Source organism: Oncorhynchus keta, chromosome 28 (genome assembly GCF_023373465.1).
Source record: "Oncorhynchus keta strain PuntledgeMale-10-30-2019 chromosome 28, Oket_V2, whole genome shotgun sequence".
NCBI classification, from domain to species: Eukaryota; Metazoa; Chordata; class Actinopteri; order Salmoniformes; family Salmonidae; genus Oncorhynchus; species Oncorhynchus keta.
The window spans coordinates 9,041,747-9,113,232 of NC_068448.1; the positions used below are offsets into that span (position 1 = coordinate 9,041,747).

At 44.5% G+C, this 71,486-nt stretch overlaps 3 protein-coding genes and 2 long non-coding RNA genes across 10 annotated transcripts in view; 3 read left to right on the top strand and 2 right to left on the bottom strand.

Annotated features, from left to right (window-relative positions):
* Positions 1-965: 965 nt before the first annotated feature.
* Positions 966-1,566, top strand: LOC127912994 (uncharacterized). 4 transcript variants are annotated; one of them, XR_008084327.1, is made up of 4 exons: positions 966-1,038; positions 1,069-1,155; positions 1,241-1,303; positions 1,476-1,566. It is a non-coding gene; the product is annotated as an uncharacterized LOC127912994 (long non-coding RNA). The 4 variants fall into 4 exon arrangements; XR_008084328.1 differs by lacking the exon at positions 1,241-1,303 and having other exon boundaries at positions 1,473-1,566; XR_008084326.1 differs by lacking the exon at positions 1,069-1,155 and having other exon boundaries at positions 1,156-1,303.
* Positions 1,567-5,379: 3,813 nt separating this feature from the next.
* Positions 5,380-14,321, top strand: LOC118360452 (LHFPL tetraspan subfamily member 5 protein-like). The gene is made up of 4 exons (XM_052484193.1): positions 5,380-6,091; positions 9,963-10,133; positions 13,482-13,718; positions 13,888-14,321. The coding sequence occupies exons 1-4, from the start codon at positions 5,815-5,817 to the stop codon at positions 13,896-13,898; spliced, it is 696 nt and encodes a 231-aa protein (XP_052340153.1). The 5' UTR covers positions 5,380-5,814; the 3' UTR covers positions 13,899-14,321.
* A 3,110-nt stretch (positions 14,322-17,431) lies between these two features.
* On the bottom strand, positions 17,432-56,879 carry LOC118360451 (SRSF protein kinase 1-like). Of its 2 annotated transcripts, XM_052484732.1 has the most exons (15): positions 56,766-56,879; positions 56,057-56,111; positions 44,760-44,896; positions 44,044-44,152; positions 43,509-43,596; positions 43,169-43,363; positions 41,872-42,037; positions 41,705-41,730; positions 37,251-37,491; positions 36,273-36,941; positions 35,323-35,423; positions 34,454-34,561; positions 33,223-33,292; positions 25,858-25,950; positions 17,432-18,516 (listed from the first exon to the last, which is right to left on the bottom strand). In XM_052484732.1, the coding sequence occupies exons 1-15, from the start codon at positions 56,776-56,778 to the stop codon at positions 18,329-18,331; spliced, it is 2,259 nt and encodes a 752-aa protein (XP_052340692.1). In that variant the 5' UTR covers positions 56,779-56,879; the 3' UTR covers positions 17,432-18,328. The 2 variants fall into 2 exon arrangements, with proteins under 2 accessions (XP_052340692.1, XP_052340693.1); XM_052484733.1 differs by lacking the exons at positions 17,432-18,516; positions 25,858-25,950 and adding an exon at positions 28,886-30,896.
* An 11,334-nt stretch (positions 56,880-68,213) lies between these two features.
* Positions 68,214-70,358, top strand: LOC127913167 (uncharacterized). 2 transcript variants are annotated; one of them, XR_008084949.1, is made up of 3 exons: positions 68,214-68,894; positions 69,009-69,160; positions 69,275-70,358. It is a non-coding gene; the product is annotated as an uncharacterized LOC127913167 (long non-coding RNA). The 2 variants fall into 2 exon arrangements; XR_008084950.1 differs by having other exon boundaries at positions 69,389-70,358.
* A 255-nt stretch (positions 70,359-70,613) lies between these two features.
* The window catches only part of fam50a (family with sequence similarity 50 member A), a 9,014-nt gene continuing 8,141 nt past the window's right edge, over positions 70,614-71,486 (bottom strand). Inside the window, exon 13 of the mRNA XM_035739881.2 lies at positions 70,614-71,005. Coding sequence (XP_035595774.1) covers positions 70,997-71,005 — 9 coding nt within the window. The 3' untranslated portion in view covers positions 70,614-70,996. The remainder of the gene's footprint in view (positions 71,006-71,486) is intronic.

Genomic DNA, 71,486 nt, shown 5'->3' on the forward strand with positions numbered 1-71,486 from the left:
GCGGCGCGCAATTGGCCGTCATTGTAAATAAGAATTTGACTTGCCTAGTTTTTTTTAAAAAGAGAGAGAGAGCAAAATTCTTCAATCCCTGTCCTGAGTAGCAGAGGCATTGCTGGTTCTGTCCACTGGAGGGTATTGTTGACCATATTCTTATTACTAGGGTTTATACATTAGTCCCACATAACACTCACATGATGACCAAAATGGCTCCGTGCCCATGTGAGTTTGTCTATTCCCATCAGACGCGGTCAGGACATGCAGGTTCAAATATCAATTCGCGTTCTGAAACAACTGCCAGTAGTGGAAAAAGTAGTCAAAGTCATACTGTAGTAAAAGTAAAGATCCCTTGGATTGTAATGGCGGTTGACAACACACTTTAAGTTCTATTTTAGAACCAAATTCTATTTTTTTTAGAGACTATTGACACTTACATGCAACTTCTGCTATCAGCATAAGAAGATGGCATTGAAAAGACAGGTCTAGATGCACAAATGTTGCTTTGTGGTCTGATTGTGTTCAGATCTGGCTGACTTACCGGTTTTAAAAATGAATGGATGTATAGAGGTACAGTGGGATGAAAATGTATGTGAACCCTTTAGAATTACCTGGATTTCTGCATAAATTGGTCATAATATTTTATCTGATCTTCATCTAAGTCACAACAACAGACAAACACAGTCTGCTTAAACTAATAACACACAGGCAATTATAATTGTTCATGTCTTTATTGAACACACCGTGTAAACATTCACAGTGCAGGGTGGGAAAAGTATGTGAACCCTTGGATTTAATAACTGGTTGACCCTCCTTTGGCAGCAATAACTACCTTCTGTAGTTGCGGATCAGACCTGTACAGCGGTCAGGAGGAATTTTGGACCATTCCTCTTTACAAAACTGTTTCAGTTCAGCAATATTCTTGGGATGTCTGGTGTGAACTGCTCTCTTGAGATCGTGCCACAGCATCTCAATGTGGTTGAGGTCAGGACTCTGACTGGGCCACTCCAGAAGGTCAGGACTCTGACTGGGCCACTCCAGAAGGTCAGGACTCTGACAGGGCCACTCCAGAAGGTCAGGACTCTGACTGGGCCACTCCAGAAGGTCAGGACTCTGACTGGGCCACTCCAGAAGGTCAGGACTCTGACTGGGCCACTCCAGGTCAGGACTCTGACTGGGCCACTCCAGAAGGTCAGGACTCTGACTGGGCCACTCCAGAAGGTCAGGACTGACTGGGCCACTCCAGAAGGTCAGGACTCTGACTGGGCCACTCCAGAAGGTCAGGACTCTGACTGGGCCACTCCAGAAGGTGACTGGGCCACTCCAGAAGGTCAGGACTCTGACTGGGCCACTCCAGAAGGTCAGGACTGACTGGGCCACTCCAGAAGGTCAGGACTCTGACTGGGTCACTCCAGAAGGTCAGGACTCTGACTGGGCCACTCCAGAAGGTCAGGACGACTCTGACTGGGCCACTCCAGAAGGTCAGGACTCTGACTGGGCCACTCCAGAAGGTCAGGACTCTGACTGGGCCACTCCAGAAGGTCAGGACTCTGAATGGGCCACTCCAGAAGGTCAGGACTCTGACTGGGTCACTCCAGAAGGTCAGGACTCTGACTGGGTCACTCCAGAAGGTCAGGACTCTGACTGGGCCACTCCAGAAGGTCAGGACTCTGACTGGGTCACTCCAGAAGGTCAGGACTCTGACTGGGCCACTCCAGAAGGCATATTTTCTTCTGTTCAAGCCATTCTGTTGTTGATTTACTTCTGTCTTTTGGGTTGTTGTCCTGTTGCATCAACTAACTTCCGTTGAGCTTCAATTGGTGGACAGATAGCCTTACATTCTCCTGTAAAATGTCTTGATAAACTTGGGAATGTCTTTTTCGGTCGATGACAGCAAGCTGTCCAGGCCCTGAGGCAGCAAAGCAGCCCCAAACCATGATGCTCCCTCCACCAGACTTTACAGTTGGGATGAGGTTTTGATGTTGGTGTGTTGTGCCTTTTTTTCTCTACACAGAGTGTTGTGTGTTCCTTCCAAACAACACAACTTTAGTTTCATCTGTCCACAGAATATTTTGCTAGAAGCGCTGTGGAACATCCAGGTGCTCTTTTGCGAACTTCAGTCATGCAGCAATGTTTTCTTTGGACAGCAGAGGCTTCTTCCGTGGTGTCCTCCCATGAACACCATTCTTGTTTAGTGTTTTACGTACTGTAGACTCATCAACAGAGATGTTAGCATCTTCCAGAGATGTCTGTAAGTCTTTAGCTGACACTCTAGGATTCTTCTTAACCTCATTGAACATTCTGCGCTGTGCTCTTGCAGTCATCTATGCAGGATGGCCACTCCTAGGGAGAGTAGCAACAGTGCTGAAATGTCTCCATTTAAAGACAATTTGTCTTACCGTGTGGACTGATGAACATCAAGGCTTTTAGAGATACTTTTGTAACACTTTCCAGCTTCATGCAAGGCAACAAGTCTTAATCGTAGGTCTCCTGAGATCTCTTTAGTTCGAGGCCTGGTTAACTTCAGGCAATACTTCTTGTGAACAGCAACTCAAAATTTGTGAGTGTTTTTTTATGGGGCAGGGCAGCTCTAACCAACATCTTCAATCTCATCCCATTGATTTGACTCCAGGTTAGCTGACTCCTGACTTCAATGATCTTTTGGAGAAGTCATTAGCCTAGAGGTTCACATACCTTCTCCAACCTACACTGTGAATGTTTAAATAATGTATTCAATATAGACAAGAAGAATACAATAATTTGTGTGTTATTAGTTTATTAAACACACTGTGTTTGTCTATTTTCGTGACTTAGATGAAGTTCAGATCACATTGTATGTCAAATCCAGGTAGTTCCAAAGGGTTCACATACTTTTTCTTGCCACTGTAGTTTTGTGCGAACAAAATAAGGGCTTAAACATGTGTCCAAAAAAAACACATGAAAACCTTATTCTCTCTGATGTATTTCTGGACCGTTTGTGTTGCCATTTATGAATGTGTTATTCAATGTGCTTCTATGGGCCCTAGTAGTAAAGGCCTCGTTCTATATTTTATCAAATCATTTTTTAAATATTTCTTTAACACCTACAGGGGTCCTAAAATTCAAATTTGAATAACTAAATGATGGATGGAATCATAAAACAATTCCGTATGTTAGTTTAGTTGAACAATAGTAAATGTCTCGTTAATCCTTGTCATTTTGGTTACATTTCATTTATGTAACTGCATTTATTAAATCACAGTCATTTACCGTTCTCATTCTCAGAGTGGAAACGTTGTTTGCAGAGTTCACAACTTGCTACACTTGGGAGAAACACGATTTTTGGTTTATGCCATAACCATCAAATCAAATCAAATGTATTTATATAGCCCTTCGTACATCAGCTGATATCTCAAAGTGCTGGACAGAAACCCAGCCTAAAACCCCAAGCAGCAAGCAATGCAGGTGTAGAAGCATCATTTACGAGTTTTATATAAATAAATGTTTGTTGTGCTCCATGTGAACAAAGAGCATGTGTCTGTTTGTTCTGTCCTGATAATGTTGAGGGAGCCTGAGCATTGAAGTACTTTCTTCTCCGCAGAATGTAGGAAAGTCAACTGTTTTTTTTAGTATCCATTGCGAATGATAATATAGCCTATTAAAACTATAGTTCCTCACAGTAAGTTATTTAAAAAATATATTTCCTACAATCTCCCCCTCAATAAACAACTCGCCTCGGTGTGAAAGAGCAAAATATAATGATCTGATGACCCCATATAACCAGTGGACATTTCTTCAAATACCTGAACACTTTTTCCCTTGTGCAAAAAGAGCTGTCTGTCCCGAGCTCAGTGGCGTGTTGATAAGTTAGTTGATAAGGCTAGTTGATAAGATGTTGATAAGGCTAGTTGATAAGATGTTGATAAGGCTAGTTGATAAGGCTAGTTGATAAGATGTTGATAAGGCTAGTTGATAAGATGTTGATAAGGCTAGTTGATAAGGCTAGTTGATAAGATGTTGATAAGGCTAGTTGATAAGATGTTGATAAGGCTAGTTGATAAGATGTTGATAAGGCTAGTTGATAAGGCTAGTTGATAAGATGTTGATGAGGCTAGTTGATAAGATGTTGATAAGGCTAGTTGATAAGGCTAGTTGATAAGATGTTGATAAGGCTAGTTGATAAGATGTTGATAAGGCTAGTTGATAAGATGTTGATAAGGCTAGTTGATAAGATGTTGATAAGGCTAGTTGATAAGATGTTGATAAGGCTAGTTGATAAGGCTAGTTGATAAGATGTTGATAAGGCTAGTTGATAAGATGTTGATAAGGCTAGTTGATAAGATGTTGATAAGGCTAGTTGATAAGATGTTGATAAGGCTAGTTGATAAGATGTTGATAAGGCTAGTTGATAAGATGTTGATAAGGCTAGTTGATAAGGCTAGTTGATAAGGCTAGTTGATAAGATGTTGATAAGGCTAGTTGATAAGATGTTGATAAGGCTAGTTGATAAGATGTTGCAAGTTCACAGGCGAAAGCTTCCGGACAGACACGATTGATTGATTTGATACAAATGTTGCATTTCACTATAATGATTAGCTCAAGACAGATAGAAGGGGAGGCAGAGAGGCTGAGTAGAGAGTTCAATGTGATTGAAAGAAACTGAGTTTATCATCATATTTTATACTGTTTTTATTTGTCAGCATTATGTAGGCCTATTTTTTTTACATAGTTAGCTATTCAAATTATAGGCCTACTGCTAGAATGGTCTATAGGATATGAGTTCCTATAGGATATGCGCTCATTTCTTTAGCCGCCAATGATCACAGTGGATCAGAGCGTTGGGCCAGTAACCGAAAGGTTGCTGGATCGAATTCCAGAGCTGATAAGTTAAAAAATATGTCGTTCTGCCCCAGAGCAAGGAAATGAACCCACTGTTCCCCTGAGCACCGAAGACTTGGATGCTGATTAAGGCAGCCCCCCACACCTTTCTGATTCAGAGGGGTTGGGTTAAATGCGGAAGACACATTTCAGTTGACAAGGTATTCTCATTTCCATATAGCAGAGGCTGGTGCTCTCGAATTAGTAGAGTTTTTACTTTTTGATGTTTATCATTTTAATTGACTGACAGGGACCCTAAAACATTATTGGAACATTAAGTTTTAAAAAATCAATATTAAATGATGAAAGTATCATCAATAATATAATATTGTATTTACAATGTACTAATAAAACTAACGGTTTATTTTTATTTTCTTGTTTTTGGCAAAACGGAAACTTATAAATAAATCAAATGATTAACACGTAGCTAGATGTATCTGGTTCCACTAAGCAACGTTGTCCATCACTCCTAACGCCTCTCATCTCCTTACCTTGAATAATTCAACATATCACACCATTCTGGCACGGTTTGATTCCAACACCTTAGGAGACACACCACCTACCAAGTGGTATCTGTCTGCTGCTACAGAGCACTGATCTTCTCACGGACTTCAAGGCAAAGTAAAACATGATCTGAGCGCTCAGTGGGACTTGTATTAGAAAGTTTTGTGGACTTTTATACATTCAATTATAATTTTATATGACAAGTTCATCTGGATCCTTGGAAGTGTCTGGCAGACGACCAAGCGGAGCGTTCACTGAAAACAAGTTGGCATTTGAAGAGAAACTCAAACTGACAGTAACTGAGAGTAAAGCCCTGACAAGTATCTCACCTGAAAGCTTAATGCTCATACTCTCTGCTGACTCAAAGCGGGTGACTTTCTGGTGACTCGACTCGAGAAGAGTTATCTGCGCATCTTCCACGTCTTCAACCTCACCACCCTCTATTTCCTCGTCAACAAGATGTCAACAACAGAGAAAGTTGAGACCAAATCAAAAAGTGAGAAAATGCTCCCTGCACAGGAGGCGGCCAAAATCTATCACACCAACTACGTCAGGAACGCGCGAGCCGTCGGTGTCCTGTGGGCGATATTCACCATCTGCTTTTCCATCATAGAAATGGTGGTGTTCATCCAACCGTACTGGATCGGGGACAGCGTCAACACCCCGCAGGCCGGATACTTCGGCCTGTTTCACTACTGTATCGGCAACGCGCTGACCTCGGAGCTCATCTGCAAAGGCGAGGCACTTAAAGGACCAATCTGCAATTGCTACATCCATTTTTGGACATAAAAATAAGTGATATGAACCTGTTGATTCTTGAAGAATATAACTTATGAGCTTAGTTAAACTTAGTTAAACTATTGTACCTCATCAGAACCCAAACTATAAGATTGTTTTACTCCAAATGTTTGTAATCAAAGTACATGTAATCAATCACTGTACAGCCTCAAGGTATGGTTACAAATATTATTTTGGTCAGTTCTTGCATCCATAGCTCTGTCTATACATTTGAGAGTGGTAAAATGTATCCAGCCCCATCCCTCTGATTTTTACCAAAAGGAGTCACTTTGTATTTGTTTCAACAGCAGATTGCCCCTTTAAAGAGTCACTTTACACAATAACTTTCTTCTAGTATTTTGTTCATTAGTCCACAGTTGACACAATGTCAGCAGTTCATTCTTCAGTACAGAGTAAAAAACTGTGATGGGAATGAAAAAACGCATCCCCTTGAACCATTGTTATAATCACTAAACTGCTTAATGTGCCCTCTGCTCCAGCCTCTCCAACCCACAGAGATCCTATACTAATAATCTGATGTCATCTTCTGCTCCAGCCTCTCCAACCTACAGAGATCCTATACTAATAATACAATGTCATCTTCTGCTCCAGCCTCTCCAACCCACAGAGATCCTATACTAATAATCTGATGTCATCTTCTGCTCCAGCCTCTCCAACCTACAGAGATCCTATACTAATAATACAATGTCATCTTCTGCTCCAGCCTCTCCAACCCACAGAGATCCTATACTAATAATACAATGTCATCTTCTGCTCCAGCCTCTCCAACCTACAGAGATCCTATACTAATAATCTGATGTCATCTTCTGCTCCAGCCTCTCCAACCCACAGAGATCCTATACTAATAATACAATGCCATCTTCTGCTCCAGCCTCTCCAACCCACAGAGATCCTATACTAATAATCTGATGTCATCTTCTGCTCCAGCCTCTCCAACCTACAGAGATCCTATACTAATAATAAGATGTCTTCTTCTGCTCCAGCCTCTCCAACCTACAGAGATCCTATACTAATAATACGATGTCTTCTTCTGCTCCAGCCTCTCCAACCCACAGAGATCCTATACTAATAATACGATGTCATCTTCTGCTCCAGCCTCTCCAACCCACAGAGATCCTATACTAATAATCTGATGTCATCTTCTGCTCCAGCCTCTCCAACCCACAGAGATCCTATACTAATAATCTGATGTCATCTTCTGCTCCAGCCTCTCCAACCCACAGAGATCCTATACTAATAATACAATGTCATCTTCTGCTCCAGCCTCTCCAACCCACAGAGATCCTATACTAATAATACGATGTCATCTTCTGCTCCAGCCTCTCCAACCTACAGAGATCCTATACTAATAATCTGATGTCATCTTCTGCTCCAGCCTCTCCAACCCACAGAGATCCTATACTAATAATACAATGTCATCTTCTGCTCCAGCCTCTCCAACCCACAGAGATCCTATACTAATAATCTGATGTCATCTTCTGCTCCAGCCTCTCCAACCCACAGAGATCCTATACTAATAATAAGATGTCTTCTTCTGCTCCAGCCTCTCCAACCTACAGAGATCCTATACTAATAATACGATGTCTTCTTCTGCTCCAGCCTCTCCAACCCACAGAGATCCTATACTAATAATCTGATGTCATCTTCTGCTCCAGCCTCTCCAACCCACAGAGATCCTATACTAATAATCTGATGTCATCTTCTGCTCCAGCCTCTCCAACCCACAGAGATCCTATACTAATAATCTGATGTCTTCTTCTGCTCCAGCCTCTCCAACCCACAGAGATCCTATACTAATAATACGATGTCATCTTCTGCTCCAGCCTCTCCAACCCACAGAGATCCTATACTAATAATACGATGTCATCTTCTGCTCCAGCCTCTCCAACCCACAGAGATCCTATACTAATAATACGATGTCATCTTCTGCTCCAGCCTCTCCAACCCACAGAGATCCTATACTAATAATACAATGTCATCTTCTGCTCCAGCCTCTCCAACCCACAGAGATCCTATACTAATAATCTGATGTCATCTTCTGCTCCAGCCTCTCCAACCTACAGAGATCCTATACTAATAATCTGATGTCATCTTCTGCTCCAGCCTCTCCAACCTACAGAGATCCTATACTAATAATACGATGCCATCTTCTGCTCCAGCCTCTCCAACCCACAGAGATCCTATACTAATAATACAATGTCATCTTCTGCTCCAGCCTCTCCAACCCACAGAGATCCTATACTAATAATACGATGTCATCTTCTGCTCCAGCCTCTTCTCCTATACTAATAATCTGATGTCATCTTCAGCCTCTCCAACCCACAGAGATCCTATACTAATAATACAATGTCATCTTCTGCTCCAGCCTCTCCAACCCACAGAGATCCTATACTAATAATCTGATGTCATCTTCTGCTCCAGCCTCTCCAACCCACAGAGATCCTATACTAATAATCTGATGTCATCTTCTGCTCCAGCCTCTCCAACCCACAGAGATCCTATACTAATAATACAATGTCATCTTCTGCTCCAGCCTCTCCAACCCACAGAGATCCTATACTAATAATACAATGTCATCTTCTGCTCCAGCCTCTCCAACCCACAGAGATCCTATACTAATAATACGATGTCATCTTCTGCTCCAGCCTCTTCTATACTAATAATCTGATGTCATCTTCTGCTCCAGCCTCTCCAACCCACAGAGATCCTATACTAATAATCTGATGTCATCTTCTGCTCCAGCCTCTCCAACCTACAGAGATCCTATACTAATAATACGATGTCATCTTCTGCTCCAGCCTCTCCAACCCACAGAGATCCTATACTAATAATCTGATGTCATCTTCTGCTCCAGCCTCTCCAACCCACAGAGATCCTATACTAATAATCTGATGTCATCTTCTGCTCCAGCCTCTCCAACCTACAGAGATCCTATACTAATAATCTGATGTCATCTTCTGCTCCAGCCTCTCCAACCCACAGAGATCCTATACTAATAATACAATGTCATCTTCTGCTCAGCCTCTTCTATACTAATAATACGCATCTTCTGCTCCAGCCTCTCCAACCCACAGAGATCCTATACTAATAATCTGATGTCATCTTCTGCTCCAGCCTCTCCAACCCACAGAGATCCTATACTAATAATACAATGTCATCTTCTGCTCCAGCCTCTCCAACCCACAGAGATCCTATACTAATAATACGATGTCATCTTCTGCTCCAGCCTCTCCAACCCACAGAGATCCTATACTAATAATACAATGTCATCTTCTGCTCCAGCCTCTCCAACCCACAGAGATCCTATACTAATAATACGATGTCTTCTTCTGCTCCAGCCTCTCCAACCCACAGAGATCCTATACTAATAATACAATGTCATCTTCTGCTCCAGCCTCTCCAACCCACAGAGATCCTATACTAATAATACGATGTCTTCTTCTGCTCCAGCCTCTCCAACCCACAGAGATCCTATACTAATAATACGATGTCATCTTCTGCTCCAGCCTCTCCAACCCACAGAGATCCTATACTAATAATACGATGTCATCTTCTGCTCCAGCCTCTCCAACCCACAGAGATCCTATACTAATAATCTGATGTCTTCTTCTGCTCCAGCCTCTCCAACCCACAGAGATCCTATACTAATAATACGATGTCTTCTTCTGCTCCAGCCTCTCTGTATGTGTAGCCTATTCTGTGTGTCTTTCGGAGGGGTTTGAATAACGCAGAAGAAGAAGAAGATTTTTCATTGGACATCAGAGATCATTGCAGTAATCTTCTTCTTCTCTTCCTCCCCCTTCATAAAGGAAGTGCCTTGGACTTTGCTTCCATCCCGTCCCCAGCCTTTAGGACAGCCCTCTTCTTCGTGGGTACATCCATGCTGCTGATAGTGGGCTGTATGGTCTGTTTCACACTGTTCTGGTTTTGCAACACCGGGAGCGTCTACAAGATCTGTGGGTGGATGCAGTTTGCATCAGGTGAGATCAGAAGGCATTCTCTAACCTAACTAACTTGTACATTTTAATGTGTAGTGTCCTGTGTCTGGTTGGACACCATGTACATCCAGGAGTGGACCTAGGGGACATTGGGGAGGGGTCCACCTCTTTATCCAGCCTCTAGGCAACCTTGGCTCACAAACAGTCATACGGCATGTACAGTCATACTGGCCTCTGGTTGTAGTTGTCATCCCCGTTGTCCAGGAGAGTTGACAAACCTATCGTGTACAGTCAGTGACTCCCCAGTGACATCTCTCCTCTTTCAGAGGTGGCTTGGGTCCAGTGCTATTGTCAGCAGGCGACAACAACACTGTGGACGCCAGCCCAAAGGGATTCTGTTTGAGTCCAGATTCTGACACCTACGTTCAAGCCTACCTTCAGGGGGTAGATGGATTACATGGAACATGATACATGTGATGTTTTGTCTCTCAGTGCAAGTCTATATCTAGACGAAAGCCTCCGTACATACTCAGGTTTTACAACTGACGTACAAGGCTTTTGACACAACAGTTATGATACATCAGATATTATTGGCACAATCATTGTGGATAGCCTGCCTGCCTGCCTGCCTGCCTGCCTGTCTGTCTGTCTGTCTGTCTGTCTGTCTGTCTGTCTGTCTGTCTGTCTGCCTGCCTGCCTGTCTGTCTGTCTGCCTGTCTGCCTGCCTGTCTGCCTGTCTGTCTGCCTGTCTGCCTGCCTGCCTGTCTGCCTGTCTGTCTGCCTGCCTGTCTGCCTGCCTGCCTGCCTGCCTGCCTGTCTGTCTGCCTGTCTGCCTGCCTGCCTGTCTGCCTGCCTGCCTGCCTGCCTGCCTGCCTGCCTGCCTGCCTGCCTATATTACCTCAGTCATTCACTGTATGTCTATACATTCACCTCCATATGTATTCAGACAGTAAATTGTAAATGTGTCTCTATACTCCAGCATTTTGGATTTGAGATCAGAAATAAAATGGACAGAAACAAATACTTTTTTCTGAAACTCGTCAGTCTATTCTTGTTCTGAGAAATTAAGGCTATTCCATGTGAGAAATTGCCAAGAAACTGAAGATCTGGTACAACGCTGTCATACTACTCCCTTCACAGAACAGCACAAACTGGCTCGAACCAGAATAGAAAGAGGAGTGGGAGGCCTCGGTGCACAACTGAGCAAAAGGACAAGTACATTAGTCAGAACAAGTACAAGTACATTTCTCAGAACAAGAATAGACTGACGAGTTTCAGAAGGAAGGTCTTTGTTTCTGCCCATTTTGAGCCTGTAATCAAACCCACAAATGCTGATGCTCCAGATAATCAACTAGCCTAAAGAAGGTCAGTTTTATTGCTTCTTTAATCAGAACAACAGTTTTCAGCTGTGCTAACATAATTACAAAGGGGTTTTCCAATGATCAATTAGCCTTTTAAAATTAAAAACTTGGATTAGCTAACACAATGTGCCATTGGAACACAGGAGTGATGGTTGCTGATAATGGGCCTCTGTACACCTATGTAGATATTCCATAAAAAATCTGCCAATTCCAGCTACAATAGTCATTTACAACATTAACAATGTCTATAACTGTATTTCTGATCAATTTGATGTTATTTTAATGGATGGAAAATGTGCTTTTAAAAAAAAAGTACATTTCTAAGTGACCCCAAACTTTTGAACGGTAGTGTATATACAGTAGCAGTCAAACGTTTGGACACACCTACTCATTCAAGGGTTTTTCTTATTTAAAAAAAAAAGCTATTTTCTGCATTGTAGAATAATAGTGAAGACATCAAAACTATGAAATAACACCAAAAAAAGTGTTAAACAAATCAAAATATATTTTAGATTCTTCAAAGTAGCCACCCTTTTCCTTGATGACAGCTTTGCACACTCTTGGCATTCTCTCAACCAGCTTCATGAGGAATGCTATTCCAACTGTCTTGAAGGAGTTTCCACACATGCTGAGCACTTGTTGGCTGCTTTTCCTTCACTCTGCGTTCCAACTCATCCCAAACCATCTCAGTTGGTTTGAAGGCAGGTGATTATGGAGTAAAGAGCCAACTGAGGGATCACTCCATCACTCTCCTTCTTGGTCAAATAGTCCTTACACAGCCTGGAGGTGTGTTGGGTCATTGTCCTGTTGAAAAACAAATGATAGTCCCACTAAGTGCAAACCAGATGGGATGGTGTATCGCTGCAGAATGCTGTGGTAGCCATGCTGGTTAAGTGTGCATTGAATTCTAAATAAATCACAGACAGTGTCACCGTCAAAGCACCCCCACACCATCACACCTCCTCCTCCATGCTTCACGGTGGGAACCACACATGCGGAGATCATCCGTTCACCAACTCTGCGTCTCACAAAGACACGGCGGTTGGAACCAAAAAGCTCAAATTTGGACTCATCAGACCAAAGGACAGATTTCCACCAGTCTAATGTCCATTGCTCGTGTCTCTTGGCCCAGGAAGCAAGTATCTTCTTCTTATTGGTGTCTTTTAGTAGTAGTTTCTTTGCAGCAATTCAACCATAAAGGCCTGATTCACACAGTCTCCTCTGAACAGTTGATGTTGAGATGTGTCTGTCACTCAGTGTCCAATGTTTTGTAAATTATATTTTAGAATTATAGTTATTATTATAAGTAAAAACGATCTCAATCAACATTGAAAAAAATAATAATTGAATCTATAATTTATTATGGACCTACACTTACAGCCTCTTCACTCTGTCCAGCTTGATAACAGTCATGTATAGTCTCTTCACTCTGTCCATCTTGATAACAGTCATGTATAGTCTCTTCACTCTGTCCATCTTGATAACAGTCATCTATAGTCTCTTCACTCTGTCCATCTTGATAACAGTCATCTATAGTCTCTTCACTCTGTCCATCTTGATAACAGTCATCTATAGTCTCTTCACTCTGTCCATCTTGATAACAGTCATCTATAGTCTCTTCACTCTGTCCATCTTGATAACAGTCATGTATAGTCTCTTCACTCTGTCCATCTTGATAACAGTCATCTATAGTCTCTTCACTCTGTCCATCTTGATAACAGTCATCTATAGTCTCTTCACTCTGTCCATCTTGATAACAGTCATGTATAGTCTCTTCACTCTGTCCATCTTGATAACAGTCATCTATAGTCTCTTCACTCTGTCCATCTTGATAACAGTCATCAAAACAAGAGCTAAACAGTCAGGGAGCATCAAAAATTCCAAAAGTGATGTATAGAAAATTACACTATTTATAACAAATTTTCACTGTGAATATTTTTAAGTGCGGCCCTCCGGCCCACAGTGAAAATGAGTTTGGCACACCCTAACCCTAAAGGTAATGTCTGTCTGTCTGTCCGTCCCTCCCCAGCCATCCTGATGGTGATGGGCTGTATGATCTACCCTGACGGCTGGGACGCCCCAGAGGTGAAGAGAATGTGTGGCGAGAGGACAGACAAGTACACCCTGGGGAACTGTACAGTGAGGTGGGCCTACATCCTGGCCATGATCTGTGTCTTGGACTCTCTCATCCTTGCCTTCCTGGCCTTTACACTGGGTAACAGACAGGACAAACTGCTGCCGGATGACTTCGAAGTGGAGGGGCAAGGTGAGAGAATAAAATTAGGTGATATTTGTTGTGTGAAGTCAATTTTTGGAGCATGGAGGGACACAGAAGAGTAAATGGCTTGGAGTGTGGGACACTGGGATTATCTCAAGACATCTCCCTAATTTTTTATTTATTTATCTAATTTTCATTCATCCTGTTTCCATTTCAGAAAAGCAATGAGGCGCTGGAGTATGAAGAGATGGAAGAACAATGCATCATTCTGACACTCATGACTATCAGGCCAGGGATACAGCAAGGCCTCCACGACTCGTGTGCCCTTTCCTCCAAAAACATGTGTTTTGGCTCATTATGTTAGAGGGCAGTTCTTTAGACTGTCCTGTCCCCAATGGCACCCTGTTTTGGCTCATTATGTTAGAGGGCAGTTCTTTAGACTGTCCTGTCCCCAATGGCACCCTGTTTTGGCTCATTATGTTAGAGGGCAGTTCTTTAGACTGTCCTGTCCCCAATGGCACCCTGTTTTGGCTCATTATGTTAGAGGGCAGTTCTTTAGACTGTCCTGTCCCCAATGGCACCCTGTTTTGGCTCATTATGTTAGAGGGCAGTTCTTTAGACTGTCCTGTCCCCAATGGAACCCTGTTTTCATTTGGTGTTTTGCCCTCTTTTCAGCCTTGGTAATTAAAGTTTGATTTTAATATTTTGGATGAATTAAATGTTTTCTGTGAACAATAAGTGTACAGTCCGTCAATACACATTTCACTTTATGAATGAAATTCTAAAGTTTTCTGTTCCTTGGTAAGTTCATTGTACTTCTCGTGAAAAACTGTCCCATCAACAGTAGTTGGGCAAAGAATCAAGCTAGACAAGAGGCTGAACTCATCATATGAAGACATTTTGTTTTAGTGCAGTGTGGGGTGGTATACAATTTTATAGTGTCTTAAATTGACATTTTAAATATGTGTGATTAACCCTGACGGGCGAAATGGAGCTTGATGTACAGTTGAAGTCGGAAGTTTACATACATCTTAGCCAAATACATTTAAACTCAGTTTATCACAACTCCTGACATGTAATCCTGGTGAAAATTCCCTGTCAGTTCGGATTACAACTTTATTTTAAGAATATGAAATGTCAGAATAATAGTAGAGAATGATTTATTTCAGCTTGTATTTCTTTCATCACATTCCCAGTGGGTCAGACATTTACATACACTCAATTGGTATTAGGTAAATTGCCTTTAAATGGTTTAACTTGAGTAAAACGGTTTGTGTAGCCTTCCACAAGCTTCCCACAATAAGTTGGGTGAATTTTGGCCCATTCCTCCTGACGGAGCTGGTGTCAGGTTGGTAGGCCTCCTTGCTCGCACACTTTTTCAGTTCTGCCCACAAATTTTCTATGGGATTGAGGTCAGGGCTTTGTGATGGCCACTCTAATACCTTGACTTTGTTGTCCTTAAGCCATTTTGCCACAACTTTAGAAGTATGCTTGGGGTCATTTGTAAGTCGCTCTGGATAAGAGCGTCTGCTAAATGACTTAAATGTAATGTAAATGTCATTGTCCATTTGGAAGACCCATTTGCAACCAAGCCTTAGCTTCCTGACTGATCTCTTGAGATGCTGCTTCAATATGTCCACATAATATTCCACCCTCATGATGCCATCTATTTTGTGACGTGCACCTGTCCCTCCTGCACAAAGCACCCCCACAATATGATGCTGCCACCCCCGTGCTTCACGGTTGGGATGGTGTTCTTGGGATTGCAAATCTCCCCCTTTTTCCTCCAAACATAATGATGGTCATTATGGTCAAACAGTTCTATTTTTGTTTCATCAGACCAGAGGACATTTCTCCAAAAAGTACAATCTTTGTCTCCATGTGCAGTTGCAAACCGTAGTTTGGCTTTTTTTTATGGCGGTTTTGGAACAGTGGCTTCTTCCTTGCTGAGTGGCAATTCAGGTTGTTGATAAAGGACTTGTTTTGGCAGTGGATATAGATATTTTTGTACCTGTTTCCTCCAGCATCTTCACAAGGTTCTTTGCTTTTGTTCTGGGATTTATTGGCACTTTTCACACCAAAGTACGTTCATCTCTAGGAGACAAAACGCGTCTCCTTCCTGAGCGGTATGACGGCTGCGTGGTCCCATGGTGTTTATACTTGCGTACTATTGTTTATACAGATGAACAGGCGTTTGGAAATCGCTCCCAAGGCTGAACCAGACTTGTGGAGGTCTACAATAATTTTTCTGAGGTCTTGGCTGATTTCTTTAGATTTTCCCATGATGTCAAGCAAAGAGGCACTGCGTTTGAAGGTAGGCCTTGAAATATATCCACAGGTACACCTCCAATTGACTCAAATTATGTCAATTTGCCTATCAGAAGCTTCTAAAGCCATGACTTCATTTTCTGTAATTTTCCAAGCTGTTTAAAGGCACAGTCAACTTAGTGTATGTAAACTTCTGACCGACTGGACTTGTGATATAGTGAATTGTAAGTGAAATAATCTGTCTAAACAGTAATGTCCTAACCAACTTGCCAAAACGATAGTTTTAACAAGAAATTTGTGGAGTGTTTGAAAATCTAGTTTTAATGACGACAACCTAAATGCATGTAAACTTCCGACAACAACTATAAATGCCCTTCTCTTCCAGTAGAATCCCCATAACTCGAAAAGGTGTAAAACATTTACTTAGGACATCACTACAATATGGAAATTAAGAGGAACCAGAGGATATCATTTAGACGTGTAAAAATTAGCTTTGCATATTGCAGTGCCCCCCCATCTCCAAACCCTGGCCATTAGATCACATTGCAGTGCCCCCCCCATTAGATCACATTGCAGTGCCCCCCATTAGATCACATTGCAGTGCCCCCCATTAGATCACATTGCAGTGCCCCCCCCCCCATTAGATCACATTGCAGTGCCCCCCCATTAGATCACATTGCAGTGCCCCCCCCCCATTGCATTAGATCACATTGCAGTGCCCCCCACATTAGATCACATCTTACGGACAAATAAAAGACATTAACAGCTGACGGACATTCATACAAGAGCTTTCACACTTCTTCCGTATGCTTTATTGACACAGTACTACCCAGACATAGTAGTGTCCACCTTAAATGGCACCTTACATAGGGAAAAGGGTGTCATTTCAGCCACACACTACAATTGGTTAAAAACTGTACACAGCTGTAATATACACAAAGTCAAATTCCTTGGTACAGTTATTTATATATATACACACACACACACAAACAAACACACAGCCACACGTAATTTTATATATCTTTCCACAATTTCTCTCCTTTCGGGTGGTGTTCTTATGAATATATATTATTTAGTTAAACCCACAAAACCAGTCTCCCATTGGCTCAAAGTGAATATATGCAAAGTTGGTATTATAACAGATTTTGAAAATGTTTAACTGGCTGATCTAAAAAATAGCAAGACAGTCCTCCATTGTATTTATGTGTGGTGGAGACCTACAAATAGTTCAGTCAGAAAGGAGAGTAGAGTGCAACCTACGAGTCCGTTCATCTGCCCTATGTGCAACTTCCTAATAATACGCTTAATTAAATACAAACAAAATGCCTTACGGATGAAGGAGTAACACAGAAGAACTCTTCAAGTGAACACAGACAGACATCAATGACATTTTATCAGAGGAGAGAAAACAAGTGGTATCAAGTTATTTCACGGAAACAGGAATACAAGAGTGAAGGGAAGTTCATTGATCTGAGTGAAGGGAAGTTCATTGATCTGAGTGAAGGGAAGTTTATTGATCTTTTCCAGGTCTTGTGCCAGTATAAAACTAAACAAGATGGTGGTGAGACAGTCACAATAACAACAATTACAAAGACAAGTCCACATACAAGTGAGTAGTGTACGGAGCACAGAATTCTGGACCGCCAAAATGACCATAAACCAACGTTGCCTACAGGCTTTATTTAAAACACAATCAGTACAAAGGAAAGAAACAAATACAAACGTTAGACGCTCCTTGATGATAATAAGAACACAATGTAAGAAAACTAAAACGGAAATAAATAAGTCATCTCAGATATGATTGAATTGGAAAGTGCTCTGTTGCAACAAGTCTCTTGTGAGGGGTTTAATTTGCATCGCAGTGACCAGAGACGACCACTAGAGGGAATACATCCAGGGGTGTATTTAGGAAAATGAAAAGCTCATTTGACTTTTCACTCATTTAGCAGATACACTTAGTCGCTCTGGATAAGTGTATCTGCTCAATGACAAAAAAAATGTCAAAACGTGACATTGAAGAGAGAAACTGAATGAATAAAGTGGACCCAATTCCCTATTCTATTTGACAGATGATCGTATCTCTGTTCAACGCCATACATCTGAAGGTTCAGTAACTTTACTTCCTCCTGAACATGGCCACATGGTTTTACATTGCAGTGGTTGGAAGGCTCCATTGGGGAGGCCAATCCAGGCCAAGGGGGTGCATTCAGCAGAACAAAACGTTCTGGAATGTTCTGATAGAAGTCTCTTAATGTAGAACATTAATGCCTCTATGACATGTAGAAAGGGGAATCATGTCACCTCTAGTCATGACAGTTATCTGCAACATTCCACAATGTTTGCCTACTGAACAGGCATCGGGGTATTTTGATTTGCAGTACTGGAGGCTGTCACTGGGGGGCGATCCAGGGGTGGCGCAGGCAGTCCGCGGCCGTGGCCCTCTTCTCTGGTACCAGCTCCAGCATGGGGAGGAGGAAGTCGGCGAAACAATCAGTCTCCTCTTTGGGCCACTCATACTTATCCTGCAGCACCTCTAGTAACCCCCATGGCTTCAGCTTGGTGATGTGCTTCAGGTCACCTAGGAAAGAGAGCAGGATTAGACAGAGACAGCACAGTCAGTCACAGAAAGAGAGCAGGGTTAGACACAGAGACAGCACAGTCAGTCTCAGAAAGAGAGCAGGGTTAGACACAGAGACAGCACAGTCAGTCTCAGAAAGAGAGCAGGGTTAGACACAGAGACAGCACAGTCAGTCTCAGAAAGAGAGCAGGGTTAGACACAGAGACAGCACAGTCAGTCTCAGAAAGAGAGCAGGGTTAGACACAGAGACAGCACAGTCAGTCTCAGAAAGAGAGCAGGGTTAGACACAGAGACAGCACAGTCAGTCTCAGAAAGAGAGCAGGGTTAGACACAGAGACAGCACAGTCAGTCTCAGAAAGAGAGCAGGGTTAGACACAGAGACAGCACAGTCAGTCTCAGAAAGAGAGCAGGGTTCTCAGACACAGAGACAGCACAGTCAGTCTCAGAAAGAGAGCAGGGTTAGACACAGAGACAGCACAGTCAGTCTCAGAAAGAGAGACACAGGGTTCTCAGACACAGAGACAGCACAGTCAGTCTCAGAAAGAGAGCAGGGTTAGACACAGAGACAGCACAGTCAGTCTCAGAAAGAGAGCAGGGTTAGACACAGAGACAGCACAGTCAGTCTCAGAAAGAGCAGGGTTAGACACAGAGACAGGTCAGTCTCAGAAAGAGAGCAGGGTTAGACACAGAGACAGCACAGTCAGTCTCAGAAAGAGAGCAGGGTTAGACACAGAGACAGCACAGTCAGTCTCAGAAAGAGAGCAGGGTTAGACACAGAGACAGCACAGTCAGTCTCAGAAAGAGAGCAGGGTTAGACACAGAGACAGCACAGTCAGTCTCAGAAAGAGAGCACAGAGACAGCACAGGTCTCAGACACAGAGACAGCACAGTCAGTCTCAGAAAGAGGTTAGACACAGAGACAGCACAGTCAGTCTCAGAAAGAGAGCACAGAGACAGCACAGTCAGTCTCAGAAAGAGAGCAGGGTTAGACACAGAGACAGCACAGTCAGTCTCAGAAAGAGAGCAGGGTTAGACACAGAGACAGCACAGTCAGTCTCAGAAAGAGAGCAGGGTTCTCAGACACAGAGACAGCACAGTCAGTCTCAGAAAGAGAGCAGGGTTAGACACAGAGACAGCACAGTCAGTCTCAGAAAGAGAGCAGGGTTAGACACAGAGACAGCACAGTCAGTCTCAGAAAGAGAGCAGGGTTAGACACAGAGACAGCACAGTCAGTCTCAGAAAGAGAGCAGGGTTAGACACAGAGACAGCACAGTCAGTCTCAGAAACAGGGTTAGACACAGAGACAGCACAGTCAGTCTCAGAAAGAGAGCAGGGTTAGACACAGAGACAGCACAGTCAGTCTCAGAAAGAGAGCAGGGTTAGACACAGAGACAGCACAGTCAGTCTCAGAAAGAGAGCAGGGTTAGACACAGAGACAGCACAGTCAGTCTCAGAAAGAGAGCAGGGTTAGACACAGAGACAGCACAGTCAGTCTCAGAAAGAGAGGGTTAGACACAGAGACAGCACAGTCAGTCTCAGAAAGAGAGCACAGAGACAGCACAGTCAGTCTCAGAAAGAGAGCAGGGTTAGACACAGAGACAGCACAGTCAGTCTCAGAAAGAGAGCAGGGTTAGACACAGAGACAGCACAGTCAGTCTCAGAAAGAGGGTTAGACACAGAGACAGCACAGTCAGTCTCAGAAAGAGAGCAGGGTTAGACACAGAGACAGCACAGTCAGTCTCAGAAAGAGAGCAGGGTTAGACACAGAGACAGCACAGTCAGTCTCAGAAAGAGAGCAGGGTTAGACACAGAGACAGCACAGTCAGTCTCAGAAAGAGAGCAGGGTTAGACACAGAGACAGCACAGTCAGTCTCAGAAAGAGAGCAGGGTTAGACACAGAGACAGCACAGTCAGTCTCAGAAAGAGAGACACAGAGACACAGACACAGACAGCACAGTCAGTCTCAGAAAGAGAGCAGGGTTAGACACAGAGACAGCACAGTCAGTCTCAGAAAGAGAGCAGGGTTAGACACAGAGACAGCACAGTCAGTCTCAGAAAGAGAGCAGGGTTAGACACAGAGACAGCACAGTCAGTCTCAGAAAGAGAGCAGGGTTAGACACAGAGACAGCACAGTCAGTCTCAGAAAGAGAGCAGGGTTAGACACAGAGACAGCACAGTCAGTCTCAGAAAGAGAGCAGGGTTAGACACAGAGACAGCACAGTCAGTCTCAGAAAGAGAGCAGGGTTAGACACAGAGACAGCACAGTCAGTCTCAGAAAGAGAGCAGGGTTAGACACAGAGACAGCACAGTCAGTCTCAGAAAGAGAGCAGGGTTAGACACAGAGACAGCACAGTCAGTCTCAGAAAGAGAGCAGGGTTAGACACAGAGACAGCACAGTCAGTCTCAGAAAGAGAGACACAGAGGGTCAGTCTCAGACACAGAGACACAGAGACACAGTCAGTCTCAGAAAGAGAGCAGGGTTAGACACAGAGACAGCACAGTCAGTCTCAGAAAGAGAGCAGGGTTAGACACAGAGACAGCACAGTCAGTCTCAGAAAGAGAGCAGGGTTAGACACAGAGACAGCACAGTCAGTCTCAGAAAGAGAGCAGGGTTAGACACAGAGACAGCACAGTCAGTCTCAGAAAGAGAGCAGGGTTAGACACAGAGACAGCACAGTCAGTCTCAGAAAGAGAGCAGGGTTAGACACAGAGACAGCACAGTCAGTCTCAGAAAGAGAGCAGGGTTAGACACAGAGACAGCACAGTCAGTCTCAGAAAGAGAGCAGGGTTAGACACAGAGACAGCACAGTCAGTCTCAGAAAGAGAGCAGGGTTAGACACAGAGACAGCACAGTCAGTCTCAGAAAGAGAGCAGGGTTAGACACAGAGACAGCACAGTCAGTCTCAGAAAGAGAGCAGGGTTAGACACAGAGACAGCACAGTCAGTCTCAGAAAGAGAGCAGGGTTAGACACAGAGACAGCACAGTCAGTCTCAGAAAGAGAGCAGGGTTAGACACAGAGACAGCACAGTCAGTCTCAGAAAGAGAGCAGGGTTAGACACAGAGACAGCACAGTCAGTCTCAGAAAGAGAGCAGGGTTAGACACAGAGACAGCACAGTCAGTCTCAGAAAGAGAGCAGGGTTAGACACAGAGACAGCACAGTCAGTCTCAGAAAGAGAGCAGGGTTCTCAGACACAGAGACAGCACAGTCAGTCTCAGAAAGAGAGCAGGGTTAGACACAGAGACAGCACAGTCAGTCTCAGAAAGAGAGCAGGGTTAGACACAGAGACAGCACAGTCAGTCTCAGAAAGAGAGCAGGGTTAGACACAGAGACAGCACAGTCAGTCTCAGAAAGAGAGCAGGGTTAGACACAGAGACAGCACAGTCAGTCTCAGAAAGAGAGCAGGGTTAGACACAGAGACAGCACAGTCAGTCTCAGAAAGAGAGCAGGGTTAGACACAGAGACAGCACAGTCAGTCTCAGAAAGAGAGCAGGGTTAGACACAGAGACAGCACAGTCAGTCTCAGAAAGAGAGACAGGGTTAGACACAGAGACAGCACAGTCAGTCTCAGAAAGAGAGCAGGGTTAGACACAGAGACAGCACAGTCAGTCTCAGAAAGAGTGGAAGAGCAGGGTTAGACACAGAGACAGCACAGTCAGTCTCAGAAAGAGAGCAGGGTTAGACACAGAGACAGCACAGTCAGTCTCAGAAAGAGAGCAGGGTTAGACACAGAGACAGCACAGTCAGTCTCAGAAAGAGAGCAGGGTTAGACACAGAGACAGCACAGTCAGTCTCAGAAAGAGAGCAGGGTTAGACACAGAGACAGCACAGTCAGTCTCAGAAAGAGAGCAGGGTTAGACACAGAGACAGCACAGTCAGTCTCAGAAAGAGAGCAGGGTTAGACACAGAGACAGCACAGTCAGTCTCAGAAAGAGAGCAGGGTTAGACACAGAGACAGCACAGTCAGTCTCAGAAAGAGAGCAGGGTTAGACACAGAGACAGCACAGTCAGTCTCAGAAAGAGAGCAGGGTTAGACAGAGACAGCACAGTCAGTCTCAGAAAGAGAGCACAGAGACAGCACAGTCAGTCTCAGAAAGAGAGCAGGGTTAGACACAGAGACAGCACAGTCAGTCTCAGAAAGAGAGACAGGGTTCTCAGACACAGAGACAGCACAGTCAGTCTCAGAAAGAGAGCAGGGTTAGACACAGAGACAGCACAGTCAGTCTCAGAAAGAGAGCAGGGTTAGACACAGAGACAGCACAGTCAGTCTCAGAAAGAGAGCAGGGTTAGACACAGAGACAGCACAGTCAGTCTCAGAAAGAGAGCAGGGTTAGACACAGAGACAGCACAGTCAGTCTCAGAAAGAGAGCAGGAGTTCTCAGACACACAGAGACAGCACAGTCAGTCTCAGAAAGAGAGCAGGGTTAGACACAGAGACAGCACAGTCAGTCTCAGAAAGAGAGCAGGGTTAGACACAGAGACAGCACAGTCAGTCTCAGAAAGAGAGCAGGGTTAGACACAGAGACAGCACAGTCAGTCTCAGAAAGAGAGCAGGGTTAGACACAGAGACAGCACAGTCAGTCTCAGAAAGAGAGCAGGGTTAGACACAGAGACAGCACAGTCAGTCTCAGAAAGAGAGCACACAGAGACAGCACAGTCAGTCTCAGAAAGAGAGCAGGGTTAGACACAGAGACAGCACAGTCAGTCTCAGAAAGAGAGCAGGGTTAGACACAGAGACAGCACAGTCAGTCTCAGAAAGAGAGCAGGGTTAGACACAGAGACAGCACAGTCAGTCTCAGAAAGAGAGCAGGGTTAGACACAGAGACAGCACAGTCAGTCTCAGAAAGAGAGCAGGGTTAGACACAGAGACAGCACAGTCAGTCTCAGAAAGAGAGCAGGGTTAGACACAGAGACAGCACAGTCAGTCTCAGAAAGAGAGCAGGGTTAGACACAGAGACAGCACAGTCAGTCTCAGAAAGAGAGCAGAGACAGGTCAGTCTCAGACAGAGAGCAGGGTTAGACACAGAGACAGCACAGTCAGTCTCAGAAAGAGAGCAGGGTTAGACACAGAGACAGCACAGTCAGTCTCAGAAAGAGAGCAGGGTTAGACACAGAGACAGCACAGTCAGTCTCAGAAAGAGAGCAGGGTTAGACACAGAGACAGCACAGTCAGTCTCAGAAAGAGAGCAGGGTTAGACACAGAGACAGTCAGTCTCAGAAAGAGAGCAGGGTTAGACACAGAGACAGCACAGTCAGTCTCAGAAAGAGAGCAGGGTTAGACACAGAGACAGCACAGTCAGTCTCAGAAAGAGAACAGGGTTAGACACAGAGACAGCACAGTCAGTCTCAGAAAGAGAGCAGGGTTAGACACAGAGACAGCACAGTCAGTCTCAGAAAGAGAGCAGGGTTAGACACAGAGACAGCACAGTCAGTCTCAGAAAGAGAGCAGGGTTAGACACAGAGACAGCACAGTCAGTCTCAGAAAGAGAGCAGGGTTAGACACAGAGACAGCACAGTCAGTCTCAGAAAGAGAGCAGGGTTAGACACAGAGACAGCACAGTCAGTCTCAGAAAGAGAGCAGGGTTAGACACAGAGACAGCACAGTCAGTCTCAGAAAGAGAGCAGGGTTAGACACAGAGACAGCACAGTCAGTCTCAGAAAGAGAGGGGTTAGACACAGAGACAGCACAGTCAGTCTCAGAAAGAGAGCAGGGTTAGACACAGAGACAGCACAGTCAGTCTCAGAAAGAGAGCAGGGTTAGACACAGAGACAGCACAGTCAGTCTCAGAAAGAGAGCAGGGTTAGACACAGAGACAGCACAGTCAGTCTCAGAAAGAGAGCAGGGTTAGACACAGAGACAGCACAGTCAGTCTCAGAAAGAGAGCAGGGTTAGACACAGAGACAGCACAGTCAGTCTCAGAAAGAGAGCAGGGTTAGACACAGAGACAGCACAGTCAGTCTCAGAAAGAGAGCAGGGTTAGACACAGAGACAGCACAGTCAGTCTCAGAAAGAGAGCAGGGTTAGACACAGAGACAGCACAGTCAGTCTCAGAAAGAGAGCAGGGTTAGACACAGAGACAGCACAGTTAGACAGTCTCAGAAAGAGAGCAGGGTTAGACACAGAGACAGCACAGTCAGTCTCAGAAAGAGAGCAGGGTTAGACACAGAGACAGCACAGTCAGTCTCAGAAAGAGCAGGGTTAGACACAGAGACAGCACAGTCAGTCTCAGACACAGAGACAGAGACAGCACAGTCAGTCTCAGAAAGAGAGCAGGGTTAGACACAGAGACAGCACAGTCAGTCTCAGAAAGAGTTAGACAGAGACAGCACAGTCAGTCTCAGAAAGACAGAGACAGAGACAGTCAGTCTCAGAAAGAGAGCAGGGTTAGACACAGAGACAGCACAGTCAGTCTCAGAAAGAGAGCAGGGTTAGACACAGAGACAGCACAGTCAGTCTCAGAAAGAGAGCAGGGTTAGACACAGAGACAGCACAGTCAGTCTCAGAAAGAGAGCAGGGTTAGACACAGAGACAGCACAGTCAGTCTCAGAAAGAGAGCAGGGTTAGACACAGAGACAGCACAGTCACAGAGACAGTCAGTCTCAGAAAGAGAGCAGGGTTAGACACAGAGACAGCACAGTCAGTCTCAGAAAGAGAGCAGGGTTAGACACAGAGACAGCACAGTCAGTCTCAGAAAGAGAGCAGGGTTAGACACAGAGACAGCACAGTCAGTCTCAGAAAGAGAGCAGGGTTAGACACAGAGACAGCACAGTCAGTCTCAGAAAGAGAGCAGGGTTAGACACAGAGACAGCACAGTCAGTCTCAGAAAGAGAGCAGGGTTAGACACAGAGACAGCACAGTCAGTCTCAGAAAGAGAACAGGGTTAGACACAGAGACAGCACAGTCAGTCTCAGAAAGAGAGCAGGGTTAGACACAGAGACAGCACAGTCAGTCTCAGAAAGAGAACAGGGTTAGGTAGGTCAATCAGACGGGGTTCCTCATCACAACACCATGACAGGGGGACATGACAATAACATAACAATCACAATGACAAAACTCCCCACCATGACACACACACACACACACACACACACACACACACACACACACACACACACACACACACACACACACACACCTTAGACTGTCATTAAAACGTTCTTTATTCTCTTGCTACACAACATTAAAGACCGTCATTCAGCAGTAATCCTGTGATTGTGATTTAACAGAATACTATTGAGGAACATCCAGAAAAACATTCAACATCACTATGAACAACACACACACCAATGTTGACATTTACAACAATGGGGTGGACAGGTCTTCATTTAAAAAAACATTACCTTTCTTGGTGAAAAAATCCTTGGAATATTTCCCAGCCGTTATGAGTTTGCGTGGGACTTGCCCCAGCAGCTCAATGATCAATGCAATATGGTCTGACAAAATAAGAGTAAGAAAAGAGAGGGTGGGGGGGGGGGGGTGGACAACACCAACAACATATTCATCAGACAGTGTTCCAGTCACAGGCCCACCCTGGGTGGAGCGGTGAGGGGGGTTGAGAGAGGGTCAGTCTGACAGCACTTAGAAGAACCCACCATTACTTTTGTGGTGTACAATCACTTTTAAACCCACTGAAAACTAAGTACAGGGGTCAATCAGTTTAAATTCAATTACTTTTTGACAGCATACGTTTAGATTTAAACATGTTTGCCTATGAAATAAGTGGTTAGAAAGTCACTTTTTGGACCCTAATGCCAAAACATTCAGGAGATGTTGCTTCCTAACGGTTGCTTCCTAACGGTTGCTTCCTAACGGTTGCTTCCTAACGGTTGCTTCCTAACGGTTGCTTCCTAACGGTTGCTGCCTAACGGTTGCTGCCTAACGGTTGCTGCCTAACGGTTGCTGCCTAAAGGTTGCTTAAGATTCAAACCTTCTCAAACAGCCCAATTAATTATCTTAGAGGTGCTCCCACAACAATGTCATTTGTACCACATAGAAATTAAAGCATTGGATCCTTCACACACACACCACACTAATCAAGCATTTAGCGACACCCGCATTAGCATCTGCTAATCACATGTATGTGACCAATAAAATACAATTTGATCCCATTCCACTACATTTTCAAGCTTGTTTACTATTATATGAAAGCAAGCTTTGCTTTAGACTTACAAGACCATCATGTTTGATTGAGTGAGCCATTTTGTATTGTATTAACGTGGTGCCTGACTAGTTCGTTAAACCTTTATTTAGCAATGTCATTGAGATACATATATATTTCCATAAAACAACGTTGGTCAGTAGGTGCCCAACATTACATCGAGTGGTGGTCTGTTAAGATACAGTCCCTCATACAGAGGTCTATAGAGCCTGGGAACGTCTGGATTGTCTTAGCAATTGTTATGAACAAGCAAAGGGTAAAAAAATATATGCTTCAAATGAAAACCGTGATGACTACATTAAAATACAGTAGCTTGCATTGGCCTATATATTTAAATGATATTGACATCCATTTTATGGGTAGCCTAGTGGTTAGAGCGTTGGACTAGTAACCAGAAAGTTGAAAGTTCAAACCCCCGAGCTGACAAGGTACACATCTGTCATTCTGCCCCTGAACAGGCAGTTAACCCACTGTTCCCAGGCCGTCATTGAAAATAAGAATTTGTTCTTTAACTGACTTGCCTAGTTAAATAAAGGTAATAGAAATTTAAAAAAAAGAGTTCTGTTTTACTAATTGTAGGATACTGTCAATTGTTTTTGCACCAATTTCTTGATATGTAGGCCCTAACACATGCACAATGTGTCAAATATTTGCTTTAGTGCATAGCCTAAGCATTAAAATAAGCTGCCTCAATATTTGCCAATAGGTGATGTTTTCTCACGAGGATCTGATCCATGATCAGTATCTAAATGTTAAGAACGTTGAACAGAGAGCAACACTGCTCCCTCAAGTTATTTGCTTGTTGACGGTTATTTCGTATTACGGGGACCTACAACGACATCTTTTGGACTTATTTGTTTTGGTGCGGTCCGGACTGGCCTTGACGTAGAAGTGCACGGACGGGATATTCCCTAAAAATACGCCACTTCGATACAAATGACTTTTCGTAGCAGGTTAGGAGAGCATTTTCGCTAAGCCTAATCCTTTTTCCTAACCTCATCCTAATTCTCCTAACCTGCTAAATTACATTCTCCTAACCTGCTAAGTTACATTCTCCTAACTAGCTGGATCGAAGTGGTGTGTTTTAAAGAGAATCTCTTCCATGGAAGTTGATTTTTGGTCCAAACCCAGTGGGAGGAGGCAATCAACAAGCCCATAGAGATGGCCCAGTGGGAGGAGGCCATCAACAAGCCCATAGAGATGGCCCAGTGGGAGGCCATCATCAACAAGCCCATAGAGATGGCCCAGTGGGAGGAGGCCATCAACAAGCCCATAGAGATGGCCCAGTGGGAGGAGGCCATCAACAAGCCCATAGAGATGGCCCAGTGGGAGGAGGCCATCAACAAGCCCATAGAGATGGCCCAGTGGGAGGAGGCCATCAACAAGCCCATAGAGATGGCCCAGTGGGAGGAGGACATCAACAAGCCCATAGAGATGGCCCAGTGGGAGGCCATCATCAACAAGCCCATAGAGATGGCCCAGTGGGAGGAGGCCATCAACAAGCCCATAGAGATGGCCCAGTGGGAGGAGGACATCAACAAGCCCATAGAGATGGCCCAGTGGGAGGAGGACATCAACAAGCCCATAGAGATGGCCCAGTGGGAGGAGGCCATCAAGAAGCCCATAGAGATGGCCCAGTGGGAGGAGGCCATCAACAAGCCCATAGAGATGGCCCAGTGGGAGGAGGACATCAACAAGCCCATAGAGATGGTCCAGAGGGAGGAGGACATCAACCAGCCCATAGAGATGGCCCAGTGGGAGGAGGACATCAACAAGCCCATAGAGATGGCCCAGTGGGAGGAGGACATCAACAAGCCCATAGAGATGGCCCAGTGGGAGGAGGACATCAACAAGCCCATAGAGATGGCCCAGTGGGAGGAGGACATCAACAAACCCATAGAGATGGCCCAGTGGGAGGAGGACATCAACAAGCCCATAGAGATGGCCCAGTGGGAGGAGGCCATCAACAAACCCATAGAGATGGCCCAGTGGGAGGAGGACATCAACAAACCCATAGAGATGGCCCAGTTGGAGGAGGACATCAACAAACCCATAGAGATGGCCCAGTGGGAGGAGGCCATCAACAAGCCCATAGAGATGGCCCGGCTCTCTGTCAACCAGCTGGGTGTTTGCATTTCTATGTGACAGGCGTATGCCCACACTACACCCCTACCATCTAGCAGTGTGTTCCTGGGCAGTACAATAGGCCTCCTACCATCCAGCAGTGTGTTCCTGGGCAGTACAATAGGCCCCTACCATCCAGCAGTGTGTTCCTGGGCAGTACAATAGGCCCCTACCATCCAGCAGTGTGTTCCTGGGCAGTACAATAGGCCCCCTACCATCCAGCAGTGTGTTCCTGGGCAGTACAATAGGCCCCTACCATCCAGCAGTGTGTTCCTGGGCAGTACAATAGGCCTCCTGCCATCCAGCAGTGTGTTCCTGGGCAGTACAATAGGCCCCTACCATCCAGCAGTGTGTTCCTGGGCAGTACAATAGGCCCCTACCATCCAGCAGTGTGTTCCTGGGCAGTACAATAGGCCCCTACCATCCAGCAGTGTGTTCCTGGGCAGTACAATAGGCCCCTACCATCCAGCAGTGTGTTCCTGGGCAGTACAATAGGCCCCTACCATCCAGCAGTGTGTTCCTGGGCAGTACAATAGGCCTCCTGCCATCCAGCAGTGTGTTCCTGGGCAGTACAATAGGCCTCCTGCCATCCAGCAGTGTGTTCCTGGGCAGTACAATAGGCCCCTACCATCCAGCAGTGTGTTCCTGGGCAGTACAATAGGCCTCCTGCCATCCAGCAGTGTGTTCCTGGGCAGTACAATAGGCCTCTACCATCCAGCAGTGTGTTCCTGGGCAGTACAATAGGCCCCCTACCATCCAGCAGTGTGTTCCTGGGCAGTACAATAGGCCCCCTGCCATCCAGCAGTGTGTTCCTGGGCAGTACAATAGGCCCCTACCATCCAGCAGTGTGTTCCTGGGCAGTACAATAGGCCTCCTGCCATCCAGCAGTGTGTTCCTGGGCAGTACAATAGGCCTCTACCATCTAGCAGTGTGTTCCTGGGCAGTACAATATAAATGGCGTGCACCTTACAGATGAGGGCAATAACCTCGTCCCTTGAGAGTCAGAGCTGGTCTCACCTCCGTTCCAGCAAGACGCATAATTTGCCTACTGCCATAATCAATTTAATAATCAAATTAACACTGTATGCAAACGTACTCAAGCAGGCAATGATTCTGATGTTTTACCTGTGCAGCACCATCACACCCAGACTAGTTTTTACATTCAGATTTTCTGGGCACACACTGAAAAGTAACTTGACACTTTATCCGAATGCCAGAATTTACTCTACATGTTTGAAACAGCGCTGCTGTCAGTCTGGTAAGTTGCTAGCATGCATTTGCACACTTGCAGTGCACAACTGAACCGAAGCTTGCGCTTACATGTGCGTATGGGGTTCAACCATTTTCTATATGCAGTTCAACATAGCTAGCTTACCGTTTCTTAAATTAAACATTTTGGGCTATGGTGCGTGTTGTAGTCTTGGTTATTCTTAGGTCGATGAAATGTAGCATAGCTAACTGCAGTGTTTGTCCTGTTTGAAATCTGTCTACCTTTTTCTTACTGTAGCTTGCTCTATTGAGTAACTGTTGGCCTTACAAACATATTTCAGTGCAAAAAGGTGAAAAGTCCAATGATCAATTTATGGATGCTGTCGTCTCCTCCTTATCCAACACCGACATATTGAGCTATATGTTAGGTTGGGGCAAGAAATGTACATTTTTTCACCTAATGCTAAATGACCCTGTTAAAAATCCAGTATGTGGTTCTCGGTAATGGCTGGGCAGCTCATGACGAGGAGTGTGTTGGTTTACCTCCAATCAAGTTGATTAGCAAATGTTCTTCAACATTGGTGCCATAGTGGCTTAGATCCGGATGGTCGGGAGATTTGAATTGAACTTCAAACAATCCCTACTATAGTTTGTACCAACCGGACATTGGAATGTTAGCAATTGGGATGGTGGGGCTTCTGTTGCAGTCAGAGGACCTTGCCTGCGTTACCTCCCTACTCTTCCCACACCCCTCCCACGTCCCCCAGGGCAGGCCACAGACACACAGTAGCATACCTCTTCTGGTGAAGTATTCCTGTGAGAATTTCCCACTCAGTGCATAGTGACGGGGAACTTTTCCCAACAGCTCAATAATCAGAGCCAGGTGGTCTGGAGGCCCCGGGCAGATCACAGAGAGAGAGAGAGAGGGATAGAACAGGGAACGAGGAGAGAGCAGAAAGAGAGGAGGGAGACAAAGCAGGGGATACAGGGAAATAGAGGGGATGGTGAAGAAGCAGAACAGAGCCAAGTGGCAGCATATTAAGACAAATGGATAAAGATGATGGCGTAATGGCATGAAATGACGCAGATGTACGACAAAACACTAGAATGATTCTAATTCTACAGAGAAAAGCCCACAGTCTCTTTGCCAACATAAACAACTGCAGTGGTTTGAAAGAAGGTTTTTAAGTGCAGAAAGCCTCTGTATCAGTGGACTGAAGCCTTGTGACAATGACCAAAGGAGTTGGGCAAGATGGCACAAACACATCTGGAGCAAGATACTTGGTTTCTGTTTCACATAAGACACGCCAGTAAGATGGAGAATGGCAATGAAATCATTCATTGGGGTTAGCTGTTAGAAACTCATCACGGCAGTATACACACACACACACACAGCCAATCTATAAGGAAGTGTTTAGATGCAAGGTGTGAGCAGTAGGAGATAGATAGCTGTAGCTGACAGCAGAACCTGAAGACATCATAGAGTAAACTGAAATGACATTCCTCCTTATAAGGCTGCACAAGCCAAGGCGTGCCAGTTAGATGTAGCGTAGCCCAGGGCTTTTCTCAGCCAACAACACGCCACTGAAACAATCAAGCCACTGCAAACTGAAAAAGTTTACTGCACATGCAGATGTGAGCAAAGCAGGGTACAGTTAGGTAAAGGAGGTGGAGAACAGCTGAAGAGTAACGTAGGGATGAGGTGAATGAGGGATGAGTAGGAAAAGGGGTGGGGATATGTGGGCACCATCTTCAGAAATATGGCTCCAATTTGTTATAGTGGAAATAGACACAGGAATGCAAGTAGGTACCCAACATCACATGATCATAGATTTACTCATAACAATAATGTCCAATAAACACCAAACAGGTTTTCTTGGACTAAAAAGCGCTTTCAATGGAAGATCTCCACTGAACGTGGTTTTTAGTCCAAGACGAGGTTTAAAATATCTGGGAAACTGTCCCTTTAAAGATGGACTATAACTGCTGCTGCCAACTCTTCTGGAAATATATGGCATGACAATAATGGAATAGTTGGCTAAAAGCACAATGTATAGGACCAGGCTAGCTGACGTATGCTAAACCAGGACTCTCCAACCCTGTTCCTGGAGAGCTACCCTCCTGTAGGTTCACTCCAACCCTGTTCCTGGACAGCTACCCTCCTGTAGGTTCTCACTCCAACCCTGTTCCTGGACAGCTACCCTCCTGTAGGTTCTCACTCCAACCCTGTTCCTGGAGTTACTCTCCTGAGAACCCAACCCTGTTCCTGGACGGTAGCTCCTCCAGGAACAGGGTTGGAGCTACCCTCCTGAGAAGCTGTTCCTGGGTGGTAGCCTCCAGGAACAGGGTCCTGGAGTGAGAACCTACAGGACGGTAGCTCTCCAAGAACAGGGTTGGAGTGAGAACCTACAGGACGGTAGCTCTCCAGGAACAGGGTTGGAGTGAGAACCTACAGGACGGTAGCTCTCCAGGAACAGGGTTGGAGTGAGAACCTACAGGACGGTAGCTCTCCAGGAACAGGGTTGGAGTGAGAACCTACAGGACTGTAGCTCTCCAGGAACAGGGTTGGAGTGAGAACCTACAGGACCATAACTCACCAGGAACAGGGTTGGAGTGAGAACCTACAGGACCATAACTCTCCAGGAACAGGGTTGGAGTGAGAACCTACAGGACCATAACTCTCCAGGAACAGGGTTTGAGAGCCCAAATGGCTATTCAACTAATATCACTTAAAGGACTTACACAAACCGTGGTGTTTATATTGTCATCTGGACTACTATTCAAATCATACAATAGTGTACCACCAAACGCATTGCACAGTATCGTACCATCGAATCCACCTACTGCAAAAAGCGTCAGTTGATTTTTAAATCATTAATTCATAATTAGGACCAACTAAAACCCTAAAAGTGATGGAGATTAAATGACAACGCATTCATATTTTGGTAAAGCTTTTCACAGTAGGCCAATGGTTAATATCACAAATCCAAAATGGCTCTTCCTTGCATATTAGGCAGCTGAAGCAATTTCCAACATATGTACATATCTGCCATTTTCAAATGAAAATTTTCAAATGAAAATATAAAATATAGCTCTGTATTCAACATACATTAAAAACAGACTGCTACAGCGTAGAGACAACCATCGAAACACTAAAACAGGAAAAGACCAGCTTAAGTAGATCCAAATCAAGCAGCAGAGTACGTATCACTACCTTCGTCCCTGGAGTAATCTTCCCCGGAATGGGGCTCAAACAAGTAGTCCCCAGTAGCCAGCTCAAAAGCCTGCAGAGACAAGAAAACAAACTATAAACATAAATAGCAACAAAACACAGACAGGAAACAGACACTATACTGTAGGGAGAAAGACAGTCAGCCATTCTAAATATTATCTACTTCCTAAACAGGAAATTTACTTGGCTAGTAATAAAGGGAATTCTAGTCCTTAACTTTGTGATCCATCTAAGACAACCTAAGTTAGTTAGTAAATAAATAATGAAGCCAATTTGTATATTGCTGATTCATGATCTATGTCAGGGTTCGTGCAAATATCCAAGGGTTTGAGACGTTCAGTAATGAGACTGATGAGGTAATACATTAACAGAAGACTAATCGACAAGATAACAAAATATCTGAAGTTAGTCAGGGAAATTGAAACTATAAACATTTTTCCGTGGTGCCCCAACTTCCTAGTTAATTACTATTCTGTGATTCTTTGAAATACAGAATACACAGAGAATTGATTTGATAATATACATTATTCACATTTAATGACAGAAAACGCCACAACAGAGGGCATAGGTCCACCCACTGGGGTGCCTGGCCCAGCCAAACAGAGTTTTTCCACACAAAAGGGGTTTATTACAGACAGAAATACTCCTTCAGACGATCCCACAGGTGAAGAAGCCGGGGGTCCTGGGCTGGCGTGGTTACACGTGGTCTGTGGTTGTGAGGCCGGTTAGACGTACTGCCAAATTCTCTACAACGACGTCGGAGGCAGTTTATGGCAGAGAAATTAACATGACATTTTCTGGCAACATCTCTGGTGGACATTCCTGCAGGCAGTATGCCAATTGCACGCTCCCTTAAAACTTGAGACCGTGGCACTGTCATGTGACAAAACTGCACATGTTAGAGTGAACTTTTATTGTCCCCAGCACAAGTTGCATCTGTGTATTGATCATGCTGTTTAATCAGCTTCTTGATATGCCACACCTGTCAGGTGGATGTATTATCTATTGCAAAGGAGAAATGCTCACTAACGGGGATGTAAACAAATTTATGCACAACATTTGAGAGAAATACATTTTTTGTGGGTATGGAACATTTCTGTGTTCTTTTATTTCCGCTCATGAAACATGGGACCAATATTTTACATGTTGCGTTTATATTTTTGTTCAGTATGTATGCATGTAAAGTGTGTAAGTGGTTGTTGTCCAGTCTTACCATGCAGGCTGTACTCCATATGTCAGCTGGTGTGTTGTAGCCAGAGCCAATGAGCACCTCTAGAGAACGGTACTGTCTCGTCTGAATGTCTTCTGTAAAGTGCTTGTGCTGCGGAGGAGACAAAGGTCAACGGGACTACGAACTACAGTTTCTACTCAGATCAGATCAAATAGAGAGAGACAGGTAGTCAACGGGACTACGAACTACAGTTTCTACTCAGATCAGATCAAATAGAGAGAGACAGGTAGTCAACGGGACTACGAACTACAGTTTCTACTCAGATCAGATCAAATAGAGAGAGACAGGTAGTCAACGGGACTACGAACTACAGTTTCTACTCAGATCAGATCAAATAGAGAGAGACAGGTAGTCAACGGGACTACTAAATACGACTCAGATCAGATCAAATAGAGAGAGACAGGTAGTCAACGGGACTACTAACTAAATAGAGAGAGACAGTTTCTACTCAGATCAGACTACTCAAATAGAGAGAGACAGGTAGTCAACGGGACTACGAACAACAGTTTCTACTCAGATCAGATCAAATAGAGAGAGACAGGTAGTCAACGGGACTACGAACTACAGTTTCTACTCAGATCAGATCAAATAGAGAGAGACAGGTAGTCAACGGGACTACGAACTACGGTTTCTACTCAGATCAGATCAAATAGAGAGAGACAGGTAGACCCTGATCTGAGTAGAAACAGTAGTTAGTAGTCCCGTTGACTAAGAGTGAGCATTTCAGTGAGTCTATCTGGAGGGTGCCCATTTTCCATTGCACCAGGCAAGCTCAACTAAGCAGGCAGGCAACATCGATACCTGGTAGACTTAAGCAGGAAATCCCTTGGGTCATCTGCACAGATACTCACCACCCAGCAGGCGTTCCCCAGGTCTGCTATCTTGACCTTCAGTCTGCCTGCATTAACTGGCTCCAGGGGGTTGACCAGGAGGTTTCCTGCTGCTAGTTTGGCTGCATCCCAAGAGAGCGTGAGGGAGAGAGAGCAAGGGAAAGGCGGAGTGAGAGAGAGAGAGAGGAAGGGAAAGGTGGAGGGAGAGAGAGAGAGAGAGAGGAAGGGGAAGGTGGAGGGAGAGAGAGAGAGAGAGGAAGGGGAAGGTGGAGGGAGAGAGAGAGAGAGAGGAAGGGGAAGGTGGAGGGAGGGAGAGAGAGAGAGGAAGGGGAAGGCGGAGAGGAAGACAACCAGCCATTTCAACACTGACCTGACAGTAAAATAAAGGACAAACACAAACTACTGTACTTACAAGTCAGATGAGGCGATCACTTTGTTCAATCATAACTAACCTTCTGGTTGAATAGAGATAAACATAGAGCCATGGAGACACAGCTCCACCACAAGGCAGGGCTCTGAAAGTGAGACCATTTTACTGTGCGACCTGACATTTTTATTTAGGAGCACCAGTGCGGGAAGGCGGAGAAAACAACCAGCCATTATCACCCAGAAAATGATAAACTGTTGCATCAAGTCAGATGAGCCACTTTGTTCAATCATAACAACCCTGGTTGAATAGAGCAGCCCTGAGCGTACCACAAGCAGCCCTGAAAGTGAGACCATTTTACTGCCCTGCATTTTTATTTAGGAGCACCCTGCATCTAGAAAAATTATCACCCAGATGATAACTGTTGCATCGAGCAGCCCTTGGGTGCCATGGAGATTCATGAACGTCGTTCTTACAGTTACGACAAAGAAAACGTTGTTACATCATATTTTTTCATTGTGCTCCTACATTTTTTTCAGCTTAGGAACAAACGTGCTCCACCCTGCATAGCAGCGTAATGTTCACAACAAGATGGTCTACTCACCATCCTTTAGACTCTCCTGTTCTCCTCCATACTGGATGTTATCCAGCATCTCTGTGGCCTCCTCCTCCTCATGACTCCTGTTCTGCTCCTCCTCCTCCCAACTCCTATCCTGCGCCTCCTCCGTGACTTCCTCCTGATTCTTCTTCTCCTGTTCCTCCTCTTCCGGTGACAGCTCCTCCTCCTCACGGACCCTGAAGCTTGTTGACTCCATCTCAGATGCTTCTCTCCTTATCTCAGTCACCTTCCTGGGTAGAGCTCCACTCCCCTCACTCTCTGGGGTCTTAGGTTCCTCTGTTTCTGGGGACACCAGGCCGTTACACACGGGTTGAGGAGGTGGAGACTCCTGACCATTTGACACCTTTTTTGACCCCTGTGGGTTTGATAATATTGACTCCTGTGGGTTTGATAATATTGACTCCTGTGGGTTTGATAATATGGACTCCTGTGGGTTTGATAATATGGACTCCTGTGGGTTTGACTCCTGAAGAAGAACGTGATCTTCTGCTGGGTCTGTGTTACCGTTGTGTTGGTCTTCCTCCTTCCACTGTGCCTTCCTCTCCTTTGTTTCATCTTCCTCTTCCTCTGGACGAAGGCCGTTAAAGTTCACCTCTACCTCAGTTATTATGCTTTCTGGTACGATCCGCGTAACTTCCGCACCCGCAATGTACGCTGGATAAACAAGAAAAGAACACATCATTAGATTTAGTGGAGGCTGGACTACTAGTTCCCTTCTAATTAGTCTGATTCTGTGTTGTTTTTCATCCTGGTCTTGGAGACCCACTGGGTGTGCAGGTTTTTGTCCCAGCCCAGCTGGGCTTGATAATTAGTAGATTAGTTGAGTCAGGTGCATCAGTGCTGAGCAAAAAGCCTGTAGAACCCAGTGTGGATCTCCAGGCCCATGATTGAAAAAGACTAATCTAAACCAACTTCCCCTTGAGAGACAATACATTTGTAATGAGTTGAATTCCAGAAACTCACCGGTTGTGTCTTGGCTGGATGTCTCCTGTAAGGAAACCTGTCTGAGAGGAGCACAATATGTCCGCTGCTGTTTGGAAGAGACTGGAGACTCTGGGTCCTCTTCATCTTCATCCTCCTCATCTCCCCTCCCCGGAGCCTTCTCCATCTCCTCCAGATCCAGAATGCACTTCTCCAACAACTCCGCCTGACGCTTCTGCTTCTTCTTTAACTTCTTCTTCTTGTTTTTGGACATTTTGGCCACCTGGAAAAGAGGAAGACAAACAGTGAGCCAGACAGAACACAACAGGGGTTTAGTAACAACAACGACAGGGGTTCAGTAACAACAACGACAGGGGTTCAGTAACAACAACGACAGGGGTTCAGTAACAACAGGGGTTCAGTAACAACAACAGGGGTTCAGTAACAACAACAGGGGTTCAGTAACAACAACAGGGGTTCAGTAACAACAACAGGGTTTCAGTAACAACAACAGGGGTTCAGTAACAACAACAGGGGTTCAGTAACAACAACAGGGGTTCAGTAACAACAACAGGGGTTCAGTAACAACGACAGGGGTTCAGTAACAACAGGGGTTCAGTAACAACAACAGGGGTTCAGTAACAACAACAGGGGTTCAGTAACAACAACAGGGGTTCAGTAACAACGACAGGGGTTCAGTAACAACGACAGGGGTTCAGTAACAACGACAGGGGTTCAGTAACAACGACAGGGGTTCAGTAACAACGACAGGGGTTTAGTAACAACAACAACAACAGGGGTTTAGTAACAACAACAGGGGTTTAGTAACAACAACAGGGGTTTAGTAACAACAACAGGGGTTTAGTAACAACAACAGGGGTTTAGTAACAGCAACAGGGGTTTAGTAACAACAACAGGGGTTTAGTAACAACAACAGGGGTTTAGTAACAACAGGGGTTTAGTAACAACAACAGGGGTTTAGTAACAGCAACAGGGGTTCAGTAAAAACAACGACAGGGGTTCAGTAAAAACAACGACAGGGGTTCAGTAACAACAACGACAGGGGTTCAGTAACAACAACGACAGGGGTTCAGTAACAACAACGACAGGGGTTCAGTAACAACAACGACAGGGGTTCAGTAACAACAACGACAGGGGTTCAGTAACAACAACGACAGGGGTTCAGTAACAACAGGGGTTCAGTAACAACAGGGGTTCAGTAACAACAGGGGTTCAGTAACAACAGGGGTTTAGTAGCAACAACAGGGGTTCAGTAGCAACAACAGGGGTTTAGTAACAACGACAGGGGTTCAGTAACAACAACAGGGGTTCAACAACGACGGGTTCAGTAACAACCACAACCACAGGGCTTCAGTAACAACAACAACAACAGGGCTTCAGTAACAACAACAACGAGGTTCAGTAACAACAACAGGGGTTCAGTAACAACAACAGGGGTTCAGTAACAACAACAACAGGGGTTCAGTAATAACAACAACGACAGGGGTTCAGTAACAACGACAGGGGTTCAGTAACAACGACAGGGGTTCAGTAACAACAACAACAGGGGTTCAGTAACAACAACAGGGGTTCAGTAACAACAACAACAGGGGTTCAGTAACAACAACAACAGGGGTTCAGTAACAACAACAACAAGGGGTTCAGTAACAACAACAGGGGTTCAGTAACAACAACAGGGGTTCAGTAACAACAACAGGGGTTCAGTAACAACAACAGGGGTTCAGTAACAACGACAGGGGTTCAGTAACAACGACAGGGGTTCAGTAACAACAGGGGTTTAGTAACAACAACAACAACAGGGGTTCAGTAACAACAACAGGGGTTCAGTAACAACGACAGGGGTTCAGTAACAACGACAGGGGTTCAGTAACAACGACAGGGGTTCAGTAACAACGACAGGGGTTCAGTAACAACGACAGGGGTTCAGTAACAACGACAGGGGTTTAGTAACAACAACAACAACAGGGGTTTAGTAACAACAACAACAGGGGTTTAGTAACAACAACAGGGGTTTAGTAACAACAACAGGGGTTTAGTAACAACAACAGGGGTTTAGTAACAACAACAGGGTTTAGTAACAACAACAGGGTTTAGTAACAACAACAGGGGTTCAGTAAAAACAACGACAGGGGTTCAGTAAAAACAACGACAGGGGTTCAGTAAAAACAACGACAGGGGTTCAGTAAAAACAACGACAGGGGTTCAGTAACAACAACGACAGGGGTTCAGTAACAACAACGACAGGGGTTCAGTAACAACAACAACAGGGGTTCAGTAACAACAACGACAGGGGTTCAGTAACAACAACGACAGGGGTTCAGTAACAACAGGGGTTCAGTAACAACAACGACAGGGGTTCAGTAACAACAGGGGTTCAGTAACAACAGGGGTTCAGTAACAACAGGGGTTTAGTAGCAACAACAGGGGTTTAGTAGCAACAACAGGGGTTCAGTAGCAACAACAGGGGTTTAGTAACAACGACAGGGGTTCAGTAACAACAACAGGGGTTCAACAACGACGGGTTCAGTAACAACCACAACCACAGGGCTTCAGTAACAACAACAACAACAGGGCTTCAGTAACAACAACAACGAGGTTCAGTAACAACAACGAGGTTCAGTAACAACAACAGGGGTTCAGTAACAACAACAACAGGGGTTCAGTAATAACAACAACGACAGGGGTTCAGTAACAACAGGGGTTCAGTAACAACAGGGGTTCAGTAACAACAACAACAGGGGTTCAGTAACAACAACAACAGGGGTTCAGTAACAACAACAACAGGGGTTCAGTAACAACAACAGGGGTTCAGTAACAACAACAACAGGGGTTCAGTAACAACAACATGGGTTCAGTAACAACAACAACAGGGGTTCAGTAACAACAACAACAGGGGTTCAGTAACAACAACAACAACAGGGGTTCAGTAACAACAACAACAACAGGGGTTCAGTAACAACAACAACAGGGGTTCAGTAACAACAACAACAACAACAGGGGTTCAGTAACAACAACAACAACAACAGGGGTTCAGTAACAACAACAACAACAGGGGTTCAGTAACAACAACAACGACAGGGGTTCAGTAACAACAACAACGACAGGGGTTCAGTAACAACAACAACGACAGGGGTTCAGTAACAACAACAACGACAGGGGTTCAGTAACAACAACAACGACAGGGGTTCAGTAACAACAACGACAACGACAGGGGTTCAATAACAACAACGACAGCGACAGGGGTTCAGTAACAACAGCGACAGGGGTTCAGTAACAACAGCGACAGGGGTTCAGTAACAACAGCGACAGGGGTTCAGTAACAACAGCGACAGGGGTTCAGTAACAACAACGACAGGGGTTCAGTAACAACAGCGACAGGGGTTCAGTAACAACAGCGACAGGGGTTCAGTAACAACAGCGACAGGGGTTCAGTAACAACAACGACAGGGGTTCAGTAACAACAACGACAGGGGTTCAGTAACAACAACGACAGGGGTTCAGTAACAACAACGACAGGGGTTCAGTAACAACAACGACAGGGGTTCAGTAACAACAACGACAGGGGTTCAGTAACAACAACGACAGGGGTTCAGTAACAACAACGACAGGGGTTCAGTAACAACAACGACAGGGGTTCAGTAACAACAACGACAGGGGTTCAGTAACAACAACGACAGGGGTTCAGTAACAACAACGACAGGGGTTCAGTAACAACAACGACAGGGGTTCAGTAACAACAACGACAGGGGTTCAGTAACAACAACGACAGGGGTTCAGTAACAACAACGACAGGGGTTCAGTAACAACAACGACAGGGGTTCAGTAACAACAACGACAGGGGTTCAGTAACAACAACGACAGGGGTTCAGTAACAACAACGACAGGGGTTCAGTAACAACAACGACAGGGGTTCAGGGGTTCAGTAACGACAGGGGTTCAGTAACGACAGGGGTTCAGTAACAACGACAGGGGTTCAGTAACAACGACAGGGGTTCAGTAACAACGACAGGGGTTCAGTAACAACGACAGGGGTTCAGTAACAACGACAGGGGTTCAGTAACAACGACAGGGGTTCAGTAACAACGACAGGGGTTCAGTAACAACGACAGGGGTTCAGTAACAACGACAGGGGTTCAGTAACAACGACAGGGGTTCAGTAACAACGACAGGGGTTCAGTAACAACGACAGGGGTTCAGTAACAACGACAGGGGTTCAGTAACAACAACAGGGGTTCAGTAACAACAACAGGGGTTCAGTAACAACAACATTGGTTCAGTAACAACAGGGGTTCAGTAACAACAACAACAGGCGTTCAGTAACAACAACAACAGGGGTTCAGTAACAACAACAACAGGGGTTCAGTAACAACAACAGGGGTTTAGTAACAACAGGGGTTTAGTAACAACAACAGGGATTCAGTAACAACAAAAGGGGTTTAGTAACGACAAACAAATCTCAAGCAGAGACAACTTACTGCTTTTGGAGCTGGTGCTGTGCTGACTGAAAAGAGACAGAGCCAAGTAAGAATACAAACCAATAATAACCTTGTGCCCAAACCCAGAAAAAGCAGGGCCTCCCAATAAACTGGAAGTAGGGCACTGCATCACAGTACTCAGTGTGTACTATGTGTATAGCCCCTACCTGCGGACCCTGAGGGAGGGGGAGCCCCTGCTTTCTGCCACTCTGTAGCCTCTGCTGCCAGCCTCCTCACATAAGGCTCATTCACCGTCAGCAGGATGTTCTCTGGCTTGATGTCAGTGTGGATGATCTCACACTTGGTGTGAAGGTAGTCCAGGCCTTGGAGAACCTGAATAACATGACATAAATGACATTTTAGTCTCTTATCCAGCGTGATTTACTTTCACTACATCCAATTAAAGGAAGATAAAACAACCACATATCAGATATGGCAAGTAAAACCTTCAAACATCCACAAACACTTATAGGGGGAAACAATGTCTCTCATCACACATTGTTTAAATAAATGTGGATTCGAGTAGCTAGCTAGGTAGCACACGCAATATTTGGTTCTGGATTCTGAGATTAGGGTAGCCAAGGTACTAGTTACCCGCCGCGTGTTGCTATGGCTACTAGTTACCCGTCACGTGTTGCTACTAGTTACCCGTCGCGTGTCGCTCTTACTACTAGTTACCCGTCGCGTGTTGCTCTTGCTACTAGTTACCCGTCACGTGTTGCTCTTGCTACTAGTTACCCGTTGCATGATGCTCTTGCTACTAGTTACCCGCCACGTGTTGCTCTTGCTACTAGTTACCAGTCACGTGTTGCTACTAGTTACCCGTCACGTGTTGCTCTTACTACTAGTTACCCGTCATGTGTTGCTCTTACTACTAGTTACCCGTCACGTGTTGCTCTTACTACTAGTTACCCGTCACGTGTTGCTCTTGCTACTAGTTACCCGTTGCATGATGCTCTTGCTACTAGTTACCCGTCACGTGTTGCTCTTGCTACTAGTTACCAGTCACGTGTTGCTACTAGTTACCCGTCACGTGTTGCTCTTACTACTAGTTACCCGTCATGTGTTGCTCTTACTACTAGTTACCCGTCACGTGTTGCTCTTGCTACTAGTTACCCGTTGCATGATGCTCTTGCTACTAGTTACCAGTCACGTGTTGCTACTAGTTACCCGTCACGTGTTGCTCTTACTACTAGTTACCCGTCATGTGTTGCTCTTACTACTAGTTACCCGTCACGTGTTGCTCTTGCTACTAGTTACCAGTCACGTGTTGCTACTAGTTACCCGTCACGTGTTGCTCTTACTACTAGTTACCCGTCATGTGTTGCTCTTACTACTAGTTACCTGTCACGTGTTGCTCTTGCTACTAGTTACCCGTCACGTGTTGCTCTTGCTACTAGTTACCCGTCGCGTGTTGCTCTTGCTACTAGTTACCCGTCGCGTGTTGCTCTTGGTACTAGTTACCTGGCGTATGATGCTCTTGACGCAGGGCAGTGGAAGGCCCTGGTAGTTGGACTTGATGATCCACTTCAGTAGGTGGTGCCCCAGCACCTCAAACACCATGCACACATGAGTCCCGTTGACGCCGGAGATCTTGAAGTCATCCAGTAGCTGAACCACCATCTCCCTCTTGGGATCGTCAGGGTCCGTGTTTCTCACCTACGAAGCAAAGTCAGGATTTAAAAAAAATCAAAACAAATGTGTCTGAAAGGAAAATAGAGGAGAATAAAGGGAGGCATTTTACAGATGAAAACATCAGCCTGATGTTATGTTGGGTATAAATGACTGTTAAGGTAGTACTCACAGATCTGAGCAGTTTGATCTCATCCACGGCTGTCTCGGTGTAATGCTCTGCACTCTTCACAACCTTCATAGCCACAAACCGCTTCACCCTACAACACAGACTGTCAAGTCAGTCAAGCTGACACAGATGACAGTCTCTCTGTCCCAAATGCACCCTATATTCCTTATATAGCCCAATACTTACAGTGAGGCAAAAAAAATTTAGTCAGCCACCAATTGTGCAAGTTCTCCCACTTAAAAAGATGAGGCCTGTAATTTTCATCATAGGTACACTTCAACTATGACAGGCAAAATTAGATTTTCTTTCTCCAGAAAATCACATTGTAGGATTTTCAATGAATTTATTTGCAAATTATGGTGGAAAATAAGTATCTTTTTAAGTGTGAGAACTTGCACAATTGGTGGCTGACTAAATACCTTGTTGCCCCACTGTATGGCTGTGAGCCAATACAGTGCCATTTCAAAATGTGCTCAAAGAAAACATCCACCTTTGCATGTGTGTTAACAGAGAGAAACAGAGGACAAGACGCTCTTACTGTATGTCCCAGGCCAGCCACACAGTGGAGAAGTGTCCCCAGCCCAGCTTCCTGATCACATGGTACCTCCCATTAAACAGGTCTCCTATCTTTACATGGTGGTAGCCACCTAGACAAACAGGAGAGGGAGAATGGAGACAGAAGAAAAGCAAGTTCAACATTCATTATTTTGTTATTAGGACTAATAATGTGAAATATATATATATATATTACACACACACACGCGCCCAGGCTCTGTCGTAACCGGCCGTGACCGGGAGGTTCGTGGGGCGACGCACAATTGACCTAGTGTCGTCCGGGTTAGGGAGGGTTTGGCCGGTAGGGAAATCATTGTCTCATCGCGCACCAGTGACTCCTGTGGTGTGCCTGGCGCAGTGCACGCTAACCAAGGTTGCCAGGTGCACGGTGTTTCCTCCGACACATTGGTGCGGCTGGCTTCCAGGTTGGATGGCGCTGTGTTAAGAAGCAGTGCGGCTTGGTTGGGTTTTGTATCGGAGGACGCATGACTTTCAACCTTCGTCTCTCCCTTTATTTTTAATTTTTAAAGTAAATGTGAAATTTGCATTTAAGTTTTGTAACTAAACTCTTCAAATATAAATTTGAGATACTGTCGGTATTTCACTTATTTTCACCCAGATCCGGGTTCCGTGGCAACCGAGTCTCGGGTACTTCCTGGAAGACCTCTAGGACATCGAGTGTATATAAGGGCAACTCACCTTTGCAGTAATCGTTGGGGTCTTCCTGCTCCTCGTCATCAGAGCCTAGGATCTCCTCAGGCTCATCTGGCTCCTGGGGAGAGGCCTCTGGCTGGGGCTGCTGCTGGGCTGCTGTACCCCTGGGGTGGGCAGGATGCCTGGAAGACCCACATGAATGTTATGACGGTATAATAGTATAATAACATAACATAGAGCCTTCAGAAACTATTCATACCCCTTGACTTATTCCACATTCTTGTGTTACAGCCTGAATTCAAAATGGATTAAATATACTTTTCACCCACCTACACACAAATTGAAAACATGTTTAGACAATTTCGCAAACATATTGAAAATAAAATACAGAAATCAAATTTACATAAGTATTCACACCCCTTTGCTAGGCCACTCCACATTTGAGCTCAGGTGCATCCAATTTCCTTTGATCATTCTTGAGACGTCGTTATATTGGAGTCCACCTGTAGCCAATTCAATTGTTCGGACGTAACAACACAACCTGTCTATATAAAAAGGTCCTATTGTTAACAGTGCATGTCAGTGCAGAAACTATAGCATGAAATCCAAGGATTTGTCCGTAGATCTCTGAGATAGATAGGGGTAACAGGTAGCCTAGTGGTTAAAGCTTTGGGCCAGTAACAAAAAAGTTACTAGATCGAATTCCCGAGCTGACAAGGTTAAAAATCTGTCATTCTGCTCCTTAACAAGGCAGTTAACCCACTGTTCCTAGGCCGCCATTGTAAATAAGAATTTGTTTTTAACCGACTTGCCTAGTTTAATAAAGGTTAAATAAAATAAATTAATAGAATTGTGATGAGGCATACCTGGGGAAAGGGTTTTAAAAGATTCTATAGAGTTGTAAGTTTCCAAGAGCACAGTGGTCTCCATCATTGGGGAATATAAAAAAATATTTAACTACCCAGACTCTGATTAGAGCTGGCCGTCTCACCAAACTACGCAACAGGGCAAGAAGGACCTTGGTCAGGGAGGTGACCAAGAACCAAATGACCACTGACAGAAGTACAGAGTTCCAAGGCTGAGGTGGGAGAACCTTCCAGAAGAACAACAGTCTCTATAGCACTTCATCCATCTGGGATTTAAGGGAGAGTGGCCAGACGGACGCCACTCCTGAGAAAAATGGTACATGACAGCATGCTTGGAGTTTGCAATTAGGCACGTGAGAGACTTCGAGCATAAGGTCTAATGAGAAATAAAATGGAACTTTGGCCTGAATGCAAATCGCCACGTCTGGAGAAAACCAGGGACAGCTCGTCACCCATCTAACACCATCCCTACCGTGAAGCATGGTGGTGGCAACATCATGCTATGGGGATGCTTTTCAGCAGCGGGGACTGGGAGACTGGTAAGGATAGAGGGAACAATGAATGGAACCAAATACAGACAAATCGTTGATGATAACTTGCTTCAGAGTGCCAACGACAGGCTGGGGCGAAGATTTTACGTTCCAACAGGGCAATGACCCAAAGCAACGTTGGAATGGCTTCAGAACAAGAATGTGAAAGTCCTTGAGTGGCCCAGCCAAAGCCCAGACTTGAATGCCATTGAAAATCTGTGGAAAGACTTGAAGATTGCTGTTCACCGCTGCGCCACATTGAACTTAACAGAGCTTGAGAAAATCCCCAAATCAAGACGACTCAAAACTGACAGACATACCCAAGACAACTCAAAGCTATAATCGCCACCAAAGGTGCTTCTACAAAGTATTGACTCAAGGGGTGTGAATACTTATGCAAATGAGATTTCTGTATTTAAATGTTCAATACATTTGCTAATATTTCTAAAAAACATGCTTTCACTTGGTCCTTATGGGTTATTGTGTGTTTAGATAGGCGAGAGAGAAAGAAAAAAAAATCTACGTAATCAATTCTGAATTCGGGCTTTAACAACAAAACATGGAAGAAAACTTTCTGAAAGCACTGTTTTTAGAACATAGAGGCCCCTGTTTCAGGTTGCTGCTGGGACTCTGTCCCCCTGGGGTGGGCTGGCTGCCTGGAGGACAGTCTAGTATGAGTGATGCAAGTAACTACAGTAAAATAATAACAAAATATCATTATCGATTATCGCATTTTAACATCGTCTTGCACGCTAATAAATGCAGTATTAAATTATAACCATCCCTTTCCATAAAAATAGACATTTTCCCATGGATGACAAACTTTTCCCCCTAGAGATGAGTGACTTGCCTTGGCATTTACACTGACATTTGATACAGGACTGTTGCCCTTTACATTCAAGACATCCCAAAGCAGTGACAGCCAGCTAACTGCCTTACTGCTCTCAAAATAAACTCAAGTTATTCACATACATAGGATGACTACAGAGAGGATATCCATTGTTAGAAAAATACAAAAAGTATTTGCCAGAACTCTAGGATGTGTTGTTCTGGGTGCAGACGAGACTAGGCTGTGTTGTTCTGGGTGCAGACGAGACTAGGCTGTGTTGTTCTGAGTGCAGACGAGACTAGGCTGTGTTGTTCTGGGTGCAGACGAGACTAGGCTGTGTTGTTCTGGGTGCAGACGAGACTAGGCTGTGTTGTTCTGGGTGCAGACGAGACTAGGCTGTGTTGTTCTGGGTGCAGACGAGACTAGGCTGTGTTGTTCTGGGTGCAGACGAGACTAGGCTGTGTTGTTCTGGGTGCAGACGAGACTAGGCTGTGTTGTTCTGGGTGCAGACGAGACTAGGCTGTGTTGTTCTGGGTGCAGACGAGACTAGGCTGTGTTGTTCTGAGTGCAGACGAGACTAGGCTGTGTTGTTCTGGGTGCAGACGAGACTAGGCTGTGTTGTTCTGGGTGCAGACGAGACTAGGCTGTGTTGTTCTGGGTGCAGACGAGACTAGGCCGTGTTGTTCTGGGTGCAGACGAGACTAGGCCGTGTTGTTCTGGGTGCAGACGAGACTAGGCCGTGTTGTTCTGGGTGCAGACGAGACTAGGCCGTGTTGTTCTGAGTGCAGACGAGACTAGGCTGTGTTGTTCTGGGTGCAGACGAGACTAGGCTGTGTTGTTCTGGGTGCAGACGAGACTAGGCTGTGTTGTTCTGGGTGCAGACGAGACTAGGCTGTGTTGTTCTGGGTGCAGACGAGACTAGGCTGTGTTGTTCTGGGTGCAGACGAGACTAGGCTGTGTTGTTCTGGGTGCAGACGAGACTAGGCTGTGTTGTTCTGAGTGCAGACGAGACTAGGCTGTGTTGTTCTGAGTGCAGACGAGACTAGGCTGTGTTGTTCTGAGTGCAGACGAGACTAGGCTGTGTTGTTCTGGGTGCAGACGAGACTAGGCTGTGTTGTTCTGGGTGCAGACGAGACTAGGCTGTGTTGTTCTGGGTGCAGACGAGACTAGGCTGTGTTGTTCTGGGTGCAGACGAGACTAGGCTGTGTTGTTCTGGGTGCAGACGAGACTAGGCTGTGTTGTTCTGGGTGCAGACGAGACTAGGCTGTGTTGTTCTGGGTGCAGACGAGACTAGGCTGTGTTGTTCTGAGTGCAGACGAGACTAGGCTGTGTTGTTCTGGGTGCAGACGAGACTAGGCTGTGTTGTTCTGAGTGCAGACGAGACTAGGCTGTGTTGTTCTGAGTGCAGACGAGACTAGGCTGTGTTGTTCTGGGTGCAGACGAGACTAGGCTGTGTTGTTCTGGGTGCAGACGAGACTAGGCTGTGTTGTTCTGAGTGCAGACGAGACTAGGCTGTGTTGTTCTGAGTGCAGAAACTGCCATAAGCTCTGATAATGCCTTAATGGGCCGGGCATTTCCACCATCCATAATGTCACGCTTCAGTTAACCCCTGCTGCGAACTTCATCGTTCTCCTGCTGCTATAAATATAGCAGCACAGCAGATAGGCATTACATAACATAGGACGTCTGCAATGCGCGATGGCATAGTGTGGGTCGGCTTGGCTGTTGGGGATAAACCACAACCATCTTCATTCTTTCTATAATAGGACAAGGGCTGCACATTTTGGGGAACATTCAGGAGAAGGAAACATTCCGTGGTAATTAAACAGGAATATATGGGAATTCACGGAAATATATGCAAATGAATATTAATACCATTTAAAATGTAGATATTTACCATATCATATGGAGACGTAAAATGTTTCTTATCATAAATAGACAATTGCAAATGATTAAATCCTTCTAATAGAAAAATATATATAATTTAGTAACTAATTGAACTAATTAAATGAGTCGACTCTTCATGGGATGATTTCACTGAACAACAAAGGGAATATTGAATGATCCATCACATCTCCCAAAATCGTTGTCAACATACATCTGTAAAATGATAGTCTAGAAACTAAAGCTTTGGTTGTCTTCCTCTCAGGCTTCCATGTCTTCTCCCTGGACCTCCTCAATGTCCACCTCTTGAACATCTGACTCTGAGGCCTCATCTTCATTGTCACTTTCCAACCTTGTTGATGATGGCTCGTTGTCAGGTTCAAAAAAGCCTCATATTTGCCCAGATGGCCACCATTTTGTAAACTCTTGTATTGGTCCGCCTGTTGCATAATTTGGTGTGTGTGTTCCCAGGCAAGGACCAGTTGCAGTCTGAGGCGGCTGATGTTGGTGGGATTTGGAGGATGATTGAGGCAACAGGGGAAAGAGCCTCAGATCCACAAAGTCCCTTCCACCAGTTGGCTGATGAGATATGTTGGCACGACTGCCATATTGCATCTCCATCCCAAAGCCCTTGCTTTAGAAGTGTACTTTTCCAGACTGCCAAGAACCTTTCCCTCATCCAGATCGTGGCAAGACACGGTAGTGATGACACCATAGGCCTTGTTGATCTCTGCACCAGACAGGATGCTCATTTTCACCTCGAATAGAAGTAGAGGGACTTTTGTCAGAGGTTGCTTGTTGAGCGCAGAGGGAACTTTATGCACGTGGCCAGATAATTCTGTATCTTTGTTGCATTCTTCACATATGATTTGGCACAGTATTTGCAAAAGTACACAGCTTTTCCTTCTACATTAGATGCAGTGAAACATCTCCACACACCAGATAGTGCCCCGTGGCATTTTCCTGTAAAGATAAGAAAAAAATTAAACATGCATGGAAACAGGTGAATTAACACTCCTCAGTTAGCAGGCTCAAGCAAGCAAACCCCCACATGGTAGCAAAAACTAACTAGCAGAAATTGTCAACAAGTTAAAAATGATTTCAACACACTTTGCTGTAGGCTACTATTTACTAGTTAACAAAAAAATAATGCATGTAATAAAATATATTCACCCCACCCAGAATTGTAATCAAAACTTACCAGAATGCATGTAGTCAGACAGTATAGTAGTGTGGGCTCAATAGCATCTCATTAGTGGGCAAGATCTTGAGAATCAGCTGTACATGTGATGGGAGAATGCACTGTGCATGCAGTGGGTTGTAATTCCATTGAATTGGGGATAATTCAACCAAAATATGCCACAAAACCTAGAATTGCCTTTTTTGTATCCCACAAAAAAAGATTCACTGTTTGTTATAAGCTAACTTTTTTTTAATGAATTTACGCAAAATTCCCCAAATTCCCAGGCTTAACTTCCCATGGAAAATTACTGGAAAAATACCACAAATTTACCAGAAAGTTTCCAACCCTTTGCAACCCTAAACAGGATTTACTAAAATACTGTACATCATTCACAATATTAATTATGGGTGTTATAGGATTACTTGAGGTATAATGTCATTCTGGACAGGGCCAAGAGTCACCAACATGTGTACTAAACTGGTGTAGCTGTCGTGGGATACTTTAATCTGACCCAGTAACTTCTGGCCGCTTTAAATCTTGTGATATATAATTAGGGACTGGTTTACTGTAGACCTGGGACACCAATTAAGAAATTAACTGAGTACAAGTAACTGTCAAATGGAAACAAAACAAAAACAGAAGTGCATTCAGACCCCCAGGAGTGGCCCTGCTGTATGGAGTCAGACCCCCAGGAGTAGCCCTGCTGTATGGAGTCAGACCCCCAGGAGTAGCCCTGCTGTATGGAGTCAGACCCCCAGGAGTAGCCCTGCTGTATGGAGTCAGACCCCCAGGAGTGGCCCTGCTGTATGGAGTCAGACCCCCAGGAGTGGCCCTGCTGTATGGATTCAGACCCCCAGGAGTGGCCCTGCTGTATGGATTCAGACCCCCAGGAGTGGCCCTGCTGTATGGATTCAGACCCCCAGGAGTGGCCCTGCTGTATGGATTCAGACCCCCAGGAGTAGCCCTGCTGTATGGATTCAGACCCCCAGGAGTGGCCCTGCTGTATGGATTCAGACCCCCAGGAGTGGCCCTGCTGTATGGATTCAGACCCCCAGGAGTGGCCCTGCTGTATGGATTCAGACCCCCAGGAGTGGCCCTGCTGTATGGATTCAGACCCCCAGGAGTGGCCCTGCTGTATGGATTCAGACCCCCAGGAGTAGCCCTGCTGTATGGAGTCAGACCCCCAGGAGTGGCCCTGCTGTATGGATTCAGACCCCCAGGAGTGGCCCTGCTGTATGGATTCAGACCCCCAGGAGTGGCCCTGCTGTATGGATTCAGACCCCCAGGAGTAGCCCTGCTGTATGGATTCAGACCCCCAGGAGTGGTCATGCTGTATGGATTCAGACCCCCAGGAGTAGCCCTGCGGTATGGATTCAGACCCCCAGGAGTGGTCATGCTGTATGGATTCAGACCCCCAGGAGTAGCCCTGCTGTATGGATTCAGACCCCCAGGAGTGGTCATGCTGTATGGATTCAGACCCCCAGGAGTAGCCCTGCTGTATGGAGTCAGACCCCCAGGAGTGGCCCTGCTGTATGGATTCAGACCCCCAGGAGTAGCCCTGCTGTATGGATTCAGACCCCCAGGAGTGGCCCTGCTGTATGGATTCAGACACCCAGGAGTGGCCCTGCTGTATGGATTCAGACCCCCAGGAGTAGCCCTGCTGTATGGATTCAGACCCCCAGGAGTGGCCCTGCTGTATGGATTCAGACCCCCGGGAGTGGTCATGCTGTATGGATTCAGACCCCCAGGAGTAGCCCTGCGGTATGGATTCAGACCCCCAGGAGTGGCCCTGCTGTATGGATTCAGACGCCCATATCTGACTTGGGCGTGCCGTGGTCAGAGTCACAACCACAGGTGTGATGTCACTATGTAAATATTGATATTATTAGCTCATGACATGTCCAGATATGCTGTATTCCTCCTGCCTCCAGAGAATAGACACGCTGTATTCCTCCTGCCTCCAGAGAATAGACACGCTGTATTCCTCCTGCCTACAGAGAATAGACACGCTGTATTCCTCCTGCCTCCAGAGAATAGACACGCTGTATTCCTCCTGCCTCCAGAGAATAGACACGCTGTATTCCTCCTGCCTCCAGAGAATATACACGCTGTATTCCTCCTGCCTACAGAGAATAGACACGCTGTATTCCTCCTGCCTACAGAGAATAGACACGCTGTATTCCTCCTGCCTCCAGAGAATAGACACGCTGTATTCCTCCTGCCTACAGAGAATAGACACGCTGTATTCCTCCTGCCTACAGAGAATAGACACGCTGTATTCCTCCTGCCTACAGAGAATAGACACGCTGTATTCCTCCTGCCTACAGAGAATAGACACGCTGTATTCCTCCTGCCTACAGAGAATAGACACGCTGTATTCCTCCTGCCTACAGAGAATAGACACGCTGTATTCCTCCTGCCTCCAGAAAATAGACACGCTGTATTCCTCCTGCCTACAGAGAATAGACACGCTGTATTCCTCCTGCCTACAGAGAATAGACACGCTGTATTCCTCCTGCCTCCAGAAAATAGACACGCTGTATTCCTCCTGCCTACAGAGAATAGACACGCTGTATTCCTCCTGCCTACAGAGAATAGACACGCTGTATTCCTCCTGCCTACAGAGAATAGATACGCTGTATTCCTCCTGCCTCCTCCTCCTGCCATATAGTTCAAACACTCAAAGCCTGTAATGAATCAACTGCTGCTATTGAAACCAAAAGGACAGGTGCCATTCAAAGTTCTCAGAAACTTCACACAAAGCATACACTGTATTGTCTATATCACCGCCATGCAGAGTCAGAACAATGCACTAGGCCTACTGTGTACACAAAACATTAAGAACGCCTTAATATTGGGTTGACACAAACCGGTGCGCCTGGCACCTACAACGCCCCTCTGAATGGCACACACAAACAATTAATCTCAAAGCTTAAAAATCCTTATTTAACCTGTCTCCTCCCCTTCATCTACACTGATTGAAGTGGATTTAACAAGTGACATCAATAAGGGATCATAGCTTTCACCTGGATCCACCTGGTCAGTGTCATGAAAACAGGAACCCTCAACCCCTCTTGGAAAGAGGAGAGGTGTAGGCGGTGTCTTTGGCATGTAAGAAGAGAGAGTAATAGTAATGGCGTCGTTTTCTCGGCAACAACTCAGCCATAGTTCGTTGGTCAAAGCCAATGGGGAAATTAATGTTTATTTGAATGTATTATAAACACTGAAAATAAGGCCTGTGCTAAACAAGCATAGGAGATCTGACTCATATAATCAGAACAAAACGTATAAGATATCATCAGCCTAGGATAACCTCAGACCTTCAGTTCAGCATTTATCCCAACACTATGTTGTAGTGGAGGACGCCAAAATAATTGCTTCCTCGACTCCCAATTCCGCAAGGAATCGACTCCTAAGATTCAGAACTTTTGGAACGGGGGAGACTGATTAGTCGCAGTACTTCCAAGAACACCAACACTTGAATCTTTTATAGTGAGCTAGCGAGGGACGGAGAGAGAGGAGAGGGGCACAGTATAGGCAGGTCAGCCACCATGCAGACAGGCCTAGTGCATGGTTCTGACTATCTATCAGTATAGGCAGGTCAGCCACCATGCAGACAGGCCTAGTGCATGGTTCTGACTATCTATCAGTATAGGCAGGTCAGCCACCATGCAGACAGGCCTAGTGCATAGTTCTGACTATCTATCAGTATAGGCAGGTCAGCCACCATGCAGACAGGCCTAGTGCATGGTTCTGACTATCTATCAGTATAGGCAGGTCAGCCACCATGCAGACAGGCCTAGTGCATGGTTCTGACTATCTATCAGTATAGGCAGGTCAGCCACCATGCAGAGTCAGAACAATGCACTAGGCCTATCTATCAGTATAGGCAGGTCAGCCACCATGCAGACAGGCCTAGTGCATGGTTCTGACTATCTATCAGTATAGGTAGATCAGCCACCATGCAGACAGGCCTAGTGCATGGTTCTGACTATCTATCAGTATAGGCAGGTCAGCCACCATGCAGAGTCAGAACAATGCACTAGGCCTATCTATCAGTATAGGCAGGTCAGCCACCATGTAGAGAGTCAGAACAATGCACTAGGCCTATCTATCAGTATAGGCAGGTCAGCCACCATGCAGAGTCAGAACCGTGCACTAGGCCCATTATCAGTATAGGCAGGTCAGCTACCATGCAGAGAGTCAGAACCGTGCACGAGGCCCATTATCAACAACCAAAAGCTGTATCTTGCAATTTCATGGTTTGCAATTTCTCTCAACTTCAGGAAAGCAGGGCCTATCATCGATGAACAGGCTAGGATATTGAAATGAGCAAGATGCAATACTTCACTCTCACACAGTATCTGCGCATGTGCACAGGTTGGCTTCATGCATAGCCAGGGGAAACACGCCAGCAGAGAAGTTGACCCACTATTCTGTTTTCTTTCAGCATCTACGTCATATTGCTGACTGTATCTTTACACAACTTTCCCCCAGGTCTATATAGACTTATTGTCTCGTTAGGTTATAACACAGAAAATAATCTGTTTTGTGATAACGGCACAGTGATATAAATTGTGAGGGGTAAAATTATTCATTTTGTTTATAACGGTCAGACCCTTAATGCTGCCAAAACAACACTTGAAAATACAGAGTGTTTCATTCGGTTGTGTGTTGCTTCGGATTTGAAACAAAGCTGTAGTTTGTAATTTAGGTCAAAAAGTTGATGTCTTTGCCATGTTATCTTATTTATTACTTAACAGCCTTTTAGAAAACAGAATGGATGATTTGGAGTGGAATTGTTTTAACTCAGGCTTCCCTGTTTTCACTTAGTCACACTGGCCAGTAATGTGGAGTGGAATTGTTTTAACTCAGGCTTCCCTGTTTTCACTTAGTCACACTGGCCAGTAATGTGGAGTGGAATTGTTTTAACTCAGGCTTCCCTGTTTTCACTTAGTCACACTGGCCAGTAATGTGGAGTGGAATTGTTTTAACTCAGGCTTCCCTGTTTTCACTTAGTCACACTGGCCAGTAATGTGGAGTGGAATTGTTTTAACTCAGGCTTCCCTGTTTTCACTTTGTCACACTGGCCAGTAATGTGGAGTGGAATTGTTTTAACTCAGGCTTCCCTGTTTTCACTTTGTCACACTGGCCAGTAATGTGGAGTGGAACTGTTTTAACTCAGGCTTCCCTGTTTTCACTTTGTCACACTGGCCAGTAATGTGGAGTGGAATTGTTTTAACTCAGGCTTCCCTGTTTTCACTTTGTCACACTGGCCAGTAATGTGGAGTGGAATTGTTTTAACTCAGGCTTCCCTGTTTTCACTTTGTCACACTGGCCAGTAATGTGGAGTGGAATTGTTTTAACTCAGGCTTCCCTGTTTTCACTTTGTCACACTGGCCAGTAATGTGGAGTGAACGCAATGTAGATCCTTTTGCAATTTCAAGTGTTGTTGTGGTGGCAGCATCATGTTATGGGGTATGCGTATCACCCACAGGGACTGGAGAGTTGGTAACAATCAAAAGATAAATATGAAAGGAGCAAAGCCCAGGTAACATGCATGCCCATAATAACATGACACCTCAGTCTTCTGAAAACCTTTTATTTTTCTGTGCCAAAGACAAACTAGAATGGCTTTCCAAGAGGTGTTGTGTTCCTGAATGTTCCAGTCTCCTTCCTGACTTAAATCTGCTTTAAAAAAATAATCAGAGACCAGGTTTGACAATTGCTGTCCATCAATGATTCCCAACCAGATAATAAATAATTAACTATGTGTTACGGTGTGTGGTAGAAAAACAGATGGCTATTGCATAATCAGAACAGTCTGCTGTGCAAGTCTGGAGTGGACAGCACGTGTAGTCTAGTAGTAATGTGACTGTCACAGACCACAACGACCAGTCAAGTCAGTACTTTTTAGCACACCACGGAAACTGGACCTTTGGGCCTCGAGCTGATTCAACGCCTTGGTAAAAACAACAACAACAACAAATGACTACGTCATTAGACACATGCTGTTGGCCAGTATGTTTGTGCATTGCAGATTGACTCACTTCTTGCTGGACTTCTTCGCTTTTGCCCTCTTCTTCCTCGCTTGAAGAGCTAAAACTAATGCAATGAAAGAGATGTATTCAATATCTAGGTAGCCATCACTTCAGCAGTATATTTATCTAGCTGTGTGTCCATGTAGTGACTCACTGGACGAAACGTTATCTGAAAGTACATCTGAAAGCTGGCCTGTGAGCCAGCTAGCAAATTAATTATTAGCCAGCTAACATTAGCCACAGTTGTTAGCGAACTATAGACCAAATTAAATTGTGGTCGCATTAGCTTACATAAGTGAGCTACTGGTTGAAGATATTCAATAACGTCCTCTTTTAAAAAGGAAGAGACAACTGCGATGTTTGGCCAGCTAACTAGCGTGCAACCACCACTCACTGAATATCTGCTCATGCCAATCGCACAAACAAATACATGACTCCGTCCACGTTTACTCAATTACTTTATCATAGTTTGCAATGACATTCAAATCAATGGATTGTAGTTAAGGGGTCAGGTTGATGGTACTAGCTTAGTTAGCATTAGCTAGCTGCGCCAGTGCGTTCAGGGGACATGCAATTCCACAAAACATTTCGTACATAAAGAGTACGTCGATACAATGAACAGTAACTTTAAATACGACACTAAAATCACGTTTGTTCATATATATTATGTGAAAACCAAACAGATTAATTGTGTATTTTATGCCTTTATAACAATTACCTTTTCTCTCCATGTTGGTCGGGAAGCTCGCGTTCTGCCAACAGCACAAACGATGACGTCACGTTCATATGTAATGACAGAACCTTCAAATTAAAAGCCCACGTTTCAACACCAACAAAACCGAGGCGTACGCAACTATGTGGCAAACAGACGGGGTTGGCTTGGATTGTTAACAACATATAAACTATATTTGGTCTCCAATGTTTGTTGAAAACATAAATACATCTCCATAGACACACATTGGCAGTAGAATGGCTTGTACAGAAGAGCTCATTGACTTTCAACATCGCACTTAGGATGCCACTTTTCCAACAAGTCAGTTCATCATATTTCTGCACTGCTAGAGGTGCCTGGTCAACTGTAAGTGCTGTTATTGTGAAGTGGAAACGTCTAGGAGCAACAACGGCCTAGCCACGAAGTGGTAGGCCACACAAGTTCACAGAACGGGACCCCCGAATGCTGAAGTACGTAGTGCATAAAAATCATCTGTCCTCGGTTGCAACACTCACTACCGAGTTCCAAACTGCCTCTGGAAGCAACTTCAGCACACAATAACTGTCTGTCGGGAGCTTCATGAAATTGGTTTCCATGGCCGAGCAGCCGGACACAAATCTAAGATCACCATGTGCAATGCAAAGTGTCAGCTGGAGTCGTGTAAAGCTCACCGCCACTGGACTCTGGAGCAGTGGAAATGCGTTCTCTAGTGTGATGAATCACACCATCTGGCAGTCCGACAGAAGAATCTGGGTTTGGCAGATGCCAGGAGAACGCTACCTACCCGAATGCATAGTGACAACTGTCAAGTTTGGTGGAGGAGGAATAATGGTACGGGGCTGTTTTTCATTGTTCGGGCCCCTTAGTTCCAGTGCAGGGAATCTTAACGCTACAGCATACAATGACATTCTAGACAATTCTGTGCTTTCAACTTTTCTGCAACAGTTTGGGGAAGGCCCTTTCCTGTTTCAGCATGACAATGCCCCCATGCACAAAGCGATTTCCACACAGAAATGGTTTGTCGAGATCAATGTGGAAGAACTTGACTGGCCTGCACAGAGCCCTGACCTCAACTCCATCGAACACCTTTGGGAAAAATGGAATGCTGACTGCAAGCCAGACCTAATCGCCCAACATCAGTGCCCGACCTCACTAATGCTCTTGTGGCTGAATGGAATTAAGTCCCTGCAGCAATGTTCCAACGTCTAGTGGAAAGCCTTCCCAGAAGAGTGGAGGCTGTTATAGCAGCAAAGAGGGGGGACCAACTCCATATTAATTCCCATGAATTTGGAATGAGATGTTCGACGAGCAGCTGTCCACGTACATTTGGTCATGTGGTGTATCTGGCCAACCAGCACCACAACAACTCACATGCTTCTGTCCCATTTAAGTATGCACATCCTTTTAGTAATGTTTTCAGCTAACCCATCTATAACTGCTTCAAAATATCTATATATATATTTTCAATCAATGGCCACCTTTATTGTGCTAATAAAATGCAATAAGTAATTTATCAAAATGTTATTTTTTTTTAAGACCAATAATGAAAAAAATGCAAACGTTGAGACTGGTATGTTAAGGATATTGTGCTGTAGAGAAAAAAAAACTCACAATCGGTCTCAGCCAGTAGGGTGGAAATTATTCAGTAATGTCTCCACTAACCAAATGTGATTTGTTGTTTAGGGGGACTGTGTCACACAGACTGCTGCTGGCGTTTTACTCTGCCCTCTCCATTGCTTTATACTTCGCCCCCAATAGAGCTCGTCAGTTTGTAGTCCTAAAACCTGGAAAGGAGTTACCTCTGGTTCTTTCAGTCATTCATATATATATATATCATTCATATGGGGAAAATGAATTGGGAAAGAATAGGGCAATGGGATTAACGCGAAAGAAAGATCTGACGTTAACACAGGCTTGGGAGATCTTATACGTTTTATTCTATGAAATATCAAATCAAATTGTATTAGTCACATACGCCAAATACAACAGGTGTAGGTAGACCTTACAGTGAAATTCTTACTTACGAGCCGCTAACCGACAGTGCAGTTTCAAAAAATACAGATAAGAATAAGAGATAAAAGTAAAAAGTCATTAAAGACGAGCAGTAAAAAATAACAGTATTTTCAGGGGGGTGCCGGTACAGAGTCAGTCAGTTAATGACCTTCATGAATTATGAAGCAATTATGTGCTTTTTTATGATTCCATAAATGCTTCAAAATGAACAAAAAAGTTACGTTAGCTCATGAAGATGATCTCATAGAACAAAACGTTTAAGATTTCCCAAGTCTGTGTTTACCTTATGTGCAGCGTTTATCCAAACATCCTACAACAACAAAAAAACATTCATTTACCCAAAGGTTTTGTCCAACGAACCATGTTCGGAGTTAGTGCCTCTCTATACACTGTATTACATATTGGGCTAGAGAGGGGAAAAATCTTACCGTCTCAGCTAAAGTGGGGTGAAAAAAGTAGTAGTAGTAGGGTCTCTACTAATCAAATATGTTTAGGTTTTGAGAGGGACTCTCATACATATTCAGCAGCATGGCATACTCCCCCTCCTTTTAAATAGGTTTGAACCAATGATTTATATACAGTATACACTGGATCAGTGGTACTCAAGATTTATATACAACATACACTGGATCAGAGGTACTCAAGATTTATATACAACATGCACTGAATCAGTGGTACTCAAGATTTATATACAATATGCACTGAATCAGAGGTACTCAAGATTTATATACAATATCCACTGAATCAGAGGTACTCAAGATTTATATACAATATGCACTGAATCAGAGGTACTCAAGATTTATATACAATATGCACTGAATCAGTGGTACTCAAGATTTATATACAATATACACTTTTTTGTGCATATCGAAAATGTCTGAGATCTTTTATTTTAGCTCATGAAACATGGGACCAACACTTTACATATTGCATTTATATTTGTGTTCAGTGTACATCATTGGTTTGAACATACAAGTATTTGTGTAAACTTTCTAAATGTATTCTGGTATATGTATTTTCCCTAGGTAGTTGCATTTCTGTGCAAAATGTTTCCAAAGTTTAGCTTATTTTTGCAGGTGGGACTCTTATTTTGAGAAATAAAATACACGTTTGTGCTGCAGCATAAAATCCTGCTGCTAGCAGAATGGAGATGTGAAAACCTATTCAGCTGGCAAACTCAATTGACTGGGCAAGCCAATCAAAATCCAGTTTCTGAATCCGCAGCTTTCTATATAAAATAAAATCAAGGAATAAAATAAAATGTAGCTTATTGAAAAGATAAGATATATTAATTTGATTGCTACTTTTTTTCTGGATTGAAGGAAGTGACTGTCAAATTAGTTTATATTCTATCTTTAGTTTATAATCTTAACCGGAAGACAGTCAGACCGTCAATAAACAGGTTAACAGCGACCACTAGCGGCTGTTCAGGCTAGCTAAATAAATAAAAATTACCATTATCATTACATAGCACGTACAACACACAGTACAATAAAATACTTCTGGATTTTGTATTTATTAAATTAAAAGTAAGATTACATATCATACAACAATTTGCTTCACAATCAGAATTTCCTCATCTTATTATAGCCTGTTTCAACATCTAAAAATAGTTAAATCTGTTGGTCAGGGTGTGGAGATCAATCTGAGGGCACCATAGAGATCAATCTGTTGGCCGGGGTGTGGAGATCAATCTGTTGGCCGGGGTGTGGAGATCAATCTGTGGGCACCATAGAGATCAATCTGTTGGCCGGGGTGTAGAGATCAATCTGTTGGCCGGGGTGTGGAGATCAATCTGAGGGCACCATAGAGATCAATCTGTTGGCCGGGGTGTAGAGATCAATCTGTTGGCCGGGGTGTGGAGATCAATCTGTGGACAGTGTAGATATCAATCTGTGGACAGTGTAGAGACCAATTTGTGGACAGTGTAGAGACCAATTTGTGGGCAGTGTAGAGATCAATCTGTGGGCAGTGTAGAGATCAATCTGTTGGCAGTGTAGAGATCAATCTGTGGGCAGTGTAGAGATCAATCTGTGGGCAGTGTAGAGATCAATCTGTGGGCAGTGTAGAGACCAATTTGTGGGCAGTGTAGAGATCAATCTGTGGGCAGTGTAGAGACCAATCTGTTGGCAGTGTAGAGACCAATCTGTGGGCAGTGTAGAGACCAATCTGTGGGCAGTGTAGAGACCAATCTGTGGGCAGTGTAGAGACCAATCTGTTGGCAGTGTAGAGACCAATCTGTTGGCAGTGTAGAGATCAATCTGTAGACAGTGTAGAGATCAATCTGTGGGCAGTGTAGAGACCAATCTGTAGACAGTGTAGAGATCAATCTGTAGACAGTGTAGAGATCAATCTGTAGACAGTGTAGAGACCAATCTGTTGGCAGTGTAGAGACCAATCTGTAGACAGTGTAGAGATCAATCTGTGGGCAGTGTAGAGATCAATCTGTAGACAGTGTAGAGATCAATCTGTGGGCAGTGTAGAGATCAATCTGTAGACAGTGTAGAGATCAATCTGTAGACAGTGTAGAGATCAATCTGTTGGCAGTGTAGAGATCAATCTGTGGGCAGTGTAGAGATCAATCTGTGGGCAGTGTAGAGATCAATCTGTAGACAGTGTAGAGATCAATCTGTAGACAGTGTAGAGATCAATCTGTAGACAGTGTAGAGATCAATCTGTGGCCAGTGTAGAGATCAATCTGTAGACAGTGTAGAGATCAATCTGTTGGCAGTGTAGAGACCAATCTGTAGACAGTGTAGAGATCAATCTGTAGACAGTGTAGAGATCAATCTGTGGGCAGTGTAGAGATCAATCTGTAGACAGTGTAGAGATCAATCTGTTGGCCGGGGTGTAGCGATCTGAACAAACTGTACAGCCGGATGTATTTTCTTGAGAGATATGTTAATGTGGCAATTTATTTACAACAATATTTACATGCCAAAATCATCTCATGAAAATGTATAGATTTCAATATTTCTTTACTCCAGTTTGCTGGTATCCTCTGAGACTAGTGAATCTAAAATGATCCACCATAGCCCATGGCCAACCCTTATCGCAGCACATATAACACACCAAGAATTATAGTCCTTTTAACATATAAAAACGAAGCCATTTTTAAAAGCTTATTTTGGTTCACCAGTCACAGAATAGTTCCCCGTTGAGGACCACTTTGGAAACAGCTGTTTTAATTCATACTTATAAGTGCTATCCTCTGGGAATACATTGTACATATTGTTGTATATGTTTTTTTTTTTTACACAAATAAATTCCATTCAACAGTCCCGGTCGTTCTAAATCAATGGCCACTGAGTTTGCAGATGAGCCCAACGGGGAGGATGCCACTCATTACACCTATGGCCCAGTTTGTCCCGTGTGGCTCTCAGCTGGTAGAGTGAGGCGCTTGCAACGCCGGTGTTGTGGGTTCAGTTCCCACGGTGGATCACTACTGTAAATCACAGGATGAGATTGTCGGCTAAATGACATGACTAAATGACTCAGCTAAATATTTGTCTTGCTCTTTACTTCCCTTGTCATCAGATCAATACCCGTGCGGTGTATTTGGTAGGTGTGGCATGATCAATATGGTTTTGACCATTTAAAATGACAGTGCAGCGTGACACACGCAATCGCCCTTCGGGGACACTATAATCACAATGTTCTTCAACTGGTCGTTCAGTACCGTTTCCATTGAATTTACTGGATAATGGTTCATTGTAAATTAACGGTAAAATCAAATCAAACGTTGTCATAGTGGAAGCAAACAGTGTTAGTGAACAATGTTCCTGTGTTCCATTTATGTCCAACAGCATGCGGTACTGTATAGTATGAGGAAGATTTGACTGTGTGTGGAGAATTTTTTTTTGCTGCGGTAGAATTGATCCCACAAGTCAGGAACTGGCAAGGCCATCAAAGCGACAGCATTACTGGGCCCCCAGGGCTAGAAGGGAGGAAGGTGTCTGACTGGTACACCTACAGTACAACACCTACAGTACAACACCAGTGAACACTGTTAGACAACGTGGGAATCTTGAAAAGACAACACTTGTTTTTATTGGCCCAATAACTTCAATCATTCTTACTCTAAATCGTATTCACTTTACAATAGTTTTTCTTTGTTACCTTTCAGTGAGCATAGTGTATACCACTTTATGTAAGAACCTGGAGAGGTTGACCTTTATAAAAAATAGGGTCATGTAATCATGGTGTCCAATCCTTTTGGGCATGTGAGGCAGAGAGAGAGATATTGCTGTGAAAGAGAAAGAGCTGACAGGCGATATAAGATCCTCCCACGACCTGGAACCCTCTGAGGAAGGAGATCCCTGGAAGGACAAGACCTGAAGGGAGACCTGGAACCTTCTGAGGAAGGAGATCCCTGGAAGGACAAGGCCTGAACGGAGAGCTGGAACCTTCTGAGGAAGGAGATCCCTGGAAGGACAAGGCCTGAACGGAGACAAGGCTGAAGAGACCTGAACCTCTGAGGAAGGAGATCCCTGGAAGGACAAGGCCTGAACCCTCTGAGGAGAGCCCTGGAACCCCTCTGAGAAGGAGATCCCTGGAAGGACAAGGCCTGAAGGAGACCTGGAAGGGGAGGAAGGACTGAACCCCCTCTGAGAAGGAGATCCCTGGAAGGACAAGGCCTGAATGGAACCTGGAACCCTCTGAGGAAGGAGATCCCTGGAAGGACAAGACCTGAAGGGAGACCTGGAACCCTCTGAGGAAGGAGATCCCTGGAAGGACAAGGCCTGAACGAAGGACCCTCTGAAGGCCCTGAAGGGAAGGGGAGATCCCTGGAGGACAAGGCCTGACCTGGAACCCTCTGAGGAAGGAGATCCCTGGAAGGACAAGGCCTGAACGGAGACCTGGAACCCTCTGAGGAAGGAGATCCCTGGAAGGACAAGACCTGAACGGAGAGCTGGAACCCTCTGAGGAAGGAGATCCCTGGAAGGACAAGGCCTGAAGGAGACCTGGAGACCCTGGAACCCTCTGAACCCTCTGGAAGGAGATCCCTGGAAGGACAAGGCCTGAACGGAGACCTGGAACCCTCTGAGGAAGGAGATCCCTGGAAGGACAAGGCCTGAACTGGAACCCTCTGAGGAAGGAGATCCCTGGAAGGACAAGGCCTGAACGGAGAGCTGGAACCTCTGAGGAAGGAGATCCCTGGAAGGACAAGGACAAGGCCTGAACCCTCTGAGGAAGGAGATCCCTGGAAGGACAAGGCCTGAACGGAGAGCCTGGAACCCTCTGAGGAAGGAGATCCCTGGAAGGACAAGGCCTGAAGGAGACCTGGAACCCTCTGAGGAAGGAGATCCCTGGAAGGACAAGGCCTGGAACCTTCTGAGGAAGGAGATCCCTGGAGGACAAGGCCTGAAGGAGATCCCTGGAAGGACAAGACCTGAACGGAGAGCTGGAACCCTCTGAGGAAGGAGATCCCTGGAAGGACAAGACCTGAACGGAGAGCTGGAACCCTCTGAGGAAGGAGATCCCTGGAAGGACAAGGCCTGAACGGAGACCTGGAACCCTCTGAGGAAGGAGATCCCTGGAAGGACAAGGCCTGAACGGAGACTGGAACCCTCTGAGGAAGGAGATCCCTGGAAGGACAAGGCCTGAACGGAGACCTGGAACCCTCTGAGGAAGGAGATCCCTGGAAGGACAAGGCCTGAACGGAGACCTGGAACCCTCTGAGGAAGGAGATCCCTGGAAGGACAAGGCCTGAAGGGAGACCTGGAACCCTCTGAGGAAGGAGATCCCTGGAAGGACAAGGCCTGAATGGAGACCTGGAACCCTCTGAGGAAGGAGATCCCTGGAAGGACAAGGACTGAATGGAGACCTGGAACCCTCTGAGGAAGGAGATCCCTGGAAGGACAAGACCTGAACGGAGAGCTGGAACCCTCTGAGGGTAAACTGATGGAGAAAATTGTGCTTGAACAAATACAGTGTTATTTTTCAAAGATGGACTTTCAGCATGCAAATAGGGAAGGGCACTCAACTTGTTCTGCAATGACTCAGATGACTGATGATTGGTTAAAAGAAATGGATAATAAGATGATAGTTGTAACTACATTATATTGTTAAGATTTTAGTGCAGCCTTTCTTCTTATTTGAAAAAAGCTCACTTGCCATCACATGGTTGGAGAGTTACTTATCCAATAGAACTCAGATCAATCTTCAAATGGAGGTTTCTCTAACGTCAGACATGTACAGTGCAGTTGCCTTGGGCCGTTACTCTTTATTTTTACTAATTATTTGGCACTTGTCTTACAAGAAGAGAAAATAACTATGTATGCTGATGATTGCACGCAACACATCAGCACCTACCGCCAGGGACCTCACTTATACTCTCAGCAAGGACTGAGAGTATAAGTGAGACAGTATCAGAATGGGTAATTAACAACAACAAAAAACTATGCGTCTTAAATACATCTTAAATACAGCCATTTGATTAGATGTTCAGGAGTCTTATGGCTTGGCGGTAGAAGCTGTTTAGAAGCCTCTTGGACCTAGACTTGGCGCTCCGGTACCACTTGCCGTGTGGTAGCAGAGAGAACAGTCTATGACGAGACAATTTGTAGGGCCTTCCTCTGACACCGCCTGGTATAGAGGTCCTGGAAGGCAGGAAGCTTGGCCCCAGTGATGCACTGGGCCGTACCCACTATCCTCTGTTGTGCCTTGCGGTCGGAGGCCGAGCAGTTGCCATACCCTATTTTCCTTGGTGCCCCGACTTCCTAGTTAATTACAGTTACATGATTAATCAGTTTAATCGCATAATAATTACAGAGAGTCATTTGATAAAGATTAGTCTTCAGTTTAATGATGCCAACAAAAATGTAATATTCTATTTTCAGTGAAATCACATTATCTAAAAGTTTTAGTGTGTTTTGTGGACAACCAATTGTAATGACCACTACATTGGTTCTACAGTATATGATTGCTAATTGGAAGAAAAGGTTTGTATCTTGTTTGCCCGTACCAAACTGGCTGGGTTGCCAGGAGACAATGAGTGTGTCATATTTAGGATTCTGTCACATCTTGTGGAGCGCGGACATAATGCTGTGGCACACATCTGTCCACCCAGAAAGAAAACAACATGGCCACTGAACACAACCTGGGGAAGATTATGCTAAGAAATAATGATTACAATGAACAAACAGCTTTAAAATACAACGCTAAAATGGCCATGGTAGACATGCAAGAACATCGTATTGTAAATTAAAACAATTGTGACAGGCACTAGTCTATGACACCTTGACCTGTTCAGAGGTACAGTAAATAACTTTATTTTTAGGTGACGGCACTAGTCTATGACACCTTGACCTGTTCAGAGGTACAGTAAATAACTTTATTTTTAGGTGACGGCACTAGTCTATGACACCATGACCTGTTCAGAGGTACAGTAAATAACTTTATTTTTAGGTGACGGCACTAGTCTATGACACCATGACCTGTTCAGAGGTACAGTAAATAACTTTATTTGTAGGTGACGGCACTAGTCTATGACACCTTGACCTATTCAGGGTGAAACCATAGGTACAGTAAATAACTTTATTTGTAGGTGACGGCACTAGTCTATGACACCTTGACCTATTCAGAGGTACAGTAAATAACTTTATTTGTAGGTGACGGCACTAGTCTATGACACCTTGACCTATTCAGAGGTACAGTAAATAACTTTATTTTTAGGTGACAGGCACTAGTCTATGACACCTTGACCTATTCAGAGGTACAGTAAATAACTTTATTTGTAGGTGAAACGGCACTAGTCTTCAAGACACCTTGACCTATTCAGAGGTACAGTAAATAACTTTATTTGTAGGTGACGGCACTAGTCTATGACACCTTGACCTATTCAGAGGTACAGTAAATAACTTTATTTGTAGGTGACGGAACTAGTCTATGACACCTTGACCTATTCAGAGGTACAGTAAATAACTTTATTTGTAGGTGAAACCACTAGTCTATGACACCTTGACCTATTCAGAGGTACAGTAAATAACTTTATTTGTAGGTGACCATACCATCGGCACTAGTCTATGACACCTATAAGGTCTGTAGGGTGAAACCATACGTGACCTATTCAGAGGTACAGTAAATAACTTTATTTTTAGGTGACGGCACTAGTCTATGACACCATGACCTGTTCAGAGGTACAGTAAATAACTTTATTTTTAGGTGACGGCACTAGTCTATGACACCATGACCTGTTCAGAGGTACAGTAAATAACTTTATTTTTAGGTGACGGCACTAGTCTATGACACCTTGACCTGTTCAGAGGTACAGTAAATAACTTTATTTTTAGGTGACGGCACTAGTCTATGACACCTTGACCTGTTCAGAGGTACAGTAAATAACTTTATTTTTAGGTGACGGCACTAGTCTATGACACCTTGACCTGTTCAGAGGTACAGTAAATAACTTTATTTTTAGGTGACGGCACTAGTCTATGACACCTTGACCTGTTCAGAGGTACAGTAAATAACTTTATTTTTAGGTGACGGCACTAGTCTATGACACCTTGACCTATTCAGAGGTAAATTCTTAACATTCTTCAAAATCTGAAAACAAACATCACAAGTGAAAAGACAGAACGTTAACACTTAAGTTGTTTTTGGTTCGGTCTTCAGAAATAACAGACGACGGCTCCTTCTCGTCTCACTTATGTGCAATACAGTGCCTTATGCAGTGACACATACTATGCAGTGACACATACCATACCATCGTAGAAGATACCTTCAAGGTATAAGGTCTGTAGGGTGAAACCATACCATCGTAGAAGTTACCTTCAAGGTATAAGGTCTGTAGGGTGAAACTATACCATCGTAGAAGATACCTTCAAGGTATAAGGTCTGTAGGGTGAAACTATACCATCGTAGAAGATACCTTCAAGGTATAAGGTCTGTAGGGTGAAACCATACCATCGTATCCTTCACTTAAGGTTACCTTCAAGGTATAAGGTCTGTAGGGTGAAACCATACCATCGTAGAAGTTACCTTCAAGGTATAAGGTCTGTAGGGTGAAACCATACCATCGTAGAAGTTACCTTCAAGGTATAAGGTCTGTAGGGTGAAACTATACCATCGTAGAAGATACCTTCAAGGTATAAGGTCTGTAGGGTGAAACTATACCATCGTAGAAGATACCTTCAAGGTATAAGGTCTGTAGGGTGAAACTGTGTTTATTCTGACACGCACTTATCGTACCTCAAAATGCGGAAAGGGGTTCTTCCAACATCTCTGTTGATTCTGCAGAATTCACAGCCTGGACCGCCCATAAGATGGTGCATGAGAGGATAGGATAAACATAAATTATTTGATTTGGGCAGAGAAAGGAACAGGGTAAAATGATGTACGCCCAGTAATGCATTACATTTTCATCAACTTTCCTGAAACAACATCTATCACAAGAGAGTATGTATAGGTATATAGGCGTAATGGAACTAACCATGTATGTCACAGTGAATAGGTAAACACAGAGGTGGAGGAGCCCAACCGTCTGATCCTTTACGCTCGGTTATCTGGAAGTCATCGTTACCCATCGGGCGGCGCACAATCGACCCCGCGTCGTCCGGGTTAGGGTTTGGCTGGGGTAGGCAGTCATAGAAAACAAGTTGTTCTTAACTAACTTGTCTATTTAAATAAAAGGTTAAATAAATACTCTTAAGAGGGAACAAAACACAGCTGGCGTAAATGAGAAAACATTAACAGCCCGAGGCAAAGGCCTTCAACTGTCAGCGAGGTAGTATAGCAGGCAGACTAATGGCCTCCATCATGCTCACTAGCATTGCACGCTTTGGATAAAATGTCTGCTAAATGGCATATTGTTACGTCCTAAAGAGAGAAATGACCATACGAGGGTAAAAACGACACACTTCCAATCACAGTTCTACTCTAAATCAACTCTTCAATGAATCATTAGAAAAAGTCCCTCACTTATCCAGGTTCTTTAATCCTGCATGGCCATCCTTCACTTATCCAGGTTCTTTAATACTGCATGGCCATCCTTCACTTATCCAGGTTCTTTAATACTGCATGGCCATCCTTCACTTATCCAGGTTCTTTAATACTGCATGTCCATCCTTCACTTATCCAGGTTCTTTAATCCTGCATGGCCATCCTTCACTTATCCAGGTTCTTTAATCCTGCATGGCCATCCTTCACTTATCCAGGTTCTTTAATCCTGCATGGCCATCCTTCACTTATCCAGGTTCTTTAATACTGCATGGCCATCCTTCACTTATCCAGGTTCTTTAATCCTGCATGGCCATCCTTCACTTATCCAGGTTCTTTAATACTGCATGGCCATCCTTCACTTATCCAGGTTCTTTAATACTGCATGGCCATCCTTCACTTATCCAGGTTCTTTAATACTGCATGGCCATCCTTCACTTATCCAGGTTCTTTAATCCTGCATGGCCATCCTTCACTTATCCAGGTTCTTTAATCCTGCATGGCCATCCTTCACTTATCCAGGTTCTTTAATCCTGCATGGCCATCCTTCACTTATCCAGGTTCTTTAATACTGCATGGCCATCCTTCACTTATCCAGGTTCTTTAATACTGCATGGCCATCCTTCACTTATCCAGGTTCTTTAATCCTGCATGGCCATCCTTCACTTATCCAGGTTCTTTAATACTGCATGGCCATCCTTCACTTATCCAGGTTCTTTAATCCTGCATGGCCATCCTTCACTTATCCAGGTTGTTTAATCCTGCATGTCCATCCTTCATTTATCCAGGTTCTTTAATCCTGCATGGCCATCCTTCACTTATCCAGGTTCTTTAATACTGCATGGCCATCCTTCACTTATCCAGGTTGTTTAATCCTGCATGGCCATCCTTCACTTATCCAGGTTCTTTAATACTGCATGGCCATCCTTCACTTATCCAGGTTCTTTAATCCTGCATGGCCATCCTTCACTTATCCAGGTTCTTTAATACTGCATGGCCATCCTTCACTTATCCAGGTTGTTTAATCCTGCATGGCCATCCTTCACTTATCCAGGTTCTTTAATCCTGCATGGCCATCCTTCACTTATCCAGGTTCTTTAATACTGCATGGCCATCCTTCACTTATCCAGGTTCTTTAATACTGCATGGCCATCCTTCACTTATCCAGGTTCTTTAATACTGCATGGCCATCCTTCACTTATCCAGGTTCTTTAATACTGCATGGCCATCCTTCACTTATCCAGGTTCTTTAATACTGCATGGCCATCCTTCACTTATCCAGGTTCTTTAATACTGCATGGCCATCCTTCACTTATCCAGGTTCTTTAATACTGCATGGCCATCCTTCACTTATCCAGGTTCTTTAATACTGCATGGCCATCCTTCACTTATCCAGGTTCTTTAATACTGCATGGCCATCCTTCACTTACATTTACATTTAAGTCATTTAGCAGACGCTCTTAGCATGGTCATCCTTCACTGGTCGCAGTTGCCCTGGTAACATTTCAGCAATGCTAATGATAAAACATATGGTCAAATATGATAAATAAAATATGATAAAACCTGGCATATAAGTGTATAGCACCTGAAATAGAAGCATTTCTTTAGCATTTCACCTGACATGTATACTTTGCCAGAGGACCTGGAAACAGTGAAGCTGCCAAAATATTGCCCAAAGTTACAATCAAGTCAACAAGTCGTGGTCCAGAAGAATACGGGCCGATTCCTCTTCTATGTGCAGGGATGGGCAACTGGCGGTCCGGGGCCCTCTTTTATAGCTCAAACGGCAAGTTGACAGTATTGTTCAATTTCTTCAATTATCTTTAATAGCCGAGTCGTAAAATAGTAACGGAGATGCCAAACAAACCACATGCAGGACACTTATTACAATAAACAAGGCCAAATAAAAATGTTTTTAATAATATAAATGAGTAAAGTTGATCTAATTTAATTAACATAGTGAACAGCGTCCAGGTGTAGGTTTGTTTCTGTTGTTCTTTGTAAATGATTTGGGATCACACATTTTCATAGAACTTAAAGCAGTAAAATTTCATAAACAGAATTGTTATGTTATGGTAAATAAATCACTATGGTTTGTTAGGTAACAACATTTTGGGGAAATGAAGAAGAAAAAAAAGGTTGAGGAGTGACAATGAAGAGAAACTTAATGATTTCAAGTGAATATAGTTTATCAATCTGAAAGTAAAATGCTTCTGACAATACATTAACAGTATAACATGGGGGAAAAATGTGTGTCCAGAAAGATCCTGAAGACAATATTTTCACCGGATCTGAAAAACAAGAAATAAAAAAAATAATAATAATCTGTTGCATTATCTGCATGTTTGACGATAAACCTCTCAACTTCATATCCATTCTTTACCTAATAATAAAGGGTTTGATTCAATTATTGATAATAGGCCTATATTTGCTATTTCCTACATGTTTTCTGAACTAACTAACAGCTGAAAGTGAACAGGCCCTTATGCACGCAGCTCTGTAATCATTGACACTCATACAACGTCACGTGGAGCATGCTAATGACACTATCCTGTTCGTTTCAGCCCAAAAGTTGGAAAAGGGTAGAAATCACAAGCCATTAAATGCACGATGATCTATCCAGCCAATGATGCTACATTCTTTTGCTGTTTCATTTGTACACCGTGACGTTGTGATTGGCCACAGCAGGAAATATAATGTAGAGGAACACATTACATCACACTCTACATAAACCTAGAATACCAATCAGATCGTTTGATAAAACTATAAGAA

What these genes read in the sequence shown, in the direction of transcription:
- LOC118360452 (XM_052484193.1), top strand. Translation starts at nt 5,815, where the DNA reads ATGTCAACAACAGAGAAAGTTGAGACCAAATCAAAAAGTGAGAAAATG. An exon ending in CTCGGAGCTCATCTGCAAAG is followed by an intron (nt 6,092 to 9,962) that starts GCGAGGCACTTA and finishes CCCTTCATAAAG; the next exon opens with GAAGTGCCTTGGACTTTGCT. An exon ending in GTGGATGCAGTTTGCATCAG is followed by an intron (nt 10,134 to 13,481) that starts GTGAGATCAGAA and finishes GTCCCTCCCCAG; the next exon opens with CCATCCTGATGGTGATGGGC.
- LOC118360451 (XM_052484732.1), bottom strand. An exon ending in AGATCAAACTGCTCAGATCT is followed by an intron (nt 43,364 to 43,508) that starts GTGAGTACTACC and finishes TTTGCTTCGTAG; the next exon opens with GTGAGAAACACGGACCCTGA. An exon ending in TGGGGAACGCCTGCTGGGTG is followed by an intron (nt 34,562 to 35,322) that starts GTGAGTATCTGT and finishes TCTCCTCCGCAG; the next exon opens with CACAAGCACTTTACAGAAGA.